This window comes from Nicotiana tomentosiformis, chromosome 2 (assembly GCF_000390325.3).
Source record: "Nicotiana tomentosiformis chromosome 2, ASM39032v3, whole genome shotgun sequence".
Lineage (NCBI taxonomy): Eukaryota > Viridiplantae > Streptophyta > Magnoliopsida > Solanales > Solanaceae > Nicotiana > Nicotiana tomentosiformis.
This window is the reverse complement of record NC_090813.1, coordinates 89382949-89455037: the sequence shown is the minus strand read 5'-3', so window position 1 is coordinate 89455037 and position 72089 is coordinate 89382949. Positions and strand designations below refer to the sequence as shown.

Below are 72089 nucleotides of genomic sequence, written 5' to 3'. Positions count from 1 at the left end.
TGCGGGAGAAAAAAATGGGAGGAAGACCCTTTAGAGTTGAAGAAATTTTTGAATTCATATCTCGCATGTCTGACTATGATCATTAGGATGGGAGTTTCTTAGGATTTTTATTCACTTGGAGTGACAAAGGAAACCCCTCAATACCATTGGAAAAAGATTAGACAATTTTGTTTATATTGCAGAATGGTTTGACCAATTTGGTGGTACTACTGTTACACATCTTTCTAGAGCATGCTTGGGCCATGGCTCCTTGCTTATAACCTGATCACATCATCAAATTCCTGAACTTGTGAACTGAGCATGAAGACTATTTGAAGATATCCAAGATGCTTGGTCAGAAGCTACCACAGGCAATCCTCTCTACACTATCCAAAATGCTTGGTCAGAAGCTACCACAGGCAATCCTCTCTACACTATTCAACAGAAACTTGAGAGGGATTGAAAAGCTCTAAGTTCCTGGTCTTGGATTGCTTTAGGGGACTTCTATGAGGAACTTAGAAAGTTAAAATCCTAATCAAAAACCTAGAAGAAACATCTATCACTAACTACCAAGAAAACAAGATATATCTTTCTAGAGTTAGAGCAGAGTTCACTAGATATCTAAAGCTTAAGATAGTGTCCCAAGCAAAAACGCTAGGGTAAAGTAGCTTAAGGAAGGGGTGCCAACACTACTTTTTTTCATGTTGTCCTTAACGACTGGAAGAAATGATTATCCATCCAGAAAATCAGGGATGGGAATGGAAACTAGAAATTGCTGCTGTAAATTACTTTGAACACTTATTCAGCTTTGAGAACACTATTAAAGATAGTTCCACTTTAAATATGGTGGGGAGAGATGTAACTAATGAGGATAATGTTATCATCACTGGTGATCCTACTCTTCAGAAGGTGAAAGATTGTGTTTTTTCTATTAATCCAGACAGTGCTCCTGGCTCTGATGGGCTTAGTGGAAAATTTTATCTGTCTGCCTGGAGTGTCATAGCAGAAGATATTCATAGAGCTGTGGTGGCATTTTTTCATGGAGCTACCCTACCTAGGGGGCATAGGTGGATATAGCTTGGTGGCTACGGGTTCCACTGAACCCATAACTTTCAACGCGGAGTAAAAATTTATATGTAAAAATTTATTAAAATTACAAAATAGTAGATATGAACCTATAACTTTAAAAATATAATGGGTTCAATGTTAAAAATTTTAAATTTGAACCCATAAGATTTAAATCCTGGATACGCCTCTGCTAGGAGGTAAGGTCTGCCTACGCACTACCCTTCCCAGACCCCACGGTGTGGGATAATACTGGGTATGTTATTGTTGTTGTTGGAGGGGCCTAAGACAAGGAAACCTCCTTATCTCCTTCACTTTTCATCCTTAGTGCTGAATTACTATCTCAAATGCTGAATGATCTTCACTCCAACACGGATCTCGGAGGTTTTACCATGAGCGGTCATGGCCCCCAATAAATCACTTGTCATTTGCTGATGACACCATCATATTTAGCAGGGAAAATAAGGACTCCTTATAACTTATTCTGAACACTCTGGCCTCATATTTCTGGGAAACTGATAAATAGGAACAAGAGTTGTTATACTATGGCTCCAAATTCGACACAAAGATCTATCATATGGATAAGAAGAATTCTTGGTATGAGATTTGAGAATCTTGCTATGAAATATCTTGGTTGTCCTATCTATTCAGGAAGAAAGAAGCTATCCTTTTTCTCTGAGATGGTATGTAAAGCCATCAATAGAGTGAAAGGTTGGCATCTTAAATTCTTTTTCTCTAGAGGAAGGGCTGTCATCATAAGACATGTGCTCCTACCCCTCAACATTCATGAAGATCAAAGAAGTCTTTTTATGACAGTGGGACTGGTCTAGGCTAAATCCATAACCTCCTGAATCTATCGAAGAAATAATATTTAGGATACCTCTTAGTCTGGTACAGGAAGCTGTGGACACACCAATTTGGACATGCACTCCCTCAGGAGATTTCTCCACTTCCTCTACCCGGAAACTTTGAGACAAAGGAAACAAATATCTTAGTTTGACTCAAAAATTTGGCAAAAGAATGTTCCATTCAAGATGACCTTCTTAACTTGGGAGGCAATGCATGGAAGGATCCCAACAGATGAGAGAGTTATAAGATTGGGCATCAACTTAGTGTCCAAATGTTATTGCTGATATGGTATTGATATGTGTTAGTTTACAGATATGTATAGTGTAGTCTTGTCCCACATTGGAAGAAGAGTAATATCTCCTTGTAGTGTATAGCTATAAATAGGGACCTCTTGTATTGTATTTATCATCTAATATTAATAATATATTTTCTCCCATACTTTCTCACATGGTATCAGAGCATTAGTGAGAAAAGGTCGTTGTGCGTCATTCCGGCCTTAACCGGGAAGAAAGAACTTTGTCATCGTGTAATTTTTCCGGTGACCTAAGGCTTGTCTAAGTGAAAGTCACTTTTTGTCGGTGTTGTGCTAAAACCAACACTACCATGAGGTAGATCAACCTCCGACGACCAACCCCTGAAATTTTATCCGGCAGAAAAGCCGCCATGCTCCTCCACGCGCTGGCAATAACAACTTTTCCGGCGAGGGTTCCGGCCATTTTTTGGCGAAGCTTCTTCAAGACAGTGTGGTCTCCTCAAAATTTCGAGCCTACCCATCTAATTCAAATCAAATTCCGACCACTTTGGTATTTTTTCGGCGTGAACAGCGACCTTTCCGGCCATTTTTGAAAATATTTCTTCAGGACAGCTTGCTCGCAAGGGAATTCCGAGTCTATCCATCCTAGTTATGACAAATTCCGACAACTTTTGGAATTTTTCGGTAAGCTACAGTGTTTCCGGCGCAGAACAGTATTCTGTTTTCCTGCTGTAAACAGTGTTTTTCAAGCTATTTCTTCAGTTTTCTCACAGAAGTTACTTATTTCCACTATTTCAAGTTAATCCTACTACTACAAATTGTAGCGATATGGGAACCGATGCTTTGAATAGTCCGATGGTTTCTTTAGCAGATTATACTGAGTTCCTTCAGTACAAAGCATGTAAGCAGACATCTTCTGAGATAGCTTCTGTTGTTCAAACAGGTAATAGCGTGACTTGTTTCTCCCAATCTTCATCCTCTGAGTATTGGGTCATTGATTCAGGTGCATCAGATCATATTTCTGGTAACAAATCTCCTTTCACTACTATTTTGTATTCTCAATCTCTTCCAAAAGTCACAATGGCCAATGGGTCTCAAACCATGGCAACTGCAATAGGTCAAGCAAGCCCACTTCCTTCCTTACCTTTAGATTCAGTCCTTTATGTTCCCAATAGTCCTTTTAATCTCATAGTTGTTAGTCGCTTAGCCAAATCACTTAAATGCGTTATTTTATTTCTTGATGGTCATGTTTTTATACAGGAATGCAGTACAGGGCGGATCATTGGTACCGGGCGTGAATCAAATGGACTTTATTACCTTATCCTTGCTAAATTACATGGACTCACATCTTGTCTTCCTTCTACAACTTGTCATGTTACTGATTCACTAGATTTATTACATAAACAGTTGGGACATCCCAGTTTCTCAATACTTCAGAAAATGGTATCTAGTTTATCTCACTTGTCAGCTCTAGAGTGTGAGTCATGTCAACTTGGTAAGCATACTCGCTCCCATTTCCCTCGGCGTCTTGATAATCGAGCAGAGTCAACTTTTACTTTAGTCCATTCAGATATTTGGGGTCCTAGTCGGGTCAGTTTCACCTTGGGATTCCGCTACTTTGTCAGTTTCATTGATGATTATTCCAGGTGCACTTGGATATTTTTGATAAAAAATCATTCTGAGCTGTTTTCTATTTTCCAAACCTTCCACGCTGAAATTCAAAATCAATTTGGGATTTCTATTCGCACATTTCGTAGTGATAATGACCGAGAGTATTTGTCTTCCCCATTTCAGCAGTTTATGAAATCTCATGGGATTATTCATCAAACATCTTGTCCATACACATCTCAACAAAATGGGGTAGCTGAAAGAAAGAATAGATATCTGATTGAAACTTCTCGTGCCCTACTTATACAATCCCATGCTCCGTTGCGTTTTTGGGGGGATGCAGTTCTTACATCTTGTTATCTTATTAATCGTATGCCATCTTCAGCTATTCAGAACCAAGTTCCATTCTCTGTCATGTTTTCCCACTTACCTTTGTTCTCTCTTCCACCTCGTATCTTTGGAAGCACTTGTTTTGTCCATAACCTTACTACAGGAACAAATAAGTTAGCTCATCGTGCTCTTAAGTGCGTATTTTTAGGTTTCTCGAGAACACAAAAGGGGTATCGATGCTACTCTCCTGACCTCCAATGGTATCTTATGTCCGCTGATGTTACCTTCTTTGAAACCCAATCATACTTCACAGGTTCAGGTCATCACTTAGATATTTTTGAGGTACTACCAGTTTTATCTTTTGGAGATTCAGTCACTCCAGCTCCACCACCTACAACTCCAGTTGTAGCTCTACCACCTATAGCTCCAGTAATACCACCTACAGCTTCAGTTATAGCTCCACCACCTACAGCTCCAGTTGTAGCTCCACCACATATAGCTCCAGTTCCTTCGCATAATCCAGTTCAATCTTCTGCAGCTCCGCCACTCTTGACTTATCATCATCGTCCACATCCAACATTAGGACCAGGTGATTCACGCCCCACATCAGATTCACCTACTGTGAACTTGTCTCCTCTTAGTCAACCAATTGCACTCCGCAAAGGTGTACGATCCACACTTAATCCTAATCCCCAGAATGTCGGTTTAAGTTATCATCATCTGTCATCACCTCATTATGTTTTTATATCTTCTTTGTCCATTGTTCATATCCCTAAGTCTACAGGTGAGACACTATCTCATCCAGGATGACAACATGCTATGATTGACGAGATGTCTGCTTTACATGCGAGTGACACTTGGGAGCTTGTTCCTCTTCCTGCAGCTAAGTCTACTGTTAGTTTTCATTGGATTTATGTAGTCAAAGTCAGCCCGGATGGCCAGGTTAATCGGCTTAAGGCTCGTCTTGTTACAAAAGGATATACTCAGATTTTTGGGCTTGATTATAGTGATACTTTCTCTCCCGTGGCTAAAGTAGCATATGTTCGTCTTTTTTTGTCCATGGTTGTTGTACGTCATTGGCCTCTTTATCTGTTAGACATTACGAATGCTTTTCTCCACGGTGATCTTGAGGAAGAAGTTTATATGGAGCAACCACCTGGTTTTGTTGCTCAGGGGGAGTTTAATGGTTGTGTGTGCAGATTGCGCAGGTCACTATATGGTTTGAAACAGTCCCTCGAGCTTGGTTTGGTAAGTTCAGCACAATTATTCAGGAGTTCGGCATGACTCGTAGCGAGGCTGATCACTCTGTGTTTTATCGGCATTCTGCTCCTAATTTGTGTATTTATCTAGTGGATTATTTTGATGATATTGTTATTACTAGTAATGATCATGATGGTATTACTAATCTGAAGCAACATCTCTTTCAACACTTCCAGACTAAGGATCTGGGCAGATTGAAGTATTTTCTAAGTATTGAGGTTGCTCAGTCTAACTCATGTATTGTTATTTCACAGCGGAAGTATGCCTTAGATATTCTTGAGGAGACTGGAATGATGGGTTGCAGACCTGTTGACTCTCCTATGGATCTGAATGCTAAGCTTCTACCTGGACAGGGGGAGCCTCTTAGAGACCCTACGAGATATAGGAGGTTGGTTGGCAAATTGAATTATCTCACTGTGACTAGACCTGACATTTCTTTTTCGGTGAGTGTTGTAAGTCAGTTTATGGATTCTCCCTGTGATAGTCACTGGGATGCAGTTGTTCGCATTCTTCGGTATATAAAGTCAGCTCCAGACAAAGGATTACTATTCCAGGATCGAGGCCACGAGCAGATTGTTGGGTACACAGATGCTGATTGGTCAGGATCACCTTTTGATAGACATTTTACGTCTGGATATTGTGTTCTACACTGATTGGCAAGAAACATAATGTAATTGCTCGATCTAGCGCCGAAGCCGAATATCAGGCCATGGCTATGGCGACGTGTTAGTTAATTTGGGTCAAGCAGTTACTCAAGGAGTTAAAGTTCGGAGAAATCAGCAAGATGGAACTGGTGTGTGATAACCAAGCTGCTCTTCATATTGTGTCAAATCCGGTGTTCCATGAGAGGACTAAACACATTGAGATCGACTGTCACTTTGTAAGAGAAAAAATACTTTCAGGAGATATTGTTACAAAGTTTGTAAAGTCGAACGATCAAATAGAAGATATTTTCACTAAGTCTCTTACTGGTTCTCGTATTAGTTACATGTGTAACAAGCTCGGTACATATGATGTGTATGCACCGGCTTGAGGGGGAATGTTAGTTTACAGACATGTATAGTATAGTCTTATGCCATATTGGAAGAGGAGTAATATCTCCATGTAGTGTATAGCTATAAATAAGGACCTCTTGTATTGTATTTATCATCTAATATCAATAATATATTTTCTCCCGTGCTTTCTCACAATATGATCCCAGGAGTAGAATCCATTGAACACCTGTTTGTGTAACGCCCAGTATGCCCAGAAGATACGGAGTCATTTTGCAGGCACATTAGGCATCAGATATCTTTAAGGAACCTAAATTTAAACTGCTGGAATCAAAAGGCTAAGAACTCCATGATTTCCTATTTTTTTAAGATTACGCCACCTATTCTCTGTGGGATTTTGGAGATCAAGCTGCACCGCTAAATATGAATTGGAAAACCCATGAACTGCTAGATCTATATCCGTGATTACATTGAATATTTGCCATCTGGTATTGATACTTGGGAAGGCATCTGCAACCTTTTATGAGATCTCTCTGGTGGATGCTCAAGTGGATCTGATCCCCTATATCATTTGTGAAGCTTAACACTGATGGCTCCTGTATTGAAGGCAATTGTGGAGGTGGAGTAGTAGTTAGGAATGATCTAGGAAAACTTTTCATGGCATCCTGCCTCTAGGATAGGGAACTAGCAATTGGGCTGAAACATGTGCATTCCTTTTTGGGCTAAAATAGTGCATTGAAAAAGGCTATAACCTAGTCATGGCTGAAACTGATTCCCTGCTGCTCCAAAACTGTATTGCAGGCAACTGGTCCACTCCATGAGGCAGCATATCTGAAACAGATGAAGAAATTAAGAACCTGGTTGATACTCATGGTTGTCTGACCAACCACTGCTTCAGAGAGGAAAGTCAGGTTGCTGATAAGTTTGCCTCTTTAAGCGACGGTGCTGATGAAATATGTATATTCACACAATATATTGCTCTTCCTAGACAAATTAGAGGTTTTTTGAACACTTAGATGGCAATTACCATCTTTCGAGTCAAAAGAAGAAAACCTGGTAGGTTTATTTATGAGCCATGTGAGAATGCATGATGAAAAAATCTATTATCGATATTCTATCAATTATAATACAATGAGAGTAACTATCTAACAAGCCACCTTGATAGTAACAACTTTATTGCCACTTTTTGGTTTTTGGAACATGTATTTGTTCATTCATCCTATAATTTGTTGTACCAAGTCATCATATCAAACAAGAACGCCAGGTCCATGCCCTCCTTCTTCAAATGTAGTTCTCTTTCAATTGGCAACAAAATCATGACTCGATTCATTTGAAAAGAAAAGATTGTTTATAGGGATGTAGTGCTCACCTATAGGGGATAGGTCGCTAATGTTGGTTATGGAACTGTGTTGCTGTTCCTCTATCCTATAATTCCTCTATCTTTGATTTCTGTTTACAGTACATAGAATATTTTCAGCAAATAATTCGTTTTGCATGAAGCAATTGTGGATGTGGTGATTTTTGTTTTGTATTGGATATAAATTAAAGCGTTGTTTTTCGATGTACATATATGAGTATTTTTGGTGAGAACCTAGCACGTGTATATTCTACAGTACAATACATTAGAAAGATGATATTAAGTGTATCCTAAATGTGATCACTTAGAATTTTGTGGTGGTTATAGCTTTTTTATCTCCAAACTCTTTTCCCATCTGTCTATTTTGCAGGTTGTACCCAACTCACTGAGGAGAAGTGGTCTTTATGAAATTTTCCAACAGAAATATGGGCCTGTTGGCTCTCCTGATTTTGAAGCTGCTCGTGAGAACTTCATCAAAAGCAGTGCAGGTTATGCAGTTGCCAGCTTGTTGCTTCAACCTAAGGATAGACATAATGAGAACATTCTGATTGACATGTAAGCGCCTTTGTCTTCTATTGTTTGGTATCCTAGCTTCAATGCTTGTGAGATTACACTTTATCCAAGTCACATTTGGTATTACTTGAGTGCAGAAACCTTATAAACTATCGTAATGTCATGAAGGGTTAGATTAAGAAAATATAAGAAGTCAAAAAGTTTGATACAGTACGACCGCCGACGCACATCATTGACGATGAAAATGTGCAATATGCACACTAACAAGCAACTATTCTACATATAAGTTATATACTAAGGGGTCATTTGGTTTGTGAACAAGTTATACCAGTATTATAGACTGTTGAAGACATAATTAAATAAATAAAAGTGTGTTCTCTCTAACAGCTTAAACTTTTAGATGAGATAGTTACACACTTCAACATGGTATCAGAGCAGACAGAGGTCCTGGGCTCGAGTCTTACCGCCACCTAATATCGGAAAATTTTTTTACGTGCTTGGCTCATCAAAAAGAATCCAGTCCGCACGTGAGGGGGTATGTTGAAGACATAAAAATTAAACAAATAAAAGTATGCTTTCTCTAACAGCTTAAACTTTTAGATGAGATAGTTACACACTTCAACATAGATATTTAACAAGGACGGGATTATTTAGTGGATACACTTTTATTGGTAGATGTTTTGTTCACTAGACTAAAGATGGGATATGCGGGATATAATATAAAATATTTTTTGGCTAAACTAGGTAAACTTGGATAAACTTTTATTTTCAATTTTAACCTTGAGTTTTGGAAGGGCAAACATTTCATTTTAGTGTTTAATCCAGGGACTAGTAATCCTGGGATGTTATCCCACATGCAGTACAATAACAATCCAGTATAATCCCACTAGTGGGGTCTGGGGAGGGTAATGTGTACGCATACCTTACCCCTACCCTGGAGTAGAGAGGTTGTTTCTGATATACCCTCGGCTCCCTCCCTCCAAGAACGCCCCACCTTATTCTTGGGGTGACTCGAACTCACAACTTCTTGGTTGGAAGTAGAGGGTGCTTACCGCTAGAGCAACCCACTCTTGTCTTATCCCACATGCAGTGTGGGAAAAAAATAATATCACATTTGTAGTATGAACAATCTTGTGATTGCTAATCCGCAATCAATCTCCTACCAAACGCGGGATAAAATTATCCTACATTTTATCCCGGGAGTATATAATCCCTTATCCCATGAACCAACCTAAAGATTTAGCCTTGTACTTGCCGTTGCTGTGTGATTTTTGCGTTTAGCAATGTCAACTTGGAGACTCTAGGAAACAATATGTGCTCATGAGGCAAGCTCAACCAGCCTTGTGTTCTATATACCTTGAATTGCTAGTGACCTCATTATTTGAGCTCATGGTGGACTCTGTGTTTTTTCTCCACTAACCTGTTCGGGTAAGGTCGTGGTGGACTCAATTGGTTATTTTACCAAGGTGTTGAATAACCTATCTTAAATGAGTCGTTTAGCGAACCAAGAACCAAAAAAATGAGAATTAACTTCACTTACTAGCTGTACGTTCCTTTACCACATGGGCAGTGCAGATTTTCTTGGGGATGAGTTCATGAAAATGGACATATACAAGGACACAAAAAAGTGAATACTTTATTCTGGAATAAATATCATCTTTTAAAGATTATCAATATTGGTTGCATAACATTGACTCATCATCTGGCAAATTTCCTTATTATATTATTCTGCAGTGCTGGTAGGCTTGTCCATATTGATTTTGGTTTTATCCTGGAAAATTGTCCTGGTGTAAATATGCGATCTGAAAGCTGAGTCATGAGATGACCCAATTAATTGACCCATCCGGAGCAATGAAAAGTGAGACATGGCACCAGTTTGTAAGGTCAGATATCTTTGCACTGTCTTCTTATGTATGAATTTCTTTTTTCTCATGCTAATCCTGGGCTGGTTGTTTCCAGCTTGTGTGTCAAGGGTTACCTTGCTGCACGTTGCTACATGGATGGGATAATCAATACAATTTTGATGGTGCTAGATAGCAGATTGCCGAAACAGATTTCATCCCGAAACAGTTAGCAGGGGTAACCCCATACGAAATCTTCGGAACAGATTTCATCCCGAGATGAGTGAACGTGAAGCAGCCAATTACATGGTTCGTGCATGCAGTGATGCGACAACTGCTGGCGCTGGGTATGGTTCGATTCAATGTGCAGCAGGATATTGAAAAATGCATACAATTAACCATCATTTCATGCAATCTTATACTTTTGCTGCAAGATTTGTTTAGTCCTTAAGTTGAACGTTCTATGGTGGTGAGGCAAGTGAGTTAGTTTATTGTTAAAATGCATATAATTAACCAGACAAATAGAGCGATCAATATGTGACAGGGAAACGTAATCTAGTTACTCCTGTAAAAATATTGTAACCTTTTTATTTGCTTTTAGGTTTTATCAATTTCCCAGGGAAGGAAGAGTGAAGAGAGACCATAACAAGTACTTATACCTTAGTTTGTTCAGGAAGAAAATGCAATAAGGTTGGATTCATATAGTAAGACGAGGTAGCAGAAAGAAAAATTACTCTTGTTTCAAACCCTTTTTCTAAAATGAAATGACAATATATGCATCTTTTCTTATTTAAATTCACTGAGCTGTACCTTAAATAACGTGGCCTTTTTTTTGTTTAGTGATCTACAATCATTTTCTAAATAAACATAAGTAGAATTTTATTGAATTCAACGTTTGATGACATAGTACTAGACTAATTAATCAAGAATAGATTAAGAACGAAACAGAAAAAAAGCAAGAATAAATTAAGTAAAACGAGATGTAAAGAGCCGTGCTGAGAATAGAAGAAAAGCTGTCTGGTTTGTTGTTAGAACGGAAAAGGGCCAAAAATACCTTTCAATTATAGGAAATAGAAATACTTTTGTCCTCCGTTAATTTTTGGTGTCAAAAAAAGTCCTTACCGTTAGTTTTTTGTTTCACTCTTACCCCTCAGACTAACATACCTCCAACTTGGACTGAAAGTAACTTAAAGAATAATATATTTGTTGAGGTGGATGCTTATTTGGACAAGTTTTTCAAATTTTATTTTATTTCGTTGTCATCTTCCTTCCTCATTGCTGTAAACCTGATAACTAGAGATACTTTAAACAAGATACCTACCACAATAGTCAGCAAATTACTTCTTGATCTTTAAAAATACTACTTATATTGGCTGAAAATTACTTCTTCGTTTTTCCTCTTTGATTGCTAAACAGAAAACTCAGCAAATCGCTTTGTAAATTTTATTGTAGGATCCCAAAAACTAAAGATGAACATCAGGAATGACTTTTATTCAAATTTTGGATGAAATTAAAAACAAAACTATTTTCAATATTCAAACAAGATTCATGTATAAACCAAAATTAATTCTCAACTATTTAAATAACGATACAAGCTTGATGACTCCATCTCTCACCTCTTCTCGTTTCTCTGCCTTTCGCAACGAAGAACAACATAGCTACCACCACACTCATCTCCTTTCGCCTTTGTTTATACACCTCCAATCCTAGTTTCACATTTTTTTTGCATAAAATATTTTCTAATTTCTTTTCATCACTCTTTTTCTTCTATACATCTTCCTTGCACGCTCATACCAAAAGCAGGGGCGGCCCAAGAAGAGTGGTGGCCTAAAGTCAATTTTTAATTTGGGGCCTTTCAGAAGGGAAAAAAAATTATCATAACATCGATGATTCATTCCGATGTTCATACACATAGAACAACACAATTTAGCGTAATTGTCGCACAATAACTCACTTAAACCAACAAAATATAGGGCGAATAATATGTTAAAAGTATAAAATTTTGGTCTAACATCAGTTGTTAATAGTTTTTTTTATAAATAATTTAGTCTCTCCTAAGATATTGTTGATCTTAGATAATAGAACCAAATTCATATAGAAACCTCACTAATGATGTCACTCGTAAAATTTAAATAATGAAAAGTTTTATATTCGCGACAAGGGTTTAGGGGGAGTGATTCTCTTTCTGCATTTTTTGCTCAAACAGTTACATCACTACTAAATTAAAAGTTATCTTGAATTTTTATAAAATATTTTATTTTTTATTTTAACATACCCAATATATTTAGATCATGCCTCTAAAGATTGTTGTGAGATGTATTTGATCCAACTTACCTTAATTAAATATATTGGGTTCGAGTCTTGTAGTTAAAAATATTATGTTAAAACGTGTTCTCTCTTTTACTACGACTTATGCGGTATGAATCTAGATTAGTCGGGGTCTCAATACAAATACGAATACAAAAAAAAATTGGGGCCCTCAAAATTTGGGGCCTAAAGCCTTTGCTTTAGTGGCTTGACCCTTGGGCCGCCCCTGACCAAAAGAGATACGCATTTGTAACATCTTATTTTCTCTTAGCATATGAATATTTTGGTAAAAAATAGAAAGGAGAATTTACATTAAGATGGCAATATAGAGACTTAAAAAAAGAAGAAGAGTACAATGGGCCATTGAGCCATCAGCTAGTAACTCTAGATGAGTTGATCTTGCCATAAAATTTGTTGTACGATGAATAGGTTAATACTTTTTATGTAATTTTCTTATTATTTTGTGATTGGTAAGTTTTGCTCTAATTCGTACAATGAAAAATAACCTCAAATTAGAAAGATGATAATAACACAATGATGTATTGCACAATAAATGTTAGGTCTCTAGAGAACGGTCACATGATTATGGGCTCGTGTGAATCCATCAAATGGCTCATCTAGGGGTGTTATTTAGGAATTAGCCGGTACTTATTTGTTCTAAGATTTTAAAATAAAAATCTAAATTTCAGGACATTTGTATTCCGAAAAATTGAACCAAAAAAGTAAAATTCAGAACGTATCAACTAATTCTTAAATATCATCCCTTTAGAACGACTACATGGTGTCATTTCTGCAACGACCTGTATGTTTAGCTACATACAAAAGCTTATCTTTTTTTCTTCTTTATTGAAAATAAATACAAAAGCAAAGCAAGAAACAATTTAAATAATGAGATGGCTGGACCTAATTTATTTTGAAGAGTTGGCAAATGAAGTTTTGATGCTAATGTATGGGAATTGTACTTTAGTCAGAGGTGTGAGAAATCATGATAATACCTTATAGATCCAATAGTGTGGACTTTGGTATATATGGACCACAAAGAAGGATCTATCAACTTATTGGGACGCACGTGAACCCAATTCACATTATAACTATATCTATGATTTAGAGTTCATAGATTCAAAGTAAAGTAAGTACTATGATTAATAGTTCAAATAGAATGGAAGTAATTGCATAATTAAGTTCAAATGTCAGCTAAATCATTCATAATTTTATCGGAGGCAGCCTTAGGAAAGGGCACGATATCTTTGCTTAATTCATGAACCCTTGCAGACTGCAGTTAGATGATTACTTATGTAATTAGTGTTTGGGGATAATTTTACATAATTTGTAAAATATATTTGTAACGAAAAAATAATTTAACTGTATGAATATACCCATCAGAAATGATAAATTCAATCTAGACAAACATGAACAGTCTATTGACATCCGACGACAGGGGCGAACACACCCTTTCCCAAGCGGTGTCACGTGACACCGCTTGGTCCAGAATTTTATTAATTATACATATAGAAAGATAAAATTATTGGGTATAAATATAGAAAATGACACCGCTTATTATTATGATTTATTCTTTTGTTCATTTTTTCAAACATTGACACCGCTTGAGAAAAATTCTACTTGCGCCACTATCTGACAATATATATAACATTGTCATGTAAATAAAATCACTTAAGCAACTAAGTTCTTACAGTGAAGAGCACTAGTTGAGTTATTAAACTATTTAGACTAATTGGAAAAAAGAATACTACTTTACTTCCTCCATTGTTGATAACATAGAACCACTTAATCAAAAATAAAAATTATTTTCTACTAAGCCTAATACCCGATGTCTTTTACCAATGTAATACATCATTGGTTTTTCATTTTGTTTTGAGTGATAATTTCCTGGAAATAAATTATTAAAAGTTGAATGATCATTTATTAAATTAGTTTTCAGATTTATATACTGCTAAGTAGTACAATACTATGGAGCGAATACTCGCTGGAATATGGTAATATGCGCTCTGGGAAGTGCTCCAATTATTATATTCTGACTATTAATCACAGCAATTTAAATATTTCACTTGCCTAAGTTCCATTGTATAATAAATTAATAATATATTCTTTATGTCACATCTCTACCTATCTACTAAACGCCATCTTTAACAAACCTACTAAATAGGCTATGCCTTTTGAAAGTACTTTAAATAAGTACTTTTAGCCATATGGAAAAGAGAAGACATTCGTGCAAAGTGTTTTCTATATTAGGGCAATAGGCTAATTTAACCGGGGCATTAGTCAGGAATTTTCTTAACTGCGTTCAAACTTTAAACAAGTTAATAATTTATTTTTTCAGTAAATGGTGTACCAAAGTTTTTAGATCAAATTACGCAACATTTAACTAAATAATTAAAAAAACTTTTAATAAAACTATAATTTTATAAATTAAAATTAAATTAACAAAAAGACAACAATAAAAATTTTACTAATAAAAGCAAGCATAAAACCAAAGGAAAGAGAGAGTCGAGAGGATTTGTAGTTTGTAGAGAGCTTTTGTTAAAAAAAATTTGTAGAGTTTGACTTTTAAATTATAAAATTTATTTAAAAAATAACTTTTAGGTACAAAATTACTTTTAAGATTAGTTGCTTATTTCTACACAAATTTTAAATTTTAAGAGTTATTTTATTAGAAATTTTTTTATATGGAAGAAGAAACAAATAGACCACACAGTGGTCTCTGTTTAGTTTTGGCAAATTAAATGGGCGAAACTTTGAACCCGTAAACAATACGTTACTTTGAACACCCTGAACCGATGGTCTACTTTACTCAAATGTGTTAAGAATATTAAAAATATAATATAATATATAAAAAATAATATTTAACTTATATACGCAATATAATTTTTGGGCAAAGGATGTGCGCCTGGACCACATTTGGCGAAGGGCGGCCACGCCACTGGGCTAACTCACCATGTCAGAGATAGAGATTTTTTTAAAATGTCTTCTTTTTTTTAATTATTTCATCACAGGCCATTGCAAATTACTTGTTAATCCTAGGTGGGAAATTTAGCTATATTACAATGATGCCTCATGGCTCATATGATCTCGTCTCTCTTTTTTTCAATTGATTAGTTAACTAATTTTTTATTTATTTTAAGTTTGCTTGTTTTCCTAACTCTCATTACTTTGATCCCTATTAATAACTTCAGGATCATGAGCATAAAATATTTAATTAAGAAAGCCAGAAAAGCAAGGATTAATCTAAAATTCCCAAATGAGAGGCAGAACTCAGAAGCAATCAGAAGAGGTGTATAAGAGTATAAGAAAGGATATGAATTTATTACCGTAATATTTTATTGGACATAAAGTTATGAACTGGGTAGCTGGGAAGTGAGCTAAAGGGGAAAAAGGCTAGGGTTAGCCTTTATGTATGGAAGTGGTTACCACTAGCTTTAGCTTTCCACCTCTTCGACTTCTTTTTTTTTTGTTTGTTTACTCGCCCGGTGTCCCGTACTCATATTGGAGTTCGACTATATCCGAATTTACACTGTGTACCAAGAATTTTTGTTTATTCGTGGCTCGAACCCGAAACTTCTGATTAAGAAAAAAGCAACCTCATCCGCTGTACTATATCCTTTGGTGAAATTTTCAGACGGAAGGAATAAAAACTAACATTATATTAAGGGATCTGAATCAGGCTATTTGCTATTTTTTCTTTCTTTCTTTTCTCTTCTTTAGTAGCATCTCCGCGGCATTTGGGTTTTGTGTAAAATGCCTACGTTGTAGACATGTTAGTCCTTTGCGTTTTTTGTTTTTTTCATATTGTAATAACATGCCATCACGGCGGGAAAAAAAACGAACGCCCATCACGGACATAAGGTTAATATGGACTTTGACAAGCGTTGGAAACTCGGAGGAAGCATTCAATATTAATTGAAAGACTAATCAAAAGAAAAGACTTTTTTTATACAGAGGTCCTACCTCCTAACTTATGACAAGAGTATATTGGAAACCGTCTCTCTATCTGCACAAAATAAGAATAAAGTTTGTGTATATACTATTTTTTCAAATCCCACAATATGAAATTAAACTGAAATAAAACCCCCTCCCCTCCCCCCACTATATACTGGTGTCTCTCCCCTCTCCTCCCCCCCTCCCCCTGCTTATGTGGCATATTGTGTGAAATAAAACTCCTAAGAGCACGTGAAGGGTGATAATACCCATTAAAATGGGCCCTCCTGACAGCAACTAACGGCTAATTAGCCCCTTTTTTTAAAGAATATATGTTCTCCTCTTTTTCTTCATATTATACATTTCTTCTCCATTCTTTCATCTTTCTTCTCCATTTTTTCACTTTTATTCTCCATTTCTTCATCTTAATCCATTTGAAATTCTCTCTCTCTCTTTTTCTCTCTCTCTCTCTCTCTCTCTCTCTCTCTCTGTATTATTGAGTTTATTTCTTATCTTTCTCGTTTTATCCATCATTCATTCTTACCCAAATTTATTTGAAAGAAGGAACACAAAAGACAAATCCAAAGTAGCATCGAGAAAACAAATTACTAATAACAAGACAAGAAGAGAGTTAGGACAGAGAATTCAATATTTGAATACTTACTCATCTTCTCTGTTTCTGTTCTTCTTCTTCTTCTTCTCTATCTTTGTTTATTGATAAAAATTACAAATCTCAACAAACAATGACAAAATCCTAAATTTAATCCCAAATTCGAATAGCATCAACAATAGACAGAGAAATCGATGGTAGAAACCCTAATTAATGAAGAGAATCGCTACTTAGAGAAGGTGTCTCTCATTTCCGATGAAAGCAAAGAGACCATACTTTGAGAGGAGTAAATGACAGACTAGTGTAACAAAATACTCTCTTTTTTTACGTAATTAGATTAACATATATTAATTAAATATGTTTTTAAGATTAACGTAATTAAATATCCACGTTGATTGCCACATAGCAGGTTTTAAAAATTATTTAAAGTGTGTATCCCACGCATTAGTAAGAATGAGACGGGGAGGTTTTATTATGAAAGAGATATAGTTCAGGTGGTTTTCAGGGACAGATGATAGTTTAGGTAGGGGTGTACAAATGAAATAGGCAAATTGCCCCAACCCGATAATCCGAGTCAAACCGAGAAAAAAAACTTCGACTATGGTTTGGTTTGATTTGATTTGGTGCTGGAAAAAAAACTGACCATATTTGGTTTGGTTTGATTTGGTTTTAACTTTAAAAGTCAAACCGAAACCAAACCAACCCGACATTATATGTATAAAAATTTTAAATATATTTAATACATAAAAATATTTATGGTTGTGTAGTTTATAAATATTTTTTAAGCTTTTTCATATTTTTATCTTTTAACGTATTATTTCAAGCTTGGGCTTATAATTTTTGGATGCTCCAATAAGTTTTATAGTTCATAAATGTTAGTAACTCAAATAAATCTCAAACCAAAATCAAATCAATACTAATGCTAATAAACGACATTCAATTCAATTGTACTATGAATGAAAATAGTGTTAGATATCTATTTTTTAGTTTTTCAATGGTTTAGATAAAATGTATAACTTATTATTTTTTTAGTGGTTAGTCATGTAAATAATAGTACTTAGTAGTCATAATTTTAAATTATATTTATTTTCATTATGACTTATTAATAATATTTATTTTATGCGATTTTATTATCTTTATTGTTGAATATTTTAGTACAATACCATGACTCATCTCATATTTATGTTATTTTATTGAAAAATACCTTATATAGTTATGTCTTACTAGGATTAAAGAAATATTTGGAGTACAAATTTTACGTTTTGTGCTATGAAGACTTTATGGGAAAAAAAATCGAAAAAACCCAAAAACCCTAAAAACCCGAGAAAAACTGAGATTAAAAAATCCGACTTTTATTATTGGTTTGGTTTGGTATTTAGATTTAATAACCCGATACAATTGGTTTGGTTTTGTAATTAGAAAATCCGAACTAACCCGACTCATGTACACCCCTAAGTTTAGGTAGGAAACTGACAAATATTGTATAGTTTAGGCGGATTTGAAGGTATTAACTTTTTTTTTTTATTGTTTAGCTAAATATTGCATAGTTTGATTTTAAAATTTTAACACATCATTCATTGACAAAAAAATTATTAACTTGTTTAAAATTTGAATATCTTTTAGGCAATTCCTAACCCAACCACCGGCTAGTAACTGAAAATGAGTTGATCTTGGAATCTTGCCTCAATAATTAGCCGTACACTGAAAAGAAAAGGGTTGCCGACCAGCTGTTTGAAGAAACGGCTAAATGAATGCTGAAACGAATAGACAGACGATGTGGGTAGTTGACAAAATCGCTTTGATAAAAAAGAACATCTACTTTAAAAAACGATATAAGAATATCTTCATTATAATATTCGGTTATCTATACCTCTGTAGTCATATTTTGGGTTCAAATATACCCCTCATTTAAAAGGAGGGACACATGTTATAGTTTTGTTGATCAATTTTAAATATCTCCTAATTAATTAAAAAGACACAATACTCATACCCGATTTTTTTTTATTATTATAAAAACTGGAAAAAACTAAAAAAAATATACTAAAAACTGAAAAAAAACGAAAATATTTTTTTTTCAGTTTTTACAAAAAAACTGCTTTAAAAAAACTGAAAAATATTTTATCAAACAATATTTTTGTAAAAACTGGAAAAAAAAAAAGAAGCAATTTTCTAAAGCAATTAAAAACTGGAAAAAACTGAAATATTTTTAATTAAAAACTGGAAAAAAGTAAATATTTATTTTTTCAGTTTTACAAAAATATTGCTTTAGAAAATTGTTTTTTAGTTTTTTTTTTATTTTTTACAAAAATATCGTTTTAGAAAATATTTTCCAGCTTTTTTTAAAGTAGGTTTTTTGTAAAAAACTGGAGAAAAAAAATATTTTTGTTTTTTTCAGTTTTTAGTAAAAACAATTCAGTTTTTTTCAGGTTTTACAAAAAAAGTTGCTTTAGAAAATTGATTTTCAGCTCTTTTTTTTTTCCAGTTTTTACAAAAATATTATTTTAGAAAATATTTTTCAGTTTTTTCTAAAGCAGTTTTTTTGTAAAAACTGAAAAAAAAAAATATTTTCGTTTTTTTCAGTTTTTAGTAAAAATAATTTCATTTTTTTCAAGGAAAAACAAAAAAACAAATTGCTTTAAAAAATTATTTTTCGGGTATGGGTAATGAGTCTTTTTAATTAATTAGGAGATATTTAAAATTGACCAATATCACGATGACATGTGTCACTCCGTTTAAATGAAGGGTATATTTGAACCCAAAGTATGACTGAAGAGGTATAGATAACCCAATAATATAACGAAGGGTATTCTTAGACCATTTTCGAAAGTTGAGAGGTATATTTGGCTGGTTGCGGAAAAAAAGAATAATCTTTTGTACCAGACCACTTAAAGATGAATAATGGTTTATCACTTTATTGTGCTTTCATTGTTTTCAGTAAATGCTGACATCTGATGGAATCAACAGCGTCATTTTCTGCTCCCCATTACTAACCGGCCAGAACCTAGTTGCCTAGTTGCCTGCCTCCTCAGTTTTGCTGCTAGATTTATTTAGTCCTTAAATTTTAGTACCTAACATCAGTAGTAGTATATTGACCTAAACAATTGAGACATAATACTAGTACTAGACTAATTAAGCAAGAATCTTGCTGCGAGATTAGATTAAAGGCAGACAGAAAAAAGCAAGAATAAATTACTAAGTAAAATGAGATGTAAAGAGCCGTGCTGAGAAAAGAAGAAAAGCTTTTGAGGTGTGTTTGTTTAGAACAGGGAAAAGGTGCTTTTTTGAGGTCACACGAGCAAGTTAGTGGGAAAAAGCAGGAGTCGTATACTTGGATCAGCAAACTCCTACTTTAAAACGTTACGTCTCTCTCCCTAAAAAAGCAATTTCTTCACATTTCAATTTAAATTAATGAGACCTTCCCGCAACTAAAATTGTTATCGATTTGTTCATATATTCCTTAGCATTTACTCCTAATATTTACGGGAGATAGCAATATGATAGATTTTGTACTTAATTTCAGATAATTTATTGTCAGAAGAACGAGAAATTTGTAGGTTGTCGAATATAATAAATAAAAAAAGAAATAATGTAAACGAACTGTAAGCACAATATAAATTTAAAAGAGCTATATATGCAAATACTTATATGCAGCTAAATATTAAGGCGAAATTATATGTCTCTTAATTATGATTAAATATATGTACGAATGACAAATGTATAACTTCCATGCCCATGATAATCCTTAAATCCAATTGGCTCCCCCGAAATCCTACACACGTTCCGTTCTATTTCTCCTTTTCTGTTTTCCTTTTCCCTTGATGGAAATTTTTGGAGTATTTTTTATGAGTGATCATCCACCTTTATACATGTATATGACAGGGGATAGCGAGGTTCGTGGTAAAGAAGACAGTGATGGTCGAGGTCGAGCATCGTCAATGGGATAGCAACGACTGGTTTTCAAAATAAGACATTAAAGATAATATTCTAGTGAATATTCTCCTCATAAGAATATTTTAGTGAATATTCTCTGGACTTGTACTATTAGAATTTGTTAGGGATATGTGTCAAAGATATAAGGAATCATTCTCCCTATTTACTTAAATGTCATTTATTACCATTTATTACTATGTAACGACCTGGCCAGTCGTTTTTTAGTATTATAATCATGTTCCCTTATTTACTGCTTAATTTATATTTTACAGTTATTTTATGACTTACCGGGTTAGTTGGTTCGGGTCCGGAAGGAATTCGGAGTGAAACGAGACACTTAGTCTCATAATTGAACATTAAAGTTAGAAAAGTTGACCGGATGTGGACTTATATGTAAACGACTTCGGATTTGAATTTTGATAATTTCAATAGCTCCGTATGGTAATTTTGGACTTAGGAGCATGTCTGGAAAAAATTTTTGGAGGTCGGTAGAGGAATTAGGCTTGAAATGGCGAAAGTTAAATTTTTGGAAAGTTTGACCGGGGGTAACTTTTTTATATCAGGGTCGGAATCCGATTCTGAAAATTGAAATGCCTCTGTTATGTCATTTATGACTTGTGTGCAAAATTTAAGGTCAATCGGACGTGATTTGTTAGGTTCCGGCGTCGTTTGTAGAAATTAGAAATTTTAAAGTTCATTAGGCTTGAATCTATTTGTGATTCGCATTTTTAGTGTTGTTGGATGTGATTTGAAGACTCGACTAAGTTCGTATGATATTTTAGGACTTATTGGTATATTTGGCTAGGTCCCGGGGGCCTCGGGTGAGTTTCGGATGGTTAACAGATCAAAATTTAGATTTAAACAGCTGCTGGAATTTTCTAATGTCTATATCTGATTTCCTTATACGCGATCGCATGAATGTGTCTGCGACTGCGTAGGCTTAGTTGAGCAGTAAAGGTTTTGTTCTATGCGATCGCGTGGGGATATCCGCGATCACGTAGGGTTAATTGGGGGCTGCTGAGTTTTGTTCAACTCGATCGCGTGAGGAGGGATGCGATCGCGTAGATCTGGGATTTAGTGACTTAAGTGGAGCAGAAATAGAGGTCACGCATTTTGTGTTTCGCGATCGCATGGACGAGTCCGCGATCGCGTAGGCCTGTGAGAGTGAGCTTCGCGATCGTGTGAAAAAGTCCGTGATCGCGTAGGGTTAAATCTAGGCAGTGGAAAACTGTGCTTCGCGATCGCGTGTGATTGTTCGCAATCGCGTAGAGCAAATGACTGGCCAGAGAGTTTAAGTTCTGAAAATGGAACTTCATCCCATTTTTTATTTTTGACGGATTGGAGCTCGGAAAGAGGCGAGTTTTGAGAGATTTTCAAGGAAAATAATGGGGTAAGTGTTCTTAACTCAATATTGGTTAAATTACCTGAATCCATGATTGTTTTTATCATTTGTTGGGTGAATCAAGTTGGAAAATTTAGAAAACCCTCTTGGTTTAAATTAAAGATTTGAGGGTCGAGTTGAGGTCAGATTTTGGTAAAATTGGTGTGGTTAGACTCGTGGTTGAATGAGCTTTCGGATTTTGTAACTTTTGTCGGGTTCCGAGACGTGGGTCCCAATAAATTTTAAGTTGAATGAGCTAAATTTTGGATTTTTATGAAAAAATAGCATTTTCTTATAGAATTAATTCCAATAAATTTTATTGACTGAATCAAATTATTTGTTGCTAGATTCGAGGCGTTTGGAGGCCAATTCACGAGGCAAAGACTTAGCGGAATAAGAATTTCGTGGTTTGAGGTAAGTAACAGTTTTAAATCTGGTCATGAGGGTATGAAACCCTGGATTTTGTGTCATGTGATTATTTTAGAGGTGACACACATACTAGGTGACGAGCGTGCGGCGTGCACCGAGGGGATTGTGACTTGGTCCGTCCCGTAAAACTGTAAAGTTGAATGACTTGTTATTAGCTATATGCTCTCTATGTGTTAAAGAAATTTGACACTAAATCATGCTTAGGCTATGTAATAGTACTGTTGGGACCTGCAGAGGTCGCGTACTTGTTGAATTATTTGCTAATTATTGTCTTGTACTCAGTCATGATTTTTACTTGCGTATCATATCTAAGTCTTTCTTGATTTTTGTTGATATACTATGTTATCTTTGTTTGGGTTGATCTTTGTGATTTTCGAGAGCCCGAGAGACTAGAGAGGTTGATGACTGAGTAAGGCCGATGGCATGTCGGTGAGGTATGGATATTATAGCACGTGAATTATCCGTGCAGCACGTGAGTTATCTGTGCGGGATATTATAGCACGTGAGTTGTCCGTGCAACACATGAGTTATCCGTGCGGATTATAGCGCTTGGGCTGTAGGAGCCCCTCCAGAGTCTGTACACCCCCAGTGACCGCGGGTACCCATTGAGTGTGAGTGTTGAGGGTTGAGAGCCAAGTGATTGAGTCGTTGTGACGAGTTGAGTGATTGTTGCCCTGAGAGGCTATACTTGTTTTTCATTTGTTGTTGCACTTAGTTGCTATCTGTCATTGTTGTGAAATCTCTGAAAGATTTTATATCTAAATTACATGAACTTGAACTGTATAAAAATTGATTTAACTTAAACTGCCGGATTTGAAAGCATGTCTATTCTTTGCTGGAATTACTAAAAATGAACTATAATTGTGTAGCTCGTCACTATCTTCAGTTCCTTATTTATTATTGTTACTTGCTGAGTTGGTTGTACTCATACTATACCCTACACTTCGTGTGCAAATCCATGTGTTCCCGGACATAGCAGGTGTTGATTCTTTCCCGCGGTTGACTTTTCGGAGATTTTGAGGTAGCTGTCGTATTTCGTAGACCTTGCCTCTCCTTCCCTATCTCCTTATTTACTGTATTTGGTCTCAGACTATTATAGACCATATTTTGCAGACTTGTATTCATATTAGATGCTCACGTACTCAGTGACACCAGGTTTTGAAAGTGTTTATATATGTATTTGTGAATTTTCTTCCGCTGAATTTAATCATTATGTTTTTAAACTTAAAAGATATGGGAGTTTATTGAGATTGTCGGCTTGCCTAGTATTGAGATCATCACGACGAGTGAGATTTTGGGTCGTGACAAGTTTGTATCAGAGCCTAGGTTACATAGGTCTCACAAGTCACGAGCAGGTTTCGCAGAGTCTTGCGGATCGCTACAGAGACGTCTGTACTTATCTGCGAGAGGCTGCAAAACCCTTTAGAAAATTTGAATGTCTTGTATTCTGTCATGCGAATTTGTTGATTCCGAAAACTAAATTTTTGTTATGCTATTCTCTCATAAATGGTGAGGACACGTACTACCGGATCGGAAAACCAGCCACTAGTGCGACCAGTTAGGCTCGCGAGAGGCCGAGGCCGTGGTAGAGGCCGTGGCCGAGGTAGAGGTCGAGGTATAGCTCGTGCAGTAGTTGGAGCAGCAGCTGTAGTACCACTAGTTGCTCCAGTTCAAGAGCAGATTCCTGATACAGTTGAGCCGGTAAGACTACCTCAAGCACCAGCTACACCTATTGTGATTCCAGGTCTTCAGGAGGCTCTGGCCCATATATTGATAGTTTGTACTAGTCTTGCTCAGGTGGTTTCGGATTAGGCCGCACCTGCCACTTCTCAGGTCGGGGGAGGTACTCATACCCTTGTTGCCCGTACTCCAGACCAGATAGTACATAGACTTCATATATCGGGGGCACTACCAGCCCAGCCGACTGCAGCTGCTTTGGCCCCGGTAGATCCTTTTATGGCAGACGATGAGCAGAGAAAACTTGAGAGATTTGAGAGGCTTCGACCTCCACCATACAGTGGCACAAAGTCAGAAGACGCTCAGGGTTTTCTAGATAAGTGTCAACAGATACTTCGGACAACGGGTATTCTGGAGACTAACGGGGTCTCGTTCACTACTTTTCAGTTTTCTGGGGCTGCCTTCAGTTGGTGAGAGGCTTACGAGAGAAGTAGGCCGGTCGGTGCAGCACCCCTTACCTGACAGTAGTTCTCTGGTCTATTCCTGGAGAAGTTCGTGCCTCAGTCCCGAAGAGAGGAGCTGCACAAGTAGTTCGAGCAGCTTCGTCAGGGTGATATGTCTGTGACACAGTATGAGATGAGATTTTCAGAGTTTGCCCGTCATGCAATCTAGTTGATTCCCACAGACAGAGAAAAGGATTAGGAGGTTTATAGAGGGCCTCACTTTTCAGCTACGATTACTCATGACTAGAGAAAGAGTGTTTGGTGCTAATTTCGACGAGGTGGTCGACATTGCTCGTCAGATTAAGATGGTTCGCAGTCAAGAGCGGGTTGAGAGGGAGGCTAAGAGGCATCATGGTTCATGTGATTTCAGCGGTGTTCCTTCAGGGGGTCAGTTTTACCTCGAAAGGGGTCGTTCTTTCAGACACGCTCAGGCGACTCGTCTACCTCATCATGGTACATCAGCTAGCCACGGTTCTTACAGTGCTCACTCAGTCCAGTCTTCATTTAGTGCACTACCAGCACAGAGTTCTCATCATGCCTCGTCCGATTAGGCTTCTACAGGTAATTCTTCGGGTTATCAAGAGCAGCAGTTCCGTAAGAGGAGGGGTTGTTTCGAGTGCGGAGAATTGGGTCATTTCAAGAGAGATTGTCCTAGGCTGTTGAATGAGGCTCTACAACAGAGTTCTCAACTAACGGCACCAGCACCAGCAGTTACACCACCCGCCCAGCCAGCTCGGGTTGGGGGTCAGGCATCTAGGGGTCGCCCGAGAGAGGGAGGCCAGTCGGGTGGTGGTCAGGCCTGATTCTATAGTTTCTTGACAGGCCAGATATTGTTGCTTCAGATGCAGTGATCACAGGTATTGCTTCAGTGTGCCACAAGGAGCCTTTTATATTATTTGACCCTGGATCCACTTATTTATATATATCATTGTATTTTGTTTATTATCTGGACATGCCCCGTGAGTCCTTAGTTTTACCTGTTTGTGTGTCTACACCAGTGGGCGATATTATTACTATAGACCGTGTGTATCGGTCGTGTGTGGTAACTATTGGAGAACTGGAGACTAGAGTTGATCTCTTATTACTCGATATGGTTGATTTTGATGTATTCCTAGGATGGATTGGTTGTCTCGATGTCATGATATTCTGTACTGTCATGCAAAAACTGTGACGTTGACGATGCCGGGGTTGCCAAAGGTTGAATGGAGAAGTTCTCTAGATTTTGTTCCTAGTAGTGTAATTTCTTATTTGAAGGCCCAATGTATGGTTGGAAATGGATGTTTGTCATATTTGGCCTTTGTGAGAGATGTTGATGTAGATACTTCTATTATTGATTCAGTACTGGTCGTGCGAGACTTTCCGGATGTATTTTGCTGCAAACCTGCCGGGTATGCCACCCGACATAGATATTGATTTCGGTATTGACTTGGTGCAGGGCACTCAACCCATTTCTATTCCTCTGTATCGTATGGCACCAGCTGAGTTAAAAGAATTGAAAGAGCAACTTCAGGAACTCCTTGAAAAGGGATTTATTAGGCCTAGTGTGTCACTTTGGGGTGTATCGGTTCTGTTTGTGAAAAATAAAGATGGTACTATGCGTATGTGCATCGATTATAGGCAGTTGAACAAAGTTACAATCAAGCATAAATATCCCTTGCCGCGTATTGATGACTTATTTGACCAACTTCAGGGAGCGAGGGTATTCTTTAAAATTGATTTGAGATATGGGTATCACCAGTTAAATATTCGGGATTCGGATATTCTAAAGACGGCATTCAAAACTCGTTATGGCTACTATGAATTTCTTGTGATATCTTTTGGGCTAACCAATGCCCGAGCAATATTTATGCATTTGATGAATAATGTATTTCATCCATATCTTGATTCATTTGTCGTAGTATTTATTGATGATATCTTGGTGTACTCACGTGGCCAGGAGGAGCATGCACAACACTTGGGTATTGTATTACAAAGATTGAGAGAGGAGAGACTTTATGCCAAATTCTCTAGGTGTGAGTTCTGGCTTAATTCAGTGGCATTATTGCGACACATGGTGTCCAGTGAAGGGATTAAGGTGGATTCGAAGAAAATAGAGGCAGTTCAGAGTTGGCCCAGACCATCTTCAGTTACTGAGATTCGGAGTTTTCTCGGCTTGGCAAGTTATTATCGTCGCTTTGTGGAGGGTTTCTCATCTATTGCAACGCTTATGACTAAATTGACCCAGAAAGGTGCTCCGTTAAGGTGGTCGGATGAATGTGAAGAGAGCTTTCAGAAGCTCAAAATAAATTTGACTACAACTTCAGTATTGGTGTTGCCTACAGGTTTAGAGTCTTATACTGTGTATTGTGACGCGTCGCATATTGGTCTCGATGCAGTGCTGATGCAAGATGGTGGGGTGATTGCCTATGCGTCCAGACAGTTTAAGGTACATGAGAAGAATTATCTAGTCCACGACCTTGAGTTAACAGCTATTGTTCATGCCTTGAAGATTTGGCGGAACTATTTGTACGGTGTCCATTGTGAGGTTTATACCGATCACCGGAGTCTACAGCATCTGTTCAAGCAGAAAGATCTTAATTTGCGGCAGCAGAGATGGTTAGAGTTGCTTAAGGATTATGATACCATTCTCTATCATCCCGTAAAGGCCAATGTAGTGGCCGATGCCTTGAGTCGTAAGGCGGAGAGTTTGGGCAGCTTAGTATACTTACCGGTAACAGAGAGGCCTTTAGCCTTGGATGTTCAGGCTTTGGCCAACCAGTTTGTTAGATTGGATGTTTTCGAGCCGAATCGAGCTTTGGATTGTGTGGTTTCTCTATCTTCTTTATATGATCGTATCAGAGAGCGCCATTATGATGATCCACATCTGCTTGTCCTTAAGGACACGGTTTAGCACGGTGATACCAAGGAAGTCACTACTAGAGATAACAGTGTATTACAGATGCAGGGCAGGCTATGTGTGTCTAGTATAGATGATTTGTGTGAGCTGATTCTCCAGGAAGCTCATAGTTCGCGGTACTCTATTCATCCAGGTGCCGCGAAGATGTATGAGGATTTGAGGCAACACTATTGGTGGAGACGAATGAAGAAAGATGTAGTTGGATTTGTAGCTCGGTGTTTAAATTGTCAACAGGTAAAGTACGAGCATCAGATACCGGGAGGATTACTTCAAAGACTTGAAATTCCGGAGTGTAAATGGGAGCGTATTACCATGGAATTCGTAGTTGGGCTTCCATGGACTTTGAGGAAGTTTGATGCGGTTTGGGTGATTGTAGATCGATTGACTAAGTCCGCGCATTTTATTCCAGTTGGTACCAATTATTCTTCGGAGCGGTTGGCTAAGATTTATATCCGCGAGATTTTCCGCCTACACGGTGTGCCAGTGTCCATCATTTCAGATCGGGGCAAACAGTTTACATCATAGTTTTGGAGAGCATTGCAGCGAGAATTGGGCACACAGCTTCAGTTGAGTACAACATTTCATCCTTAGACGGACGGACAGCCCAAGTGCACTATTCAGATAATAGAGGATATGCTACGTGCTTGTGTCATTGATTTTGGGGGGTCTTGGGATCAATTTCTGCCACTCGCGAAGTTTGCTTATAATAATAGCTACTAGTCAAGTATTCAGATGGCTCCGTATAAGGCTTTGTATAAGAGACGATGTCGGTCCCAGGTGGGTTGGTTTAATCCGGGGTGAGGCTAGGTTATTGGGTACTGACTTGGTTCAGGATGTTTTAAAGAAGGTCAAAGTGATTCGGGAACATCTTCGCACGACGCAGTCTAGACAGAAGAGTTATGCCGATAGGAAGGTTCGTGATGTTGTTTACATGGTTGGGGATAAGGTTCTACTCACGATTTCACCCATGAAAGGCGTGTTGAGGTTCACGAAGAAGGGCAAGTTGATCCCTCGGTATACTGGACCTTTTGAGATACTTAAGAAGATTGGAGAGATGGCTTATGAACTTGCTTTGCCACCTAGTCTATCAGGTGTTCATCCAGTGTTCCATGTCATGCTCCGAAAGTATGTTGGGGATCCGTCTCATATTCTGGATTTTAGTACAGTATAGTTGGACGGTAATTTGACTTATGATGTGGAGCCGGTGGCTATTTTAGACCGACAGGTTCGAAAGCTGAGGTCAAAGAACATAACATCAGTGAAGGTATAGAGGAAAGGCCAGCCAGTCGGAGAAGCTACTTGGGAGATTGAGCAGGAGATGCGGTACAAATATCCACACCTATTTGAGACTCCAGGTATGATTCTAAACTCGTTTGAGGACGAATGTTTATTTAAGATGGGGGAATGTAATGACTCGGCCGGTCGTTATTAGTATTATAACCTTGTTCCCCCATTTACTGCTCAATTTATTCTTGACAATTATTTTATGACTTACCGGGTTAGTTGGTTCGGGTCCGAAAGGAATTCGGAGTGAAACGAGACACATAGTTTCATAATTGAAATTTTAAGTTAGAAAAGTTGACTCGATGTGGACTTATATGTAAACGACCTCGAATTTGAATTTTTATGATTTCAATAGCTCCGTATGGTAATTTTAGACTTAGGAGCGTGTCCGAATTTATTTTTTGGAGGTCGGTAGAGGAATTAGGCTTGAAATGGCGAAAGTTAAATTTTTGGGAAGTTTGACCGGGGGTGACTTTTTTATATCAGGGTCGGAATACGATTCTGAAAATTAGAATACCTCCGTTATGTCATTTATGACTTATGTGCAAAATTTGAGGTCAATCGGACGTGATTTGATAGGTTCCGACGTCGTTTGTAGAAATTGAAAGTTTCAAAGTTCATTAGGCTTGAATCTATGTGTGATTCGTGTTTTTATTATTGTTGGATGTGATTTGAAGATTCGACTAAGTTCCTATGATGTTTTAGGACTTGTTGGTATATTTGGCTGAGGTCCCGGGGGCCTCGAGTGAGTTTCGGATGGTTAACAGATCAAAATTTAAAATTAAACAGCTGCTGGAATTTTCTGATGTGTCTATCTGATTTCCTTATACGTGATCGCATGAATGTGTCTGCGATTGCGCAGGCTTAGTTGGTCAGTGGAGGTTTTGTTCTATGCGATCGTGTGGGGATATCCGCGATCCCGTAGGGTTAATTGGGGGCTGCTGAGTTTTGTTCTACGCAATCGCGTGAAGAGGGATGCGATTGCGTAGCTCTGGGATTTTGTGACTCGCGAACGCATGGCTATGGTTGTGTTCGCGTAGAGTAAGTGGAGTAGAAATAGAGGTCACGCGTTTTGTGCTTTGCAATCGCGTGGACGAGTCTGCGATCGCGTAGGCTTGTGAGAGTGAACTTCGCGATCGCGTGAAAAAGTTCGCGACGTAGGGTTAAAATTTGGGCAGCGGAAAATTGTACTTCGCTATCGCGTGTGATTGTTCGCCATCGCGTAGAGCAAATGACTGGGCAGAGAGTTTAAGTTTTGAAAATGGGACTTTGTCCCATTTTTTATTTTTGATGGATTGGAGCTCGGGAAGAGGCAATTTTTGGGAAATTTTCAAGGAAAATAACGGGGTAAGTGTTCTTAACTTAATATTGGTTAAATTACCCGAATCCATGATTGTTTTTATCATTTATTGGGGTGAGTCAACTTGGAAAATTTAGAAAACCCTCCTGGTTTAAATTGAAGATTTGAGGGTCGAGTTGAGGTCGAATTTTGGTAAAATTGGTATGGTTAGACTCGTGGTTGAATGAGCTTTCGAATTTTATAACTTTTGTCGGGTTCCGGGACGTGGGCCCCATGGACGATTTTTGAGCTAAATTTCGGTTTTTTTATTAAAAATTAGCATTTTCTAATGGAATTAATTCCAATAAATTTTATTAACTGAATCGAATTATTTTTGGCTAGATTCGAGACGTTTGGAGGCCAATTCACGAGGCAAAGGCTTAGTGGAATAAGAATTTTACAGTTTTAGGTAAGTAACAATTTTAAATCTGGTTCTGAGGGTATGAAACCCCGGATTTTATGTCATGTGATTATTTTGGAGGTAACGCACATGCTAGATGGCGGGCGTGCACTGAGGGGATTGTGACTTGGTCCGTCTTGTGAAAATATAAATTTGAATAACTTGTTATTAGCTATACGCTCTCTATGTGTTAAAGAAATTTGACTGTAAATCATGCTTAGGCTATGTGATAGTACTGTTGGGACCCGTAGAGGTCGCGTACTTGTTGAATTATTTGCTAATTGTTGTCTTGTACTCAGTCATGATTTTTACTTGTGTATCATATCTTAGTCTTTCTTGATTTTTGTTGATACATTATGTTATCTTTGTTTGGGTTGATCTTTGTGATTTTCGAGAGCCCGAGAGACTAGAGAGGTTGATGACTGAGTAAGCCCGAGGGCCTGTCGGTGAGGTGTGTATATTATAGCACGTGAGTTGTCCATGCAGCACATGAGTTATCCGTGCGGATTATAGCACTTGGGTTGTAGGAGCCCCTCTGGAGTCGCTACACCCCCAGTGAGCGCCGGTACCCATTGAGTGTGAGTGCTGAGGGCTGAGAGTCGAGTGGTTAAGCCGTTGTGACGAGTTGAGTGACTGTTGCCCTGAGAGACTATACTTGATTTTCATTTGTTGTTGCACTTAGTTGCTATCTGTCATTGTTGTGAAATCTCTGAAAGATTTTATATCCTGATTACATGAACTTGAACTGTATAAAAATTGATTTAACTTAAACTGTCGGATTTGAAAGCATGTCTATTCTTTGCTAGAATTACTGAAAATGAACTATAACTGTGTAGCTCGTCTCTATCTTTAGTTCCTTATTTATTATTGTTACTTGCTGAGTTGGTTGTACTCATACTGCACCCTGCACTTCGTGTGCAGATCCAGGTATTCCCGGACATAGCGAGTGTTGATTCTTTCGCACAATTGACTTTTCGGAGATTCTGAGGTAGCTGCCGTGTTTCGCAGACTTTGCCTCTCCTTCCCTATCTCCTTGCTTACTGTATTTGGTCTCAGACTATTATAGACCGTATTTTTCAAACTTGTATTCATATTAGATGTTCACTTACTCAGTGACACCGGGTTTTGGGACTGTTTATATATGTATTTATGAGTTTTCTTCCGTTGAATTTAATCATTATGTTTTTAAACTTAAAAGATATGGGAGTTTATTGAGATTGTCGGCTTGCCTAGTATTGAAATAGACGTCATCACGACGAGTGAGAATTTGGGTCGTGAAAAAGTAACACGACATCTATGATTTTAAATTTTTTGGTCCACCACTGGATTTGGTGGGACTATATTTGTAATTCTAGTTAACTAAATTTTAGTTTTCAGTATACTTAATAAGCAGAGTTTATTAAATATTCGACAAAACTCAAAAGCGCTCACTTTTGATAACTTTATGGGTTCAAAATAGCTAAGGAGTATATTTAAGGGTCCATTTTGAATTTACTCCAAATATAAGGATTATTTTTTATCATTTTCTTTTACATTTTAAGTGGATTTTTTAACTAAAAATGATCAAAGTTATTTTTGTGTAAAATGAAATAAGTAAAATAATTTTTATGTAACAAAAGAAAGAATAATGAATTTGGGGTAACAAGCATAAAGCACTACCCGAAATTTCCGGTACATAAAATGAAAAAATTACGTAGTAAGAAATGTGGTTGTTAAACCGAGGTTAGTTTAGTAATAAAAATCAAAATCATGGCCATCTTCATATCCACTCCAGTCTCCACGCATTTTATCACCTTTACAGACAAAAACAGTTCTAAGCAAATAAAGCAATAGCGGAACTGGTAACCATCTTCTTCTCGCTCAACTCTCAACTGCTTTGCGCAAGCATCAGATACTTGTACGTAAACGCATTTCTTATTGTACATATTCCTGTATTAACCATTTGCATGTGAACATACAATCAATCGGAAATGGGTTTATGTCTCTCACGGAATTCCACCGTGAAGAAGCGGCCAACATCCAGGCGTTTAACGAATCAATCGGCGGCTGCTGCCGTTAGTGGCGGTGCCGTCAACGGAAGCAACAGGTGGTCTAGGAATCGATCGACGAAGAGAGACGATTCCCTCATTCAGGAACGAGCTCTCGCCGCCGCGATTCTGTTCCAGCAGCAGCTGCAAAACGGCGGAGGCGGAGGCGGCGCTGTTCCTTTTGATCGTTCGACTTCGCTTCGGTATCCGAATTTGAACTCCAAGAAGAATCAACCGCTGCCGCGTAGCTCTAGCTCTAGGGCGCGGTCACTTACTGATCCTCTTCTTCAGCCTCACCAGCTTGTTAGTAACCAGGTGTGTATATGCTTTTTCATGTTTTTGCCCACTTCTGTTTTTTACTTTCCACTTCTGGCATTTGCTTGATTTCCTTTTCTTTGTTCGTTTTTACTATTCCTTTTTCGATCGGCGATTAATTCGTAGCTTTTGAGCGGTTGCTGTATTCCATTATAGATTAGATTCAGTGCACCTTGCTATAAAAAAATTGTTATATTAGACTAATATATTCAGGATTTTTTATTGTGCTATTCAGAATTGCCTTTATAGGTAATTGGACTGAAGTACCCTGTGAAATTTAAGTATGAAGGGGATTCACCGAAAATTTGATTTGAATCAACACTAACTTACAATTACCTAAATAGATGTTGCATCCGAGAATTTTACTCTGCTTGAAAGTATAAACTATATTACTAATAAATGGAGTTCACACCCAAGGGTGTGGCCTAGTGGTCAATGAAGTGAGGTGGGTGCAAACCTTGGAGAACTAAGCCTCATTTGGGCAGAATTACACAGAATTACCTGATGCCTATGTTGGTGTGATGTAGCTGAGTACCCAGTGGAATAGTCGAGAACGACATTGTTTTAAGTTATTGTTTAGAAGAAAAGAAAAAAACCTATTTGGTATATTAAGTTTTTAAAAGGAAAAAAGAAACAGCACAACCAAGTGATGCTAATGTGATTTGATTATTAAACCTCATAGATTGTTACTACCTGCAATCTGAAACATAAATGAAAGAAATTGAGCCACTTTCTACGTTTAGATTAGACTTGTTCAAGAACATATTTTCACTTGTAATGGTTCAATCCCTTTAAAGTCATTAAAACTTCTATAAAGTAGTAGTTCCTGATAACTCATCAAGAAAGTGTAAACGATAGACAACCTCATTTTTGAATTTAGCTTCTTTCTTTTTTCTTGTTTGTGTGTTATCATACATACAGCAGTTGGGCTTATTGTTGCTATAGGAAAATTAAAAAGACAATCTTTCTGCTATTTATCCCAAAGGAAAAAAATTCTTGTTGCTTGCTACTATGGTGTCATGATGTGAGTTTGTGTTTGTCTATATTCAGTCTTCTGGATGTCTATCTTTGGCAGGAATTAAAAGTCGATGATTTAGAGACAAACCATTTTGTCCTTGTTCATGGTGGTGGATTTGGGGCCTGGTGTTGGTATAAAACCATTGCACTCTTAGAAGAAGCTGGATTTAAAGTTACTGCAATTGATTTAACTGGTTCAGGCATTCATTCTTTTGACACAAATAGCATTGCAAGTCTATCACAATATGTGCAGCCACTCACTGATTTCCTTGAAAAGCTTGCTGATGGAGAGAAGGTTAGTTCTGCACCATTTCTAGCTATCGATTTCTGAATGAACCCATTATTATATCTTGCATTCTTTTGGAAACCCAGATCTTTAAAGAAAAATGATCTGCTTCCTAATTCGGGGCCACTTCTGGAGATTGACTGGTAAAAGCGTTTATAAGGACTAGCATACTTGAAAGCATTATATCTATACACTTTTATGCTTTGCCAAGTTTTCTGTTCCAAAATTCTTGTACCCGAATGCAAATTCACGCGTTGTATATATAAATCGAAAGGAATAAAACTTACCCCCCCCAAGCCAAGCCCTTGTTGCAGTAGGTAGGTGAAGATCAGAAATTGATGATAAAATGAAGGAAAAGTTTTCTAGTTTTTACATTGGAATAATCTATTTTCTTACGCTGATTGGACGTGTTAATTAGTCATAGAATGGGGCTTGGATATATTGCTTCGTGATACTTGAAGATATGCAAGCTGAGATTTGTGAAATCTCCAAATCCCAACCTGACCACAGAGGAAAATCCTTATCCCCCTTCTTCATAACTATGTTTGCTTAGCCATGGTTTATTAAAAATTGGAATCATATCTTTAACCATGTAGGTGATTTTGGTGGGACATGATTTTGGCGGTGCATGTATATCTTTTGCAATGGAGCTCTATTCCTTTAAAGTTTCGAAAGCAGTGTTCGTTGCTGCTGCAATGCTCACTAGTGGACAGAGCGCCCTTGATATTTTCTCACAAAAGGTAAAAGTTGATCATTTTGATTAACTTCTTTCAATTGGTTCATTAAAAAAAATCTGCCTTATGCACCCAATTGGACCATTGTTCTAGTATGTTTACATGTCTCCCTTGATTGAACACAAAGTTTGATTATTTAGGAAATCCACACTTTATCCCTTATCTTAGCCTTTATGCGTGGATCATCTCTGCTAGACTTTTAAAGTAGTTTTTCTTGTGAATATTTAGGGCATGTATCGTAGCATAGGGGGCTATAACAATTAAACTACATGATAAGAATATTGATCTCTCTGAAACTGTAGACACCAAGTAAGTTGAGTCTTTGAGTTCTCGCTCTTTAGTCAATCTCATATTTTCATGGTTTACCATGTTCATCAACGATGACATGGATACCTGGATATACTCATGAAGAAATTTAAACTTCACTTTTGAAAATTAGGGATGTCATTGCTTTGCAGTTTTTCTGTGACATGCTTCAAGGATCTACTGTTCATCATGATAACCCACAGAATGCATGCTCTATGTTTCTGGTGAAGGGGTGAAACTTTATGCTCATCTATATAAGTTTCTCCAGGCACTAGCTATATAGCTTTGAGGAAAAACTTGTGAACTCTTTGGTTTCTTGGGGAAGTGCTTGTTGAAATCAGACGAGAACAGTGAGTAAATTCCCCCAAAGTCCTCTTTGGTAAGAGGGAGGGGGGTGGGGGTGATATTGAGAAGGTGACTCACCTTGCGCGCCAGTCCCTCTCAAAACAGAGGATGTCGAGTTGAGGATAAGTTGACCTGACAAAATGCCCGAAACTTCATTTTCTATTCTAATTCTAGAATGAAGTGAATTAAGTAGAATCGATAGAATCTCTTGCCCCTTTCCCCCCCTTTCCTTCTACGTATTGAATAAGACGATCGATGCCATAATATTACTAAAGGATTACAGATTTCACATCCCTAGGTACCTTGAACTGTTGAGATTGAAGTTTTTTGGCTGCTTGTTTGACTAATAGAGTTTTAAGTGTACCTGTTATTAACAAAAGTTCATATTCATTGCAGACAGATTCAAATGACCTAATGAGACAGTCTCAAATATTTATCTATGCCAATGGGAACGACAAACCACCAACCGCTATTGATTTGGACAAGTCACTCCTGAGGGACTTGTTATTCAACCATAGTCCTGCTAAGGTATATTGTCTATGAGTTATAGATAGTGAAGCATTTTTACGTTCATAAAATGGCAAAACCTACCCTTTCCTGCAAATGTTAAAAATTGGATTCTTCTATGCAATACTTTTACTTTCTATCCATGTACCGTGCTCTAAAACATAACTTTTGAAAATCTTTGTAATTTCCATTACTGGTCAAGACCCACTATAATTGGGAGTTGTGACAAGAGGTTTGGGAGTAAAGCTATCAATATGAATTAGTAACATATCGCTCTTTGGGCAAATGTCTATGACCCTGAAAGGCTGAATATATGGGCACCAGAGAGTGGTATATGTGATTCAAAATTAGGGGGTTTGCTAATCCTCTGTCAGACAATGTAAACATTGCCTGAGAGCAGAGTATAATTGGGCGTCTTATCTAATTTGCAATTCAGTGGCACCTATATCTTGGTATGAATTGATCATTGGATACCTAAACCTGTGATATGAATTTGCTGAATATCAGTTTTACTCAAGGAAGTGAAAAGATGGAATTATAGACTTTCCTTTTTTGATAACTGAAAAATCCTCGAGGGCCAGCCAGCGCATAGTTCAAAACTTTGTGGATAATGGGCTCGCTTCTCTACCCTTATCCACTTAAATATTAGGCTTTGTCCACGGTAAAGTTTGAACTTGTGATGTGTGCTTAGCCCACGCATTGCGCATTGTGCTCTTACCACTGAACTAGAGCCCTAGAGGTAAAATTTGAATGTTTGCCCGGAGTTGAACCCAGGTGTGGAAATCCTTTTTTTCCCTTTCTGAGAACAGTTAGATAAAAGCATTCTTCTCTCTCTGTTGTCTTAACTTAGAAAATCAATCTGTGAACTACATGTATACCTGTGCGGGCTTTGGCAATGGTAGATATTCCAAGCTTTCTTTTCTGTGTACTACATGTATATCTGTGCGGGCTTTGGCATTTGTAGATATTCCAAGATTTCTTTTTTTACCATTTAAATTTTGTACAGGATGTTGCATTAGCGTCCGTGTCAATGAGGCCAATTCCCTTTTCCCCAGTTTTGGAGAAGCTTTGTCTGTCTGACTCAAAGTATGGTTCTGTCAGGCGGTTTTATATAGAAACAGCAGAAGATAATGCGATACCAATAGCCTTACAGCAAAGCATGGTTAGCAATAATCCTCCAGAACGAGCTTTTCATCTGAAGGGTGCTGATCACTCGCCTTTTTTCTCCAAGCCTCAAGCCCTTCATAGATTATTGGTAGAGATCTCCAGGATTCAATCGACTTGAAGTTGTTTTGCTGAATTTGTGCTAAGCATTCCTGAAGTTGCACTGATATGTTTCAAGCACAGAGGTACCCAATTCATTACTGGGTAGATGCTCGTCAGCTCGTGTACATACGCTGTTTATCCAAATACATTGATTGATTAAAATTACTTGTGATGGTAAGAATTTCCTTATGGAAGTGACACTTAGGAATAGGATGTTTTTAATATTCGAAATTAAGATGATAAGGGAAATAAACTTATTTTTTAACTCTTAAGTGGTTTTTCACCAGTAAAGAAAAGTTATGCCTGGGTATCATTTTTATTAATGTGATGCTGGAGCTTTTTCAAGTCAAAACTGCTGAGCCTTTATAGGTTTGTTTGTTTTAATATTTGCCATTATTTTCAGTTACGCTGACAATTGTAATATTAGCTTGCTGGTTTTTGTATTTACAGCTTTTACGTAGAGGAAAACCAAGTTTCACTGTATTTATTTATGTTCTAAGCTGCACTCGGAAGGCGTGAAAACCAAGCATGAAACTGCAGCTCAAGCGGTGCTGATATTAGTATTATGCCGTGCTGTATTAATTTTATGCAGTGCTGATGCTAACCAGTGTATTTAATAAAAAATGATCCAAATCGTTTTAGATATCTCAATTATTGGGGTTCATTAATGTTTATTTGTTCAATAGACGAAAGAAATTAAAAAGAAAACAGTTGTTTTATCCTTGCTAACACATCTTGTTTTCTTCAATTTTTTAAAAGGAAAAGAAACGAACTGTGAGTGTATAAAACAAAATAATCTTCTAGAAATCAAATCCACATACTTCCCAAGAGGGAAACCAAATAAAAGTTAACTGGTCTCTGGCTGTTAATTTTGTCGGTTTTTATATATAAAAAAGAAAAAAATAAAGAAAAAAAGAGAGGAAAGGCTGAACAATTGGGGCAGCCATTAGTAGGTCATCCGACGAACCGACACCGACACCGACACCGACACCCATTATCCATGTGACTGTAAGTAGCTGTTTCCATAATTTCCTATCTGTCTCGAACTTATTTTCTGTCCGTTGAAGGCCCGGACACTTGCCAGTTGCGACAAAAAGCAATTAAAAGAAACTGCCAACTTACATATGTTGTTCACTTGCTCCCGTCCGGTAAAATCTCACAAGTAGGGTATGACATAAGTGGTATATGAGGAAGATAGTGTGTATGCAAATTTTATCTTTACCTCGGAGGAACAGAGATGTTGTTTCCAATAAACTCTCAGCTCAAGAAGACGAAAAGAGAAATAGATCAGTAACCACAACAGAAGTAAGAAAGATAATACCAAGATATTAAGAATTATTTTTCCATACATTTACAAACACGGAATCAGCAATTACTACTTCTGTATTCGTTACAGCTCACAAATACGTCCTTTTTCTTCTCCTTATGGAAAAAAGAATGTCTCCAAACTTTAAGTAATTTGAAGATGAGAATAATAACATAATATAATCCTAAATAGCTTGAAGCGATAAGCTTTTAACAGGCTGAGACATTGGTGCCAACTGCCAGAGTTAATGATAAATGGACTCTTAAGCCCAACAGAATTTGAGGACTTTTTAGTGTCTTACTTTGCGAAATGGATACCCCCATAGGTAGGTTAATAGTCAATATTTGTAGTACAATATTAGGGTTTGAATTTCACTGATTTCCGATTATGATTGGTCTAATTGACATTTACTCTCATAATTGTGAGACTAAAATTACTTCAAAAACTTTAATTTTCTTTGACATGGTTAATGATGTTTGTTTAAAAATAGGGAAAAGCTTGATAAGAATGGACCTTGAGCAACCATATGAAGAGTCCAAGAAACTCATTCATCTCTTATATGGGATTCCATCACCCCCACACGCCCAGACGTGTCCATTGGAGCTAGAATAGTCGATGCTATTCCTTACACTTTTGGTTTATCCACTATCTTTTCTAGCAAATGACATTCTCATTAATAGAACTCCAGCTTAAAATAGACGGACTTCAAGTGTCTTAATTTATTCTTACTTTTGACTACGGTTAAAATTACCTTCAAGTTATAGCTTTATTAGATGTCAAGTAAAAAAATGAGATATTTTTCTAACAATGAGAATAATATTATCAATTTCAAATAATATATGAAATTTGACCCCTTTTTCTAAAAAATATACCTCCCACTGAACCAGCAGGCCGTTTCTTTCAATGGATCTGAGGATCCTTTTGCCAAAAGAAATACATACACACCGCAAAACAAAATGTGGATATTATCGTTGGTAGGCCAAATGGAACGTGGTAGCCGCTCCTTTTTGTCCGTTTCTTTCAAATTTCATAATTTTCTTTTGGGAAATATACACATTTAGTCCCTCAAATTTAAATAAATTTTAATTTTTACCTTCTGATGCTTAGCAAATTTAACCTTCAATTAATTGAAAATACATTTTTGATCCTTCTCCTTGTAAATCTTCACAAACTTAAAAAATGATATACCGTTATATTTTTTGACTACCCATGATTATGTTAAGTTTTTAGTTTTAATGTTGTTACTCCATATTTGAAGGTAATATGTTTTTTAAAAATGGTCAAAATATAAAATATTTTCTATACAAAGGGACCAAAACACGTCATAATAAACTGAAAGTTAAATATGTTTAGTCATATATAATAAGGACAAAAAGTTATAATGTATCAATAATTGAAGGGCCAAAAGTGTTATTATCCCTTTTCTTTTTAAACATTCAAATTCCCAAACTAAAAACCCTTTATTTATACGAAGCTTTCTTCCCACCGGTCCCTCTCTCCGTCTCTCGCTTCTGTAACTGATTCGGCATTGATACCTAAGGTATGGTTTCCATCTTAGAATTGTAAAAAATCACTCAGAAATGTCAATCATCTCGATTTGCTCTTCCCTTCTCTAATCTTCTTATAGCTTTCCCCCTTTTTTTAAATTTTATTTGTATCTTTGTAATGCTTTATCTCTGTGGCAAGAGAATTGCAGTTGCTGTTATGTTGATCGTGTTAAATAGATATTAACGCTCATTTTATCCGTCCAATCTGAGTTTTCTTTTATTAATTTTATTTAATTCTAATCCAACTGCTGTTCTCTTAAAAATGCCATTGTGGGTTGTGTTCTAGATCTTGTGCAATTTTTATGGGAAGATGGTTAGCTTGGGAAAAATTGAATTTGATTAAAAAAAATTCTCTGTTTATCTAAATTTGACATATAGACCCCGTTTCCAGAGGCTGATTTTTCTTTTTCTCTGAATCTGATGGATCTAGGTATTTGGGGTTGAATGATTTCCAATTCCTTTTCTCAATGGATCTTTGCCTTGAATATTTGCTGGTGAAGCAAATTCTGTTTATACTTTCATATTCGACATGTTTCTATGGATGATAACTTGTCTGATCTATGTACAGTTGATCTTCTCAGAGAAAGAGAAAATATTTTGATTAATTTCCATCTTAAATGACTTTCTTAAAAACATATATTTGATGATTATGCAGTACTTGGGGCTTTTTGTTGAGAAATCAATCAATCAAGGATGGGCCGCGGAGTAAGTGCTGGGGGTGGCCAGAGTTCTTTGGGATACTTGTTTGGAAGTGGAGAGCCTGGTAACAATTCTCAACCTACTCGCAGCCAGGAAAAAGCTGCAAGTAATGAACCTGCCTCAAAGCCAGCTGCTGTTTCACTACCTGTGGATAACACCAAGAATGTTCCAGCAGGCATTCAGAGTAGCACAAACAACTATTTCCGTGCTGATGGTCAGAACTGCGGCAACTTTCTAACAGTAAGTTAACTAGCAACTTCTCATAATTCCTGGTGCCATTTTTCTTGGAGTGCTTTTTACAGTATGTGAACTTGTATCTGCGTTGAATTGTGCGACTATTTCATCTAAAAGTTTAAGTTGTTAGAAAGAGTATGAATTTAATTGATTACAGTTGAACCGATGACCTCTATCTGTTCTGATACCATATTGAATAGTGTGATCATCTCCTCTAAAAGCTTAAATTGATGAAGAGAGTCACTTTTCATTTACTTAATTATATCTTAAGCAATCTCCTATTATTGGTGCATGTATCTGCATACTTTTCTTTCTTTTTGACAGGTCTCTTCAATCCTCATCACTTTGTATACTGTAAGATGTTATAAGATGTGGCTAACTGGTTCAATAGGCATGACCAGTCTGCATATTTAGGCTTTGATTTCCTTGTCTATCCGATGAAAAGAATGTTATAAATATCAGCACCTTCTAGGCTTGCTTGAAGATTTAAGTGTTATGAATCTTTGTATTGCAGGAAAGGCGTTCGACCAAGGTCCAAGCAGCACCTGGTGGTGGATCTTCCCTAGGGTACTTGTTTGGTGGTGGCAGTGCTGATGGCAGCAAATGATATCATTTAACATCAACATTCGGTTTCAATAGTTCGCTTTCCCAGTTATGGTCGAACTAGGAATGGATTTCATTTACTGCAAATCTGGAACTTTTTCACAATTGTAATAGTGTTAATTGACACAGGAGTCAAACGGCTATGCAAGTGCTGAATGCATTCCATTATTTCTATATCGTTGGAGTAAAAAAACATTTCCTCTTTAATTTAATCTGTTGAATGTGATAATGATAATCATCGAATATAAACACATTTCATGGAGGAGTTCTGTTCGATTAAGTTGAACATGGTCACCTGCAAATGTCTAATACCACGCTTTATGTAAACAGCAGCAAGGAACCTATGATGAATGTCAACACATTCGTCTGCTGTTTCATGATGAAATTGATTTCCTTAATTGCTGAGATCCAGAATTATCACTCAATATAGTGAAAAAACATGTTATTGTTATCAGCAGCATTTACCTTTCAAAATATATCCCCAAACTATAAATTTGCAGTAGAAGTCCTCTTTTTGAATTTTTTACTGAATTCAGCAGAGAACATAACCTCTAGCAGCACAACTATCCAGTAGCCACTACATTTACATCCATTTTCATAAAGTTAACAAAATTATTACTAGTGTGTTGGGCAACACCCGGTTCTTCCTACTTTTGTTTGATGAGACCAAGGACTATGAAAACTGTACAAGACACAGTTTCTTAAACTACAAATGAAAGAAAAACAGACAATTCATGTTAGCAAACGGTGTTTGAGATCTAACTGCAGCATTCTGCTGCTGTCATTTGATGACTTTGATATTGAACAAACGGTAAATTGAAAGCAGCTGTTGCATCAAAGCGATACCCCTGCAGTTCTGATGATTTAACAAGTGTTAACAAGCTCAAGAAAAGAGGTGGAAGCACCAAGATGATATACTCTTAAAAGGCCAAATACACGTGGCCCCTTAAACTTGCCCCTTTTTTTCACTTAGACACCCATATTATAGCTTGTACCTATTGAACACTTGATCTCAACCAAAAATGTACCTATTAAACACAATCTGCTGAGATGGCACAGTGCGTGCATAACACAGCTTCTAGGAGCGTGACATAGCTCTAAATCTCAATACAAAAGATCTTCTGCGGAAGCTATGGAGCTTTGCCTGAAAAATAAATCTCAGTACCTTTTTTTTTCTTCCTTTTTACCATCAATTCTTAAAATCAAAAGAAAGACAATTGGTCCAATCAGTACAATTCCTTCAAACAAAAATGAATAATGATCGAACAATTCGTCCAAATCAGACGAGGGAACAAACAGTTCTAATATCTAGAAGGTAATAAAGAAAGAAAATGCTTCTTTGAAGCTCTGTTAATGTGTAATGTGGTAGCCACAAATTACAAAGGCAATCTACTGTCATCAATACTTATAAAAGCAAATATTTAGTTACACCTCAAAAATCACCCATTTACAACACCGACAACATTAGACAGTAAACGAGTGCATTTGCTGCTGTAGAAGCAGCTTGTGATGCTGATCTAGAAGTAGCTGATGTTAATGTCGAAACATCCCCTAGATTCATTGTTTATACTGATTCGATTGCTCAACTAGAGAAGATGCTACAATGTTTTTACTGTTTTTTTCTTTTTGGTTATTGATTGAGTATTTATTAAAGAAAGGGGAAACTCACAACAATGGAGGAAATGGCGAAATGACTGGAGGAAATGGGGGCTCTGTTGGGGAAGACGACGAGGAATGTCGAAGGGGCCATATCTCTCTCCCTTTTTTAAAAAAGATTTGACAAGTGTCATTTATTTATTCATTTTTTTTTACCCCATTTATGGAACTATACTGGGTATGTTGTTATTTCTTTGACAAGTGACAGACACGCGCTTAACTTGGTCTAGCATTGTCAATTTTGTGTTCAATAGGTACATTTTGTAGTATGATCAAGTATTACATGCTTTAGTATAAGTGTCTAACTGAAAATATTGGACAAGTTTGAGGGGCTGCGTACCAAGATGAAATGATGTTTGATTAGTTTCCTTTATCTCCAAAAAATTGTTAAATTTCAATACATTACAGCACATAAACATTGTTGTTGGCTTTTAATATGCAGAATCATCAGCAAAAACATTAGCCATTGCCGTTTTCTCCACTGTCTAACACCTCTTCACCTAACTCCTAAGAGTCCCAACTAAGAGTTATGACCAATCAAGCAAGTCTCTTTTAAATTTCAAATTAGCTTTCACGGGAAACATTGCTTCATACCAATAGCACCAAACAAGGGGGAAAGAACCCAAAAATATAGCTTTGGGCTTTGGGCATGCATCTCTGGTTATTAAAAATCTCCTGGAACTGAAGTTTCCAAACACGTTTCAAATAATCATATGTAATTCCTAGCTCCCAGTTAATAATCAGCTAGCTGTTCACTAGCACAATAACACAATACCGTATCACAAAAGTAAAATTGGAACCACAAGAAAAATGAGGTAAACTAAATTTGATTTCAGCTTATAATTAAGTAGCAAACATCACAGTAAAACTTTGTGCACACCTTCGCACAGGAATCATAGTTATGACAGCTCCAAATTCTGAAAATTAAATCTAAAGAGAAAAAGCCTAACAGAACTCCGCAGCTCATGGCCCAGAGATAATGGGGGAAAAAGAGATGAATCCTTAGAATCCGAGCTTGGTGCGGCGCCAGTGCCTGCGCTTGGCGTTGTAACGGATGGTGTTGTCAGTGCGCATGCGGATCCAGTAAGGAATAGGCCTGTTCTGCCTCTGCTTCTTCGCCAGCTTCTTCTTTATCATAAATGTCTAGTGCGAAGGCTGAAATTTCAACAAACACAAAACATATAAATCAAACATTTGTCACAGTAAACGAAGGGGAAAGGGAAATAAAGCAATGGCGTACCATTTTCGGTTCTGCGAGACGATAGGACTGAGTCGGGAGCGGCGGATACAAAAACCCTAAGCACAAACTTATTTATACGTTCGTCGGTTAACTTGCTTCGTTTTACAAAGCATAATAACTCACAAGTTCACAATTGAGTACAGTTAAAAGTATTTCAATAAACTAGAAATTCGTTAATTCCTTCTCGAGTCGATTGGTTATTGTTATTTTATATCAGCTTCTTTAAATTAAATGCTTTATATTCACTAATTTTTATTTTAATTAAAAAAAAATTAGGACATGCTTCTCCCGACTCATTTCTCCCGGTTTATACCTTAGAAAAAATCCCTAACTATAAGATTCAACAACAAAGGATGCTATTGAGGCTTCAAAAGAGATATTAATTTATTCTTTAATTTATAATAATTGAAAGCCCAAGAAAGCAAATGCTACATTAAATTGGTATGAATATGATTCTTCTTAAGGTACGAATTGAGGAAAATAATCTCAGAGGATATCATCATGTTGTTTTCTTTAGTTTAAACGGTTCATTTGTCTCTCATGATCAACTCTATCAAAGATAATGCTACCTTCTATTCTAATAACAATAATAATAAATAAAAGAAATCAAAAGTGCTCAATTTTAGTGGGCGTTTGGACATAAGAATTGTAAAATTATGAGAAAAAGTAAAAAAAAATTTAAGTAAAAATGATATTTGAAAATTAGAGTTATTTTTGGACATTAATATAATTTTGGGTTGTTTTTGAATTTTTGAGAGTAATCTGAGTGAAAATTTTGAAAAATAGTTTTTTGGAGTTTTTTTTTTTTTTAAATATTTTTTCGAAAAATTTCAAAATTTATATTCAAGTGAAAATTGAAAAATTTATTGCCAAACACTAATTTTGAAAAAAGGTAAAAAATTTTCAAAAAAGTGAATTGTTTTGAATGGCCAAACGGGCTCTTAGGAAACATAAGGAGCTAAAACTGCACAAATGTATGTTTTAAGGACCACTTTAGACCAACTCAAAACATATGGGGTTATTGTTTGTCATTTTCTCGTCTAATTGGCAACTCTCCACTTTATCCCTATCGAGCTAGGGTTTTTCTTCTCTCCTACCAAGAGAGGTCTCAGCTACGCTGCTTGCTGCACTCTGTCTCTCTCTCTCTCCCTCTCTCTTGGAAAATTTGCAACAAAGAAAAATGACGACGGTGGTCCCTACTTCAGAGGAAGATCCCGTGCTCTCCGTCGTCCGGTTTACGGCGGAGATGTCATGGTCTGACGCCGGCGCCGATGTAATCTCTATCCCCTTGCTTTTACCTTTCTATTTATTCTGTTAAATGTATTTATTTTCTCAAGAGATTTATGTATTCGCGGAAATGGTGTTCGACCTTTACTTTTTTAAAAATTGACTCGCCTTTTGTAGTTTTGCCAATCCTCTGCATTATTTTGGATATGGAATGAAATTGAGCTGAATCGATATAGAGGATTCATATAGTCGATCAGGAGTTGTTTGGGAATGATGTGGAAGTTTATTTATTATTCTCTCAATCCCTAGTTATATGTAGTGGATATCGAGGGGAAATTCAATTTAGGATTTTATATATGGATATACAATTTGATTATCCTGGTGGGAGGTAGTAGATGGAATAGTCCAGGTGAGCGCAAGCAGTCATAAATGAAACATGGATATAAAATTTGTTTGTCCCTACCCCAAACTCCTCAATTGACCAATCATATATGGAATGGTTATAGTGGATTCATAAGAAAGCATATATGTCTAAGTTCTGGTTAGGATGCATAATGACACTTTGGGCTTTTTAAAACAACAACAACAACAACAACAACATACCCAACTTTTTATTATTGTGGTGCCTATGCTTTTCTGAGCCGAGGATCTATTGGAAACAACCTCTCTACCTCCACAAGGTAGGGGTAAGATCTGCGTACACACTATTTTCGTCTTTTGAGATTTGCGTTCATTGTTTTGCCCTAGTGTTAATGAATCCTTTTTCAAAGAAGAACACATCTATCTCTCGGTAATGGCTGGTGCGGAAGTGTAGTTCCTTCTCATGCCAAACTTGTTCTTTTGCAAGGGTTTATGCCAGCTATTTTTATCCCTATTGGATATTAGATATAATGGAGCTCTTAAACATTTGTAGTGGGTCATGGTTGTAAAAGTACGGCAGTAACTTCTTCCTTACTAAATTTTAGGGGGTTTAAATATGTAATATAATGTCCCTTCTCATTTGCCAGCAGATTTTTGGTTCTGCTATTCTCTCCAATATCACATGCTTGTCAGGAGTTTACATTCATGTTTTTCTCCCTTCTCATTGGAGTTACTGGAAAGGGGATCAAGAGCAACCGCGCACACACGAAAAAATCACAACACTTCCATTAGTCTGGTAAATGTAGTTAGAAAACTCAATAACAAATTCAGCTCCCAGGACTTTGGTCTAGTGGTAAAAGCGCCGCAGGTGATGTGTGGGTTAAGCGCATGTCACGAGTTTGAACCTTGTTGTAGACAAAGGCATGGTATTTAAGCGGAGAAGGGTAGAGGAGTGAACCAATTAACCACCGGTTTCGAATCGTATGCCACTAGCCCTCAGGGATTTTACTCTTATAAAAAAAGATTCAAGAGGCACATCTGGGACTTGGAATAACTCTTTAAGTGAAAAGACATATAGTCTCTTGCTGACATATGCTGACCAACAAATAAGAAAAGGGAAAAATTGATTAATATAAAAGAAAAAACCCCCTCGAAGTCCATCCGAAATCACAGTAGCATCATATAACGCTTTCTATGGCAACACCCCAAGCTGACGCCCAAATGCAGAGTCATGGTTCAGTAAATTCCATAGGGTTCTATACAAACTGATTGGTGAAAGATTTTTTTGATTGGACCTTTCTGGTTGTTGTACAAGTTTTAATTGGGTGATCCATTTATAGATTGCAGAGCCTCAAGTTAATAGATTGTGTGTCGAGGCCCAGGAATGCATGATTGAAGGAAGGTGGTTGGATTTGGCTTCGCTGATGCTCACTTCCGCAGATTTAATATTTTCTAAAGCTTCTGAAAAAGGTAAAACTGCATCTGTGCCTCATTCTATTCAACTGTTGTTAAATGATATGTCCTGGACTTTTCCGAACTCCGGGGCTTTGATTGTCTGACATTTTAGCCATCTGTTGTCAATTGTCATCTTATGTTTTTCTCCTTGTTTTCTGTTTCCCCCTCTTTTTTGCTTCCGTTGTTACCTAATATGCTTTAATTGGCTTCTGCTTCAGATCTTGAGTGCATTTTCACTATCATTTGCAACCTTGTCAAGAAGCCTGAGAGCTTGGACCAAGTACATGAGATGGCAGAGCTCATATCTACTAAAATCATTCAACAACCTAATGATAAACCCGCTTTGCGCTTGAAAATGTGAGGGTGTTTGGATTGGCTTTTAAGCTTGTCTAATTAGCTTTTAAGCTCTTTTTAGCTTTTTTCACTGGTTGGCAATGTTAAATAGTGCTTAAAATATGTTTAAAACTGCTTAAAACAAGCCAAAAGCAATAAGCTGGGAAACCCCGACTTATTGCCTTTTGGCTTAAAAGCTATTTCCGCTAAAAAGTCACTTTTTTAAGCTAATCCAAATGGGCTCTGTATCTCACTTTGTGATAATCACTTTTATCTGAGTTTTTTCTGTTGTCTAATCACATTTTTCTCTCTTTTCAGCTTGTTCAATCTCTATAACCTGTTGGAGAATTCATACAGCCGTTTCTTTGTTTACATGAAATCCCTCAATTTGGCCATTCATGGAAAGGTCACTGAACATATTTTGCCATCGGTCAAAAAGATGGATAACTTCTTGAAGGAATGGAATCTTGGAGTCAAAGATCAGAGAGAGCTCTTCCTCGCAATCTCCAACGTTTTGAAGGAAAACAAGGGGTAAGAGGGGAAAGACTTCTGTTTTTGAACCTCTTATGCTGATGATGATGCCTTTTTCTCATTCTCATGCACATTTGCAGCTCTACAAAAGACTCTTTCATGTTTCTAACAAAGTATCTAGAAACCTTTTTGGCTGAAGATGCTTATACGATGAATGAGGCTAAGGAAGAAGCTGCCCGCGCAATTATCGATTTTGTCAGGTCACCTGATATGTTTAAGGTATTTCTATAATGAAGTGAACTCTCACAACAAATTGTTGAAATGCACAATAGTTTTGTGATTCACTCTTAAATTGCATAAACAGCACACAGACTTATCCAAAAGTAAAAACACAAAAGAACAGCAGCCCACAGTATTCCATGCTTTCTCGCTGACATTTGTTGTCTTTGGTGTATATATATTTGCAACTATATATTCTGTGGTCTTACCATTCCACGTGTCACAGTTGACCAGAGTGCTTGACAGTATTAGCAGAATGCATGGTTAGTATGTTACAGTGTTAAATTTTTTGGCTATTGTGGATTAGTTGATTTGAATTTTCTATTGCTTGGCTGCTGTGAGTGGAATTGAAGCTTATAGAGAAAAAATTAGGTACTGCTACTGTAGAGTAGATCACTATATGATCAGATTGAAGACCTATGAGAAAAGAAACAATGAAGGATTGTGCCTTATGTATACTTGTTTTCCATAGTTGAACTTTGTCTTTTATTTGGCAGTGTGACTTGCCAGATATGCCTGCTATATCCCAGTTGGAGAAAGATGATACATATGCTCCAGTATATCAACTTCTGAAGATCTTTCTCACTCAGAGGCTGGACGCTTACTTGGATTTCGAAGCTGCAAATTCAGCATTATTAAAAAGCTATGGTAATTTACTTGCCATTATGCTACTTTGAACTTTGGGCTAGTGTATGAATCAAGCCTTTAATTTGAAGTGGGCTATGCGGCCTGAAACTTCTGGTTAATGTTGTAGGACTTGTCCATGAAGATTGTATATCAAAAATGAGGTTAATGTCGTTGGTAGATCTTAGTTTGAATGGATCTAGTCAAATTCCTTATTCTATCATCAAGGATGCATTGCGGGTATATTTCTTGTCATATTTTGTTTGTTGATGTTTCTGGGCTGCATTTAGCTCATTTAGTCTTTTGCTCTTTTCAGATTGATGACACTGAGGTAGAATCTTGGGTTGTTAAGGCAATTACAGCTAAGTTACTTGACTGCAAGATTGACCAAATGAATCAAGTAGTAATAGTGAGGTGTGCTTTCTGTAGTCAGCCTCCCTTCACTGTCTCTTCTGCTTCAGCTTGAAATTTCTGTTAACCATTTTCCTGTGATTCGTTATGTGTAACAATTGTTCCTTTATTGTGTCATTGTGCAGCCGATGTACGGAGCGTGTGTTTGGGTTGTATCAGTGGCAAGAGCTCCGCTCAAAGCTTACTACTTGGAGGGTAAATAAGATATTCTTTCCCAAACTAACACGAATAAACAATCTGGTTTGTACAAGCTGTTAGAGGTGTTACACCCCCACCTGCCTTCTCAAACACCTCCGAAGCTTGGTCTTACCTTTCTTCTGCCCCAAAACTCAAATTAGTGCAACATATTGCTCCCACACTAACGCTTCATCTATTTAGATGTTTGTTCATTTTCACTCTTATTTGTAATGGATCATATACTGTGTATGATTTGAATATTTTCAACTCTTTGCAGGGTAACATTGCGGGTGTTATCAGCACGATTCAAACCAACAAGATAACAGAAGATAGCGCACAACAAATGCAAGGATTAGCGATCCACTGAATTTAGCTATTATTTTTTGTCATCTTTTTTGCTCGGGGCAAAGATATGCTTAGAAGAAGCACTTTTGTGTTGTCTGTCAAGTTTTCAGCGCTGTAGTTCTATGTGATAATGGTTTTCACTTTGTACTATTAAGTTGATTCCAGTATTTGGAACTAGTTAACTTTTTATCCTACAGTTTCCCTTGTTAGGATATACTCATAAGCAGAAGGAACTTCTTCTAGGGTCTATGTTGCCATTCCCTGGCTGCAAAACTGTTTATCAAAGGTTCGCTATGGCATGTTTGCAAAGCTGTTATTCTATCCGACTCGTTTTTCTGATTTCATTTGTTTAAGTCTTTGCATATGCCCTTGATGACAAAGATAAGATTTAGACAGGAAAAGAAAAACTCACAATAAATTGAAGTAGGAAATAGTATGTCACAAAGTCGTTGAGTCTATTAAAGAAGAAAGTAAAGGTAGGAACTTTCATTTATTACCCCTGCGTCAATAGCTGTGGGGAATTAATTGTAGCAGGTTGCATCTAATACTAACACCTAAGAGAGAAATATGAGTAGTTTATGTCAAGTCGTGTAAACAAATCAAATACCAACGGAGAGAGATGGCAAGAGAGACGTTCAATGGGCAATTCCCAAACTTGTCCACTGCACTTCTTTTGCTGCTAACGATCCTCTTATTAAATACCATAAACATGCCAAAAGTTGAGTGTGGGGTTAGTAGCCAAGAATGTAATGGCATCAGCATAGGTGATTGCGTTGTGGATGGCGATGAATTCCTGGTGGAATCAGAAACGAGCACTCTGCTTCTAGCTAATGGAAAAGGTACACTAACCTATCGAAGCCTTCAGAAACCAGCGATATGTAATGCAAAGATTATCGGTAATTGCATCGGAGCGCAGCTTAATGGTCCACATCGACCCTGCAACTATGACAATCGCTGCAAACATATGCCTTAAAGATGATTCGGTGGTGTACAAATCTCCAAGGGAATCAAGTTAATGTCTGACGTTTCTTTTACTTTCAACTTCCGAGAAATAATCGAGTTTACTGTCCCTCGGTAAACCCAGTTAACTGCCTATCTTCTCTCTTCTTGAACCAACTACATGTGGTACATTTTGTACTATATACAGTGGTTTTACTATGGTTTGTATTTTGTCAATGTGTCTCTTATATAGTCTCTAGCCGAGGTCTATCGAAAATCGTTTCTCTGTCCTTCCCAGGTTAGGGTAAGACTACATACATGTTACCTTCCCCATACCCCACTTGTGAGAAATTACTGGCTTTGTTGTTGTTGTGTCTCTTAAATAGTAGACGCTTGATTTTTAGCAAACTAATGATGATGTTCCTGAACTTGCTATTCCCATATATATAACCTAGATAGATGCCAGAAGATTTGATTCAGAGAAGAAAATGCAAGATACAAGTTTATGTCAAAAGGAGTATAAGACGTGTTCAAGTAATTATAAATGTTTTTAATGCACGAATGTGTAATAGTTTTAATAATTAAGGAGTAAATTACTCATTTTCAATTTGTTGTCAAGTGTTGTAAGCGTAGCAGTTGTGATTAGGCATAAATTTCACCTTTCGGAATGAGTCCCTCAAATCGGGTTCATCATTATCCCGATATACACAATTATAATTTTTTATTTATTATTTTGCATATAAACTAGTAATTGAGTAAAAAACATTGAGTTTAGTTAAAGTTATAATACCTACTCTGTATCCAAATCTAACTGTCTATACTTTTAATTAGATAGCGCCCTAGGTAGGTGAGGGTGACCACTGACCACCAGACATAGCTGGTGGATGCTGAGGTTTTCATTATTGAAGTAGGACATATATTATACTTTAGGAGATATTAGCAAACAAAGACCTATAGTCAACTTTAGAAGAAAGAAAGGGTGTCCATTCATTTCTTATCCCAGCGTCAATAGCAGTAGGAAAATTAATTGTAGGCAGCTAGCTAGCATGTTTCCTATTTAAGTAAACACCCAAAGTTATATCAAAACCATCGGATATAAATGGGAAGAGAAGCGACGCTACTTGTGGTGCTAACGATATTCCTCTTATTCCTGCAAAAAATTGCGGGTGGTGGCCAATTAGAATGCAATGGGACGAGCATAGGCGATTGCCTTGTAGATGGCGATGAATTCCTAATGGAATCAGAAACAAGCACTCTGCTTCTAGCTGATGGAAAACCTACACTAGCCTTTAAAGGCCTTCAGACACCACCGATATGTGATGCAAAGATTATCGGTAATTGCATCGGAGCGCAGCTCAATGGTCCACAGCGACCCTGCACTTATGAAAATCGCTGCAAACATATGCCCTAAGTAATGTCAGCTGTGAAATGGTGGACAACTTTCCAAGGGAATAAAATTAATGTTTCGCTCGTTAGAGATCGAGTTTAATTTGTTATGGTTTATCTTCTTGAAGCAATCAACTACTTATTCTACATTTCGTGCTAAGTATAATTGTTTACTGTGCTATTCTAGTGTTGTGTCAATGTCTCTAAGTACTAAAAGCACGCTTGATTTTAGATAAATTGAGATGCTGTTGTATCATGTACTATTACGTATTATTATTTTTGGTTGAATATATCTTGTATCAGCAACTTCATGTATTTTTTTTATTTTTTTGGAGTGCTTTCTTAGTAAAACGTTTTAGGGGATGATTGGTAGGAGAAAGGATCACTGCACAAGGTAGAATAGAATCTTTCTTGTGATATTGCTCAATTCTATTCATCGAAATTTCAAATAAACGTTGATTTATTATTTACTGAAGTAACATCTAATTATTAACTGTGTTGAGCACACACTAAAGTTGATCTCTTTTACTCGCTATGATGATGAAAGTTTTTTTCTTACAGATGGTGAGAATGATGCCTGTTTTCTTACTTTAACAGTGAAAAGTCTTCCAAAAAGTTAATACATTAATTAGCAAGAAGAACTATGAATATGCATATTATAATTTAGAACTGCCGGAAGTCAATTGTAGACGAGATGCAATCAACACTCTGACGAGTCGTTGGAAAACATTTTAATCCTCATATCATTATTAAATAACATATAGTTACATAGCAGAATCTCTTGCACATGGTTTTAATGCATCTATTTTGTTTTTCTGGTATAAGCAAGCTTGAAAGAAGACTTAGCTTAGAATTAAGCAATGACTTACTGTGGAGTATATCTCTACGTTAAACTTAGAATAATCATTTGAGTGCGGACACCAAGATCAGAAAAGAGGTTTTAGTATTTGTCTAGCTAGGAGCATTATGTGATTAACGGTGTTTGCTGTAGTGTAATACCGTGATTTTCACTGAAATGTCTTATCATTTTGATCCGATCTAACTTGCGTGTATGGAGAAACTAGAAAGGGAGAAACTAGAAAGGGAGAAACAAAATCCCACATAAATTATCCGCTAAGTGATAATCATTACTATTAAGTAATATATATTCTCATTCTAATTTGTGAATGTTGCAGCAAATTTATTAATTTAGAGTAAATATTGGTTGCAGAAAAGTATATTATTATCCCCGTACAACCAAATGTCTAAAAGAGAAAAGTTTTGGGGTTAAATAATCGAACTATGTGTGAATTTAAATTAGCCAATTAAACGACATAGACCCAAATTAACTAACTAATTACATGTAAAAGATATTTACTTTATATCACCTGACATCTAACTACATCACCAAAATAGAAAAAGGAAAAAATAAAAATTAGAGGAAGAAGAGTGAAGATTATACACCTAGGCCCTAGCTATTACAATCTAAAAGTGCAACTTTTTCTTCTTCTTTTTTTCTTTCTTTTTTCTTTCTAAAAGTGCAACTTGAGTATAGGCCAAACTAATTTTTGGTCCCAGACATTATTAATGCGCGATATTTTTTATCCATGTTTTCTGTAAGAATAGACCACCACGATGATTAAAAGCAATAAAAAGAAAATGAGAGATAATTAGTTAACGAATACTTTAAACTTCTCTTAATATGATGAAATAGAAAGGGGTTTAAGTAAATAGAGCCAATACCAAAAATAAGAATTTTATTATATATATATATAGAGATAATGTAAAAAAAAAACTCTATCAATACAATTAAGGCTACTTTCTTTTTTGTACATAACTAGTACTATAATAAAGAAATAAAACGACCAATGACTAAGGAGACGGACTCGGTCAACGTCGGCTTTCAACCATAGAAAATTAGAAATTAAACAGAGAAGACTTGAGAGTCAACACTCAAAAGTCTTGGCAATTGCTCTCTAATCTCTATAACTGTTCGACTCTAAACATATAATATCTCTATACACAAAAAACACAAAAATTCAATTCATAACACCAACATGGCAACTACCATTCCTCTGATTTCCTTTCTGCTATTATTAAGTTTCGTGGCTGCTACTATTTCTGTTACGTCATCAGAGTACAATGCCACAGTCCATTTCTTGCTCAACTGTGGCGCATCATCAGGCGCCACAGCCGAAGATAACCGTCTATGGAATACTGATATCCACTTCACAAATCTCTTACCTTCCAACTTTGCAACCATATCCACAACAGCCATAGCTTCTGAACAAGGCTCTCTCACTAGAGTCCCTTATATGAATGCTCGTATTTTCAAATCTCAGTTCACCTACACTTTCCCTGTTTCCCCTGGCACCAAATTCCTCCGTCTCTATTTTCACCCAGCCAATTACTCTGGCGGCTTCAATAAATCTGAATCCTTTTTCTCTGTTACTGCTAATCATTTTACTCTCTTGAGTAACTTCAGTGCTTTCCTCACTCTCTCAGCTAGTGCTGATGAGTCTAATAAACCAATTCGAAAAGAATACGTCATCAATGTTGATGAAAGTCAGAGACTAAATATTACTTTTTCTCCTTCTCCAAACTCTTATGCTTTTGTTAATGGGATTGAGATTGTTTCCATGCCAACTGATCTTTACATCCAAGGAGACGAACATGGCATCAAATTGGTACAGGGCCAGAATAATTTTTATTACATTAATAACAGCACTGCTCTTGAAATTTTGTACAGACTGAACGTGGGAGGCAATTCGCTTTCAAGCAAAGAGGATACAGGGATGTATCGTGAATGGGCTGCAGATCAGAATTTTGTTGTTGGACTTGGTTTTCAAACTCCACATTTAGATGTCAACATCACTTACACTACTCAAACCCTGGCTTATACTGCTCCAACCATAGTCTACACAACCTCTAGGACAATGGCCAATTACAGCCAAAGCCTGGATTGGAAATTCTCAGTAGATTCTGGGTTCTACTATCTGTTCAGGCTCCATTTTTGTGAGTTTCAGCTGGAAGTTAAGGAAGTGAATTATCGGGTTTTCGATATATCCATTGGAAACCAAACAGCAGAGATATTGGCTGATGTAATACAATGGAGCGGCGGCTGGAGAGTCCCGGTTTACAGAGACTACGTGGTGTATGTGAGAGACAGAGATGGCCGGCGAAGCAAGGAAGATGTGTTGCTTGAATTGCGCCCTAACATGGAAACAAAAGCTGTCTATGCTAATGCTATCTTAAATGGCTTAGAAATTTTCAAATTGAATGACACAATTGGAAATCTGGCCGTGCCAAATCCTAAATTGCACTTACAAGTTCCCATCAATTCACCACCAATCAACAAAGAGAAAAAATCATCGCATAATGTTATATACTATGTCGTTGCAGGTGTGATTAGCGGATTAGCTGTTCTCTCAATTCTGGGATTTTTCATTTTCCGTCAACGGAAAAGTGGGAAAGATTCCGGTGGAAGCGTTACCAAGACATCGTGGATCCCTTTGTCAATTACGTCGGAGTCAACTCAAAAGACCGGCCGCTCAGGCTCATCAACGCTACCGTCCGATTTGTGCAGACACTTTTTATTAGATGAGATTAAAACCGCAACAGGCAATTTTGATGACAAGTTTGTGATTGGCTATGGAGGTTTTGGTAATGTGTATAAAGGGCACATAGACAATGGTACAACCATTGTCGCAGTCAAGAGACTGAATCCTTCGTCAAAGCAAGGAGCTCGCGAGTTCCAAACAGAGATTGAGATGCTATCGAAGCTAAGGCATTTACATCTGGTGTCCTTGATTGGTTATTGTGATGATAACAATGAGATGATCTTGGTTTATGATTACATGACTCATGGAACCCTACGTGATCACTTATACAGATCCAATAATGTTCCTCTTCCATGGAAAAAACGCCTTGAGATTTGCATTGGCGCTGCAAAAGGATTGTATTATCTCCATACAGGTACATGGTTAATCTTATTACTTATGGTTATTAACCTTTACACGTTATAATAGTAAATTCGTAAAGCTAGTTTTTGTTATAATAATGATTAATGAAGTAACTGAATTTTTACTAATTTTAACCGTATATTCATAGAATATTACTCACTACAAGTATAATCACCTTGATGACGGGTAGATTTTTATTAGTGATGTGACTAAAGTAGTTTTGTGACTTTACTACTATACATTTTGGTTTCTATTGTTACAGTTTATTTCTTTTAATGTGATAAAATATAGTTTTAAATGTATTGTTACAGTAGATAAAGTTTAGTGAAATTAATGTGTACCGATTAAATTCATTAGGTACAAAGCACACCATTATTCATCGAGATGTCAAGTCAACTAACATTTTAGTGGACGATAAATGGGTCGCCAAGGTGTCAGATTTTGGATTGTCTAAAGTAGGTCCGCTTGGTGGGACAGATATTACTCACGTTAGCACGGCAGTGAAAGGAAGTTTTGGGTACTTAGACCCTGAATACTACAAGCGACAACAATTGACAGAAAAATCAGATGTGTATTCCTTTGGAGTGGTACTATTTGAAGTGTTGTGCGCTAGGCCAGCAATAATTCAAAACTTGCCAAAAGGCCAAGTGAATTTGGCTGATTGGGCTTGTAGGTGCTGTAAAAAAGGGAAACTTGATCAGATAATTGATCCTAACTTGGAAGGACAAATTGCACCAGAGTGTTTAAACAAGTTTGCAGAAGTAGCATATAGTTGTTTGAGTGATCAAGGGGTCGACAGGCCAGCAATGGGTGATGTTGTGTGGACTTTAGAATTTGCACTACAGCTTCAAGAGGCTGCAGATAATAGAGGTCACGCAGTGGAAGGGTATAGTTACCCGACTAGCCCGTCTCTCCCCTTGATTTTGAATGATCAAACCAATATATTGACGGATGAAAGTGAGGCTTTTTCAGGTTCCGGTGAAGTTGGAGGCAAGTTGACAAACAGTACTAACTCCATGACCAGTAGTAGTGACAAATTGAAGAGCGACACTATTTTCTCTGAGATTCAAAATCCATCAGGCCGATGAGATTGTTATGGCCAGTGCCATAAGTTACATGTTCTTGAAAATTAGGCTTTTTTCAGGTTCAGGTGATCAAGTTCGTGTCCAACTTGAAAACTAGTGCTACATCCATGACATGTTGTTATAGTGATAAATTGAATAGCGTGCGACACCATTTTCTCTGAGATCCTGAATCCATCTGGTCGATGAGATTGCTATAAACAGTATGATAAGTTAAATATTAGCTCCTTTTTTTTTAATTAATTTCCTTATAATATCAATGAATTGTAGCGAATATTTTATAGCTGTTATAAAGTTTCTCTATTTGTTTTTGGGTAGAATAAAGTTCAATTAATTATTGGATAAACGACTAATGTCGAGTTAATAAAGTTAGGTGGTTTGGAGAATTTATTCTTGAAGTATATATCTGGCATACTGCCATACGGAGAAGACTTTTAAGCAGAAGAAAATAAATCATATCAAGAAAAGGAAACAACGTGAAAATGAATGGGGACAAGAAAAGGTTGCTATATCATGGCCCAGTAGTAAATGGTGACTTCTACTTTTCTTCTTCGCTTTGTTGTTTTGCATTTACCCCATCAGTACACTTGCGTCTTAACAGTGCAACACAAAGACTTTCCGGTCAGTCTTAGACCCAAAAAACATGGTTAGTAATTACGAGTAATTATTTTTTTTCCCTACCTGAAAATTGAAATTTATGACTCTTAATTATTTGATGTGTCGTTGCACGTTTTTAAATATTAGTCTCAATTTTCACAAAATATGTATCGAAATAATTGTGATCACAAGTATATTATAAATAGTAGCTTTTGTTGGAAACATAATTATAAATTAAACTTTACGAGAAGTTACCATTAGAACACTGATTATTTTATGTATAATTACATTAGTTTCATTTGATGAGATACAAACATTTAATGTTGGTATATGTTTTATCCTATCATCTCGGTTTGCTTTATCGTTATCATAACTCTTGTAGAAAACATAAAATATCCCTTTTATACTATAATATTTAGTTTATCATGTGAGAAAATATATTTTAGAAATTATTTAACCATGAATTTTATCAAATGCCAAAAAAATACATTGAAAATTATTTTAGAAAGAAATTGGACACGGGAAAGGATGCATTTTGTTTAAAACTCCTTTTTGTTCTTTTTTTGTTTGTTTTTGTTAGAGAAGCTCCTACTACATTCAAATGTTTAGCCCCTTAAAAAGCTAGATATTTCTCTAGAATCTAACTTCTATTAAAAATTCAATTCTGACTAATAATCGAGAGTAAAATCTTGCTCACATAGCGATACGTGAAACATCATCAGCTAAGCTTTCATTCCGAAATGTCAGTACGAATACATACATAGAAATTGAGAACCAAATTAAAAAAACTAAAACTATAATTTATCCAAGTAACACTCAATGAATAATTATACTACCATAATTGCTACAATATTTATGAGTGACCCGAATTAACATAGACTCAGAAATTTTACATATACGGACCAGAAATTATACACCAAATAAAGAAAAAAGGAAAAAGAAGATGAAAACTTTACGTGAACCAGTTACTTACTTTAGTAGAGAAACCCTGCCTTGCCGTAGACCCCAAACTTTGCTTCTTCCTTTAAATATCAAATAATATGGTATAAATAAATTAAATGCTTGAAAGTTTGCTTGTAGAATGCTTTAACATTGTCTAGCCACATAAGGATGAATAGTGTTATAACGTCATTAGTAAAGAAGAAACAACATCACAATAATAAGATGGCAAATACGACTTTTCAATTTATACAACGGAAGAATTATTTAGCAATTTATTTAAGAGAATAAAAAATTACCATTGACACCTTTTTCATTGGGTTGTGTTCTAAATATATTGAATTAGAAACAATTCAAAGATTGGTGATGCTTGGAATTCCCAAAAAATTCTAGAAGTAGGATTCTCAATCAACAACATTCATGTAACTATTATTTAATATTTAATAGGAGGTTACTTATTAATGTTAAAAGTCAAAGGGATGTCAATTTCATGTTTGTCATTATTTCAATTAAATATTTTTTTATTAATTTTATTAGAATATATTTTACATTTTTGTACAAAATTGTATTTGAAATAATATCATGTTGAAGGGTATTATAGTCATTCAACTTTATAGAGTTATTTAGGGATCCGCAACTCTTTTCACAAAATTATCAAAAGAAAAAGTAAATGTCTTACAACTCATATCATTGGATTAGAGAAATCTTGATGACCGCATAAACATGCAAAAGTAGATGGTTTTTTTTTCTTCTCATTACGGATATGCCTTTTCTGCTTAATTGTTGCCAACCATTGCTTCTCAAGGGGACAAATTGGTCCATTTTAGGAGATAGAAGAAACTAATTAAGTGTTGAAAAGTCTGATCAAAATATAACAAAGAATCATCCAAATTCCGAAGAAAATCACCCAATATATGCCTTTCATTTCACGTGTATGTGAATATGTCTATATCTGGCCTATGGCTCCACTGGAATTATTGAGTGGATAATAACAAAGACTATGAAAATTAAAGGCAACTTAGTACGTATTAAGACAAGTCGTTTCCATGGCCTACAAGAAAAGATAGACTATCCAATTTACAAGTTTTCCTCGCTTTTTTTTTCCATGTCTTTTTCCTTGGTTTATGGTCCCCATTTTTACTGCAATAATTAATAACTTTGCATCTTTCTTCATCATTCGTTGTTTAGGAGCCCGTTTGGACATAAAAAAAAAAAATTATTTTTTTTGGAATTTTTTTTACTTTTTTCGAAATCATTGTTTGGCCATAAAATTTTTAATTTTCACTTATTTAAATTTTAAAATTTTTTGAAAATTTGAATAACTCCAAAAAACTATTTTTCAAAATTTTCACTCAAATCACTCACAAAACTTCAAAAACAACCCAAAATAATATTAATGTCCAAACACAATTCTAATTTTCAAATATTATTTTCACTTAATTTTTTTTTTTTTTTAAATTTTACAATTCTTATGTCCAAACGCCCACTAGTTCAACTCTTGGATCATCAATTAATCAAAAAATGAGCAAAAATACCCCTAACGTATTGAAAATGGATCAAAAATGCCCTCCGTTAACCTTTTGGTCTAAAAATACCCTTAACATTTTATTTTTGGCTCGCATATACCCTTAACGTTTTATTTTTGACTCACATATACCCTTGAAACTAACAAAACATGAATGGTAAATTTTTGGCTCACCTTCCATCAATATACCATATATTCTTTTATATGTATTTTATACCACGTATATAAATTATATATATACATCATAATACATGTAAACAAACAAAATATACCATACATATTTTTTAAAGTTGTGTATTTTATACTTTATATATACCACTATTATATAATTTATCACATATACTATTATAATAGAAAATATATAAGAACCATCGGTCGAAATTATAACATGTTAAAATAAGGGAGCGGCTCCGCTCCTTTACAATTTGCTCCATTAGATGTCAATATAGCTTTAAATAACTAACATGTGTCCTTGTTAACATATAGATTTTTTTATTTATTAATTCTCTATTATTATTATGGTTAATTTTCTTTTGATTAAAAAAAATGTGAATGGCCCGTCAACATCATCATGTTCTTCTCCATAAATATATCTATTAAATTGATTTTTTCCCTTATGATCGGGTTAGTATATATATTTATTTAGCAAGTGAATATTATTATTCTCTCTCTCTCTCTTACACACACACACACACACACACACACATACACACACACACACACTATATATATATATATATATATATATATATATATATATATATTACTTTCTGGGGAAGAACATGATGTTGTTAGGTCATTCACACATTTCTTTTGTTTATCAATAGAAACTTAACCATAATAATAATAGAAAATTAATAAATAAAAAAATCTCATCCTTTAAAAATTAACAAGGACACATGTTAGTTATTCAAAGCTATATTGGCATATAATGGAGCAAATTGTAATGGAGCGGAGCCGCTCCCTTATTTTAATATGTTATAAGTTTGACCAATGATTCTTATATATTTTTTTATTGTAATAGTATATGTGATAAATTATATAATAGTGGTATATAAAAAGTATAAAATACACAACTTTAAAGAATATGTATGGTATATTTTGTTTGTTTACATGTATTATGATGTATATATATAATTTATATATGTGGTATAAAATACATATAAAAAATATATGGTATCTTGATGGAAGGTGAGCCAAAAATTTACCATCCATGTTTTATTAGTTTCAAGGGTATATGTGAACCAAAAATAAAATGTTAAAGATATATGTGAGCCGAAAATAAAACGTTAAGGGTATTTCCATTCATGACTCGTGAGACCTATGTAACCTAGTGCTGTGATAACAACTATCACGACCCAAAATTTCTCACCGACGGGACCGTGATGGCGCCTAACATTTCACTTGCTAGGCAAGCCAACGTTAGAGAATCATTAAACCAATTCCTTATTTCCATTCAGCATAAAAAATACTAATTAACTAAGATGAAATATAATAAGTGCAGAATATTATAAAACTGTATTAATTACTACCACCCGGATCTGGAGTCACAATTTACGAGCATTCTAGAATTTACTACAAGTAATAGTCTGAAAGAAATACAACTGTTTGAATGAAATAAAACAGTAGGACATAAAAGATAGATGGGGACTTCAAGGTCTGTGAATGCCGACAGATCTATCTTGAGTCTCCGGACAGCAGACCAATAGCCAAAACTCGATCAACCAGAGCCGGTACAAAAATCTACACAGAAAGTGCAGAGTGCAGCATCAGTACAATCGACCCCATGTGCTGGTAAGTGCCGAGCCTAACCTCGGCGAAGTAGTGACGAGGCTAGGACAAGACACCCACATATAACCTAAACAGTATAATCATGCTAGTGGCAATAACAGTAAATAAAGAAATAACGCAGAAATAATGGGAAGGGGACATACAGTGGGGGAATACAATGTAAAGAGTGAGAATAATACATAATTAAATCGAAAATCCTTAAACAAATTGAGCCAATAAAAACAACAAAGGAAAACTGCACGGCATCACCCTTCGTGCTTTTACTCTCAACCTCACCAAATAAATAAATAGAACGGCACGGCATCACCCTTCGTGCATTTACTCTCAACCTTACCTAGGGGTGGCATGTGGGCCGGGCCCGGTCCTAAGTGGGCTTCGCGGGCCCGGTCCTAAGCGGGCCGGTCCTAAGCGGTCCCCGGCTTCGCGGGCTTCTTGTTGGAACCGATCCGGGACCGGAACCATGAACTAACGGTCCCGTGTTAAGTGGGCCGGTCCCGGGCCTAAGCGGGCCCAAGTGGGCTCAATAGATACTTTCTATTTTTTTAAATTATTTTTATACAAGTTAGAGAAAAAAAATGGTAATAAAAATATCTAAGGCAATTCCTAGTAAATAATATTATAGAATTGTCACCTAAATTTTTTAATTCAAATTTAAAGACAAAAATATTGTAAAGAGATATTCAAAGCAATGTGTTATAATATATGTATATATATATATATATATATATATATATATATATATATATATATATATATAGTATAGTATAGTATAGTATAGTATATACTATATTATACTATATGTATAACTTAAGATATATAAAAAGACAAAAATATTGTAAAGAGATATTCAAAGCAATGCGTTATATTTTTATTATAGCATTAAAAAATCGTGGCAATATCTTTCTTAGTCTTCCTCCCCCTATGGAATGAGCACAACAAGGTGCTAATACCACCATTGAGAAGAAAAAGAAACTAATCAAGATGTGCCAAAATACAAGTTACATATTAATTTACATGGTATCTCTTACAAATTTCATAAATCCTTCAAGGTCCAGAGGAATTTTCGTTGGTGGTGGCGGAAATGAAGCTTGGTCATCACCGCTTCCAGGCGAAGCATCATTCTCTGCAAGTTCAGCTAGCATTTCTTCATAAGCTTCGTCTACCTCTGGTTGTGATTCAGCAAGTCCAAAATTTCTTCTTTCCGAACGGATCCAATCTCTGAAAAGTACTGATTTTTCCAAGTTCTCCCTCATAGATGTTTTATAATCACCGAGTTGAAGCCTTGTTTGACTGAAAGCGCTCTTTGAAGCCCCTGTTGAAGCTTGAATAGTTAAAATATCTCGGGCCATCCTTGAAAGAATCGGAAAGTATTTTTCTTTGTCCTTCCACCATTCCAAAATATTAAAGGAGCCGTCGGGATTTACTTCCTCAATTCCCTATGACAAATAAACTTCAAGCTCATTTAGTTGTGAAAAATCACTAGTACTAGAACCTTGAGAACCCCTGAACCCTGCCCAAGCACTAAGTGTTCTTACTCCCGCAGTTCTTTTAGATGATTGAGAACTAGAAGAAGAAGGAGTTGAAACATTTGGTCTAGCATGATCTAATTCAACTTGATAAGCATTATAAATAGTTTGAACATTTATTTTAATTGAGGCTATTGCGTCCGCAAGTTTAGACAACTCCTCATCTTCAAGTGCTAAACTATTATAAACAGTTTCATACCAAAATTGAGGACCTCCTAATTTCATAGTAGGATTTAAAAATACAGCAATACCATAAATAGGGGGAATAGGGAAAAAATATTTTTAAATTTTTTTTCTCATGGAATCAATTGCAAGTTGATAAATTTTCCCACCCTAAGAAAAATGATCAAACAAATTTGCAAGTTCTGCAATATAAACTAAACAGTTAGAAATAGTAGGATAATATTGCCCAGAAAATTCATTTGTAGCAATATAAAATTTTTCTAAAAAATCTACAAGAATTTTAACATTAGCTCAATCCGCATTTGTAAGGTACTCATCATCATCACTTACATGAGCATTAAACGTTGAGTTTATGGGGTTTCTATATTCATATGCAACAACTAAACTTTCATACATGTAATTCCATCTAGTTGGACAAGGTTTAGGAACCTTTCTTTCTCTTAGGCCAAATTCATCGCATCTTTTAAAATATTCTCTAAGTCTACTTCTACGGTTTGAATAAAAAAGCCAATTAAGAGCCATTTTAACCTTTTCAATTTCAACATTTAAAATTCGCATACCATCACCCACAATTAAATAGTAAATATGACAAATACATCTAACATAAAAAATGTTACTAAATGCAGGACTTAGTGTAGTGGTAAGCAAGGCTACAACATTGTGTTACTAGTAGCATTATCTATTGAAACTGATATTGTTTTATCACTAATGCAAAAATATCTACAAATATCCGTAATCGTGCTAGAAATAAACTGCCTTGTGTGACGTGAATTAATTATTCTATAAGCAATAATGCGCTTTTGCATTATCCAATCCTCATCAATCCAATGACTGGTAACAGTAAGGTAATCACAGTCATTACCACTTCTACCAATATCAGTTGTAATAGCAACACGATAATTTATATTGAGTAAATAAATAGCGCAAATATTGTTCATATTCATGTTTATATTTATAAATATCACTCTTTACGGTTGTGCGAGGAAAACCTTTATAAGTAGGATTATAAACTTTTCTAATATAATGCACAAAGTGAGGGTTAGAAGGAAAACTATAGGGTAAGCACATAACAGTAACCATTTTTGCCAATTATTCCCGATCTTTTTTTAGATCATAATATAAAATACCACCGGTAACAGTGTTAATTTCCGGTTGAAATTGATTTGACCCGGTACTAAGGTCAGCCTGACTAGGTGCACTTGTCCCCTCGGCCAAAGCTTTCATACGAAAATATCTAGCTTTATCTTGAGGGTGTAGCAATATGTGTCTAGTCAAACTTTCCGTCCCCCTCTCCCCCGACTTCCAACATATTTTAAAACTAACTCTTTGCCACAAGTTTTACACTTAGCCCTAATTTTTTCTCTTAGTTTAGTAAAAAATAGCTAAACAAGAGATGTTTCTGCCTGTTTAGAAGGTTGTCTAGAAAAAGTAGGGGCAGTAACAGGAGGGTCAGACGGGGGATCATTTGGATTATTATTAGTTGGGTTAACTTCAGGACTATTGGGTGTATCGTCATCCGATTGCATTTCATCAAAATCAATTTCTTCATCATCATTTTTATCAATAGTTGGATTACCATAAAGAGCATTCATATATTCATGGTTTAATTGTTCACCGGGTGCAATATTATGGCAAAATTGACTCTCGGTAAATTGTAATAAACTATTATCGCTATCAAGAATAGGAGGTGTAGGACGGATAACAGGTTTGGGCCGGGGAGCCGGGGAAAGTAGAGGAGGAACAGATTGGTCACTAGATTCACCACTCTTGGATTTTTCCTTATTTTTACTAAACATTATTTTTAAGGAATAAGCCATCTTAATTAATCAAGCAAAGTAAATAAAACAAACAAAACTATAATATTAAAACTTAAGAGTTGGGACGAGTTTACCGAATTGACGAACAACTTGTTGAAAAATAATTATTGTTGAAGACTTAAAAACTTCAATTCACCAACTTCACAATTTTGCACAAATTGTAACAATTAAGTAAGCAATTATAGAAGAATATTAGAGAGAGATTGAGAGAGATTGATGATTTTGTGAGAAAAATGAAAGAATGAGGGGGTATTTATAGTTGAAAATAGGAAAAAAAGTATAATTATAAAAAGTTTGGGGTTAAAACAAAATTTAGGGGGTTAAATGGCTATTTTGCAAATAGCCAACGGCTATTTTGGCAGACCAAACGGCTAGTTTTTAAATGGCCAAACGGACAATTTTTTTTTTAAAAACAATTATCCGTTGGGCCCGTTTAGGACCGCTTGAACCGGCCCACTTCTCAGCCGGTCCCGGTCCCAAACGGTCCCGGTCTCGCGAGCCTCACCTATGAGACCGGCCCACTACCCGGCCCACCACCCCACGGTCCCGGTCCTATCCGGTTAGGACCGTTTAGGCCCACCGCCCATGTGGGCTTGCGGTCCTGGGCCGGTCCCGGTCCTAACCGGCCCACATGCCACCCTTAACCTCACCAAATAAATAAATAGATCGGCACGGCATCACCCTTCGTGCATTAAACCTCTCATAATATACACAGCATCACCCTTCGTGCTTTAAACCTCTCATAATATACACGGCATCACCCTTCGTGCTTTATACTCTTCCTCATAATATAAATAATGCATGCACAGCATCACCCTTTGTGCTTTACACTTCTCCTCACCAATCACAGAATCAATAACAATGGATAGATAAGAGTATCACAAAGAAACCAGTATTTTACCCATAATCAATAGCACAATGTAATCTCAACCTTGAATCAATATTCGAAAGTTACCAAATCTCAGTGAAACCAGATATGAGTCACCCAACATTTTAAATAACCCGCTAAGCATGGATAGTAGAATTTAAGGTTGCAAAATAGACAAGAATAGAATTTCACTCGCATGCTATGACTCGACAACGAAGCATAGATGCTCGTCACCTCACCTATACATCGTATTTAACAACCAAACACGTAGCAAATGAACACATAATACCTATTCCCTCAAGCCAAAGTTAGACACGACACTTACCTCGCTCCGAACACCACTTAATTCTCAATCATAGCTTTTTCTTTTGGAATTCACCTCCAAACCACTCGTATCTATTCAAAAATGACCCTATAATATCAAATGTTGCTAAATGAATCAATTATATTTCATAAATTAAATTTCCCAAATTTTCCTCCAAAAAGTCAAAAAACGACCCCGGGCCCGCTTGGTCAAAACCCGAGGTTCAGACCAAAATCCTTTTACCCATTCACCCCCGAGCCTAAATATATAATTAGTTTTGGAATCCGACCTCAAATTGGGGTCTAAATTCTCAAATTTTCGAAATACCTAGTTTCTACCCTAACCTCTAATTCTACCGTGCAAACTCTAGATTTTAGGTTGATAATTCATAAAATAACAACAACAACAACAACAATCCAGTAAAATCCCACTAATGGGGTCTGGGGAGGGTAGCGTGTACGCAAACCTTACCCCTACCCCGAAGGAGTAGAGAGGCTGTTTTCGAAAGACCCTCGGCTCAAAAAAAAATAAAAAGACAAAAGAGGCAAAAAGGGAGACAATATTAGTATCACAACAACAATCATAGGATAAATAGGAACACCATTAAATTCAGAAGAAAGATGTAAAGTAAAGGGAGACAATATTAGTAAATATTAGTATCACCACAATAGTCATAAGAAAAGTAGGAACCTGATGAAATTTAGAAGAAAGATGTAAAGCAAAAGCGATAGCTAGTAAATAGGACCTGCACTGAAAAGATGATAATTCATAAAATGTAATGGGTAATTGAAAGAAAATGGTTTAGAATCACTTACCAACACTTTGGGAAAGAAAATGGCTCTTGAAAATCGCCTCTACCCGTTTGGTTCTTGAAAAATATTGAAGAAATGGCTTAAACCCGTGTTTGGAGTCTATTTTAAGTCACTGGACAGGCCTTCATCGCGTTCGCGAGAGGCCTGTCGCGATCGCGATCCACAGCGGCCTAAGGCCTTCGCGTTCGCGAGTCTTTCTACGCATTCGCGTAAGGCAGCTCCCCCCAAGCCTTCGCGTTCGCGACCCAGTGGACGCGTTCGCGTAGAAGAACATGACCCCCCTCCCCCAGGTCCCTTTAACTATTGCGTTCGCGTGAGACAGATCGCGTTCGCGAAGGGTACCACCCCCAATGCTTCGCGTTCGCGACCAGTCCTCTGCGTTCGCGAAGAAGAAAATTCCCCTGCCCCCATTTTGCCTTTCGCGTTTGCGATACTACATACGCGGATGTGAAGAAGGGCACACCAGAACTGCTGCTGCAGCAAAAATCTCAGATTTTCTAAGTGCAAATCACCCCGTAGCCAATCCGAAACTCACCCGAGCCCTCGGGCCTCCTACCAAACATGCACACAAGTTTAAAAATATCATACAGACCTGCTCGCGCTATCAAATCGCCAAAATAACACCTAGAACTACGAATTTAGCACCAAATCAAATAAAATTCTCAAGAACACTTTAAAATTTCTATTTTCTCAACTGGACGTCCGAATCACGTCAAATCAACTCCTTTTCTCACTAAATTTCACCGACAAGTCTTAAATATCATAATGAACCTGCACCGGGCTCCGGAACTAAAATACGGACCCGATACTAACTATGCCAAATATCAATCAATTCTTAAAAACATATAATTTTCATCAAAAATTCATAACTCAAGTTAGGGACCTTCGAATTCGATTCCGGGCATACGCACAGGTCCCATAATTCCATACGGATCTACCGGGACCGTCAAAGCATGAATCCGGGCCCGTTTACCAAAAATATTGACCGAAGTCAATAAAAATCAACTTTTAAGGCAAAAATTCTTATTTTCATTAGTTTTCAACATAAAATCTTTTCGGAAACCTGCCCCGGATTGCGCACGCAAATCGAGGAGGGTAAAAATGAGATTTTTAAGGCTTAAGAGCGCAGATTCGAGTTCTAAAGCATAAGATGACCTTTTGGATCATCACAGTATTTCTTCTTAATTTGAAGGGCATATCTTTCGAAAAAATCTTACAAAAATTGTAGTAATTCATGTAACATGATATTGAATCTAAAATGATTGATATATATGTTTTTTGGTAATTAAATTCTGATATTTATTATATATTATTATTATGATTCTTCAAAAGGCCATCAATAAAAATAATTATTTTTTTAGAGATTTGGAATAAAGAGGGTCGTCATATAGTTTTTAGAAGAAACTGGTTCACACGTAAAAGATTTGAGCACATATATTTTATATTAATTTGAAGGGCATATCGTTTGGGGTAAACTTACAAAAATTATAATCATTTTTGTGACATAATATTAAATCTAACATGATCGAAATCGTTATATATTTTTATTATAATTCTTCAAACAGTCATCAAATTAACACTAATTAAAAAAATTGGATCTTTCTTTTAGAGCTATTGAAAAAAACGGCTAGGTCATATAATTTCTAGGAAAAAAATGAATAATTAAGTAACACTATAAGGTCTAAAACTGACTAATACTGAATGTGTATTTTACAACCAATAACTTATTACGTATACAAAAAACTATAGAGGGCCATTTATTGGAATAGATTAAAAAATAAATATAATAATAAATGTCAACTTATTTTGCATACTTATTATTTCATTCTTATTTCTTTTATTCTGAATTTTAACCAAGTTAATTTTTAATACTATATTATAATTGATTCGTCTTTATTTACTAATTTCTTTCATTATCTGTGGTATTTGTTATTGAAATATATCTATTTAAGCCAAGATTTTTGTCAACCTGAAGATAGTTTTACTTGTATGAATTTAAAAAATAATGAAATTAATTTATTTTTTTTGCTAATTAGCTATTCCAAATATTTTATTATTTATTTTCAGCAATAAAAGATATAAATTATATTTTATTTATTTAAATTCTTAATATTAGCTCATACCAAATTTTAAATATTCGATTATAATTATATTTTATCGAATAAAAATTCTTTTGTCAAATTGTAAGAAAGTCAAATGAGTGGGAAATAGTTTTGTACATTTTAAAGTATTTTAGTATATAAAAGAGTTTCACCTAAATCAAAACATAAAAAAAAGTTACCCCGTCATCTTCCAAGAACGTCGTACGTCCTCTTTGTTTTTTGATTGAATTCTTGGTATCTGTCCAAAGGGATAAACTTCTAAATACCAAGTGGTTACTTCCTATTTGGTTAGTATTTTTAATTCTTTCCTTTTCTTGCCATTTATATATAATTTATTTAAGTGTAAAAATTTATATAAAATAAAATGTTATATTTTTGAAGTTCTAAATATTAAATTTTTCTACGTAATCCAAATAAGAAAGAATGTAATATATACAATATAGTTAATTTTGTAGTCCTAAATATTAGAAAAATAATTATATGAGTATTCCTACATATTAGGAAAATAATTAAATGAGTATTCCTACATATGAGTATTCCTAATTATATGAGTATTCCTACATATTAGGAAAATAATTAAATGAGTATTCCTACATATTAGGAAAATAACTAAATTACTATTTTATCCAACGTAAACTCTATTTTTAAAGGGTAAAAAAGGCAAACGACATTTCGTTAAGGGCGTTCGTGCTTTTAATATAACTAGCTTTAGTGTACGTGCGTTGTACGTGCGGTTAGCGTCAATCAGTAAAATATGTGTATATGAAGAATATGTAAATCAAGTTATCAAATGCTAAGTTTTAAAATGTCTACATTAAGTTAATATTTTAAAATAAGTAACTTTGTACGGAGAAAAGTATAGGGAGTTGTCATTTATTTGAACGAATACCAGAAAAAAAATTAATTAATGGCAACTAACTTAGAATATATTTTGTCTTCTAATGTTTCATTCTTATTATTTTTAACGTTTGCATTTTTAACAATTTGACTCTCACTACTATATTATAATCTATTTTATTATAAATTTCGAAAAGAATGACTTGGATTTTTCGTAAATTAGTTATATCAAAGACTTTTTTGGTTAATTAGAATTGTTCTTAACGTTAAAGAGATTTTTTTGTTGTTGATTCAAATCTTAATAATAGCTCATCCCAAGTTTTAAATATTTAATTGTAATCATAATTTTTATCCAATAAGAATTTTACGTTCAATATAATAAAAAAATCATTCAGAGTACGCGTATCGCGCGTGTATCCTATCTCAACGAGTGTTTGAGTTATGAAATAAAAGTATAAGTTCCGAACAATAGTCATTAATATTGACATTGTACATATAACTAACTCAATTAAGAAAAAACGTCTCATAGAAATCCTCAATCATCAGTTAATAATTCAACTTAAAATTTATGCCACTTTTTTAATAAATAAAGTTAGCATGCTTCCTTTTCAGTTTCAGTAGTACGCATAGTCATTGAAAACATAAATAGTGGATATAACTTGTAATGACCCAACCGGTCATTTTGACTTTTAAAACCCCGTTTCCTAAAATAAAACTTTTTGTATGTGCTTTTTATGATTTATGACTTGCGGGGATGGTTGGTTCGGGATTTGGAAGTATTTGGGTTGAAATCGGAACACTTGGTTCCTTAAGTTAACTTTAAAAGACCAAATTTGACTTCGGTCAATATTTTGAGAAAACGATCTCAGAATAGAATTTTAACGATTCCAACAGCTCCGTATGGTGATTTTGGACTTAGGAGCGTGTTAGGAAT

At 36.0% G+C, this 72089-nt stretch overlaps 5 protein-coding genes and 1 long non-coding RNA gene across 8 annotated transcripts; 5 read left to right on the top strand and 1 right to left on the bottom strand.

Annotated features, from left to right (window-relative positions):
- Positions 1–5704: 5704 nt before the first annotated feature.
- LOC138906592 (uncharacterized) lies at positions 5705–10752 on the top strand. Of its 2 annotated transcripts, XR_011414065.1 has the most exons (4): positions 5705–7392; positions 8064–8248; positions 9941–10089; positions 10166–10752. It is a non-coding gene; the product is annotated as an uncharacterized lncRNA (long non-coding RNA). The 2 variants fall into 2 exon arrangements; XR_011414064.1 differs by having other exon boundaries at positions 5712–8248.
- Positions 10753–32551: 21799 nt separating this feature from the next.
- Positions 32552–42102, top strand: LOC104086008 (putative methylesterase 11, chloroplastic). Of its 2 annotated transcripts, XM_018767257.3 has the most exons (7): positions 32552–33078; positions 34154–34390; positions 34978–35121; positions 36163–36294; positions 37280–37475; positions 41069–41331; positions 41840–42102. In XM_018767257.3, the coding sequence occupies exons 1-7, from the start codon at positions 32707–32709 to the stop codon at positions 41930–41932; spliced, it is 1437 nt and encodes a 478-aa protein (XP_018622773.2). In that variant the 5' UTR covers positions 32552–32706; the 3' UTR covers positions 41933–42102. The 2 variants fall into 2 exon arrangements, with proteins under 2 accessions (XP_018622773.2, XP_009588437.1); XM_009590142.4 differs by lacking the exons at positions 32552–33078; positions 34154–34390; positions 34978–35121; positions 36163–36294; positions 37280–37475 and adding an exon at positions 40246–40385 and having other exon boundaries at positions 41048–41331.
- Positions 42103–44395: 2293 nt separating this feature from the next.
- On the bottom strand, positions 44396–44960 carry LOC104086007 (large ribosomal subunit protein eL39). Its single transcript, XM_018767258.3, has 2 exons — positions 44825–44960; positions 44396–44739 (listed from the first exon to the last, which is right to left on the bottom strand). Exon 2 carries the CDS (start codon positions 44719–44721, stop codon positions 44587–44589), a length of 135 nt encoding a protein of 44 aa, XP_018622774.1. The 5' UTR covers positions 44722–44739; positions 44825–44960; the 3' UTR covers positions 44396–44586.
- Positions 44961–45891: 931 nt separating this feature from the next.
- Positions 45892–50827, top strand: LOC104086006 (uncharacterized). Its single transcript, XM_009590139.4, has 10 exons — positions 45892–46097; positions 47752–47881; positions 48085–48223; positions 48518–48730; positions 48811–48949; positions 49447–49597; positions 49704–49813; positions 49890–49987; positions 50110–50179; positions 50439–50827. The coding sequence occupies exons 1-10, from the start codon at positions 46005–46007 to the stop codon at positions 50526–50528; spliced, it is 1233 nt and encodes a 410-aa protein (XP_009588434.1). The 5' UTR covers positions 45892–46004; the 3' UTR covers positions 50529–50827.
- Positions 50828–51125: 298 nt separating this feature from the next.
- Positions 51126–51479, top strand: LOC104086009 (protein RALF-like 27). Its single transcript, XM_009590144.1, has one exon. The coding sequence runs from the start codon at positions 51126–51128 to the stop codon at positions 51477–51479; it is 354 nt and encodes a 117-aa protein (XP_009588439.1).
- A 3288-nt stretch (positions 51480–54767) lies between these two features.
- LOC104086005 (receptor-like protein kinase FERONIA) lies at positions 54768–58207 on the top strand. The gene is made up of 2 exons (XM_009590138.4): positions 54768–56785; positions 57130–58207. The coding sequence occupies exons 1-2, from the start codon at positions 54868–54870 to the stop codon at positions 57858–57860; spliced, it is 2649 nt and encodes an 882-aa protein (XP_009588433.1). The 5' UTR covers positions 54768–54867; the 3' UTR covers positions 57861–58207.
- Positions 58208–72089: the final 13882 nt, after the last annotated feature.

Coding starts and splice junctions, on each gene's coding strand:
- LOC104086008 (XM_018767257.3), top strand. CDS start 32,707: ATGGGTTTATGTCTCTCACGGAATTCCACCGTGAAGAAGCGGCCAACA. Junction 37,476..41,068: donor ACGAGCTTTTCATCTGAAGG/GTGCTGATCACT, acceptor CTTTTTGTTGAG/AAATCAATCAATCAAGGATG. Junction 41,332..41,839: donor ACTGCGGCAACTTTCTAACA/GTAAGTTAACTA, acceptor TTTGTATTGCAG/GAAAGGCGTTCGACCAAGGT.
- LOC104086007 (XM_018767258.3), bottom strand. CDS start 44,721: ATGATAAAGAAGAAGCTGGCGAAGAAGCAGAGGCAGAACAGGCCTATT.
- LOC104086006 (XM_009590139.4), top strand. CDS start 46,005: ATGACGACGGTGGTCCCTACTTCAGAGGAAGATCCCGTGCTCTCCGTC. Junction 49,988..50,109: donor AATCAAGTAGTAATAGTGAG/GTGTGCTTTCTG, acceptor GTCATTGTGCAG/CCGATGTACGGAGCGTGTGT. Junction 50,180..50,438: donor CAAAGCTTACTACTTGGAGG/GTAAATAAGATA, acceptor AACTCTTTGCAG/GGTAACATTGCGGGTGTTAT.
- LOC104086009 (XM_009590144.1), top strand. CDS start 51,126: ATGGCAAGAGAGACGTTCAATGGGCAATTCCCAAACTTGTCCACTGCA.
- LOC104086005 (XM_009590138.4), top strand. CDS start 54,868: ATGGCAACTACCATTCCTCTGATTTCCTTTCTGCTATTATTAAGTTTC. Junction 56,786..57,129: donor ATTGTATTATCTCCATACAG/GTACATGGTTAA, acceptor TAAATTCATTAG/GTACAAAGCACACCATTATT.